General features: G+C 46.9%; 3 protein-coding genes across 3 annotated transcripts; all 3 read left to right on the forward strand.

The window, feature by feature from the left end:
* The first annotated feature begins 4,133 nt into the window (after positions 1–4,133).
* On the forward strand, positions 4,134–6,783 carry FNDC10 (fibronectin type III domain containing 10). The gene has a single exon (XM_032201631.1). The coding sequence runs from the start codon at positions 4,134–4,136 to the stop codon at positions 4,794–4,796; it is 663 nt and encodes a 220-aa protein (XP_032057522.1). The 3' UTR covers positions 4,797–6,783.
* A 4,359-nt stretch (positions 6,784–11,142) lies between these two features.
* SSU72 (SSU72 homolog, RNA polymerase II CTD phosphatase) lies at positions 11,143–36,506 on the forward strand. The gene is made up of 5 exons (XM_032201440.1): positions 11,143–11,282; positions 17,791–17,934; positions 33,302–33,441; positions 35,125–35,243; positions 36,287–36,506. The coding sequence occupies exons 1-5, from the start codon at positions 11,203–11,205 to the stop codon at positions 36,386–36,388; spliced, it is 585 nt and encodes a 194-aa protein (XP_032057331.1). The 5' UTR covers positions 11,143–11,202; the 3' UTR covers positions 36,389–36,506.
* A 6,073-nt stretch (positions 36,507–42,579) lies between these two features.
* TMEM240 (transmembrane protein 240) lies at positions 42,580–50,772 on the forward strand. The gene is made up of 4 exons (XM_032201556.1): positions 42,580–42,713; positions 42,962–43,068; positions 48,754–48,962; positions 50,137–50,772. The coding sequence occupies exons 1-4, from the start codon at positions 42,657–42,659 to the stop codon at positions 50,283–50,285; spliced, it is 522 nt and encodes a 173-aa protein (XP_032057447.1). The 5' UTR covers positions 42,580–42,656; the 3' UTR covers positions 50,286–50,772.
* Positions 50,773–55,532: the final 4,760 nt, after the last annotated feature.

A 55,532-nucleotide genomic window follows, 5' to 3' on the forward strand; every position in this document is an offset into this window, starting at 1 on the left:
TCACTCCTGCTCTTCCATGCTCCTAGCCTGTGGCTGTCAGAGTGCAGACTTTTGGACAGCGAGTGAATCAAGAGCTGGAAATAGAAGCCCGGGAGGGTGAGACCACGTGCTGAGTCAGACTGCAGGAGCTAGCTACAGAAGGAGGCAAATTTGGTGCTTTTGCGTGTCTGGGATGAGTAATCCTCAGAGCTGACTCGGAGGGGACTGTAGCAACTCAGCCCTAAATGTAAAGCTCCCTGCTGGGGGAATGCTTTAGCAACCATATGTTGCATGCTGCCCTTAGCAGAGTGCTGAGCATCCCAGCTCCGGGGCTTGTCTGCTGTGGCTGTGTGCAAGACGAAAATTGGTGCAGTGCTGCATAACCCCTTAGCTGTGGGTGGTGGGTGCTTCCTTGCCTGGCCTCCAGCAAGTTGCCCCCATTTTGGTACAAGTTCAGTGCTTCCCCTAACGGGAGACAATAAACCCAGTGGGAGGGAAGCAGGAAAGCAGAAAAAGTGTTCACATGGAGCCAGTGCTGGCAGACTAACTGAGCCAAAACGTGTGTTTTTGTTTTTGTTTTTTTTGCCTTTCTTACATAAATAATTATCTTTTGCCTAGAGACACAGTGCAAAGCCAAAGGATGCAGTGCAGGGTAAGGTGTGGCTAACCTGGAAGGCTGTTACAACTTTCTGATGGGTTGCTCTTTCCTTTCCTTTGGGCTCCCACAACTTGATGCAGAGGAGATTTCTGTAAACAAATGCATTTCCAGGGTTCACGTGGTGGCAGTGGTTTGGCCACATCTTTAGTCAGATGACGGGAATTAACAGTACATTCTGTGCCTTTATAAATGAAGGCAGAGATGAGGAAAATATGCCTATCAATTAGTTAAATTGTTAGGCTCGTTACTCATTTACATGGCATTTTATAGGGCTTAGAATGTGACAGGAATGAGATGTTTTCTTGAAGGCATCTGAAATAGTTGGAGGAGAAAATGCCCCAAATGCTTGCATGTTGTAGGCGGAACCGTCTGCACCTCCACAAACCAAGAATGTCCTCTCATTTATATATATATGTGTATATATATATAAAAAATGACGTAAGAGATTACCACTTGTTTCTCCCCATGACTGGTGATCATATCCTATATATTTTGAGTGTGGCTGTTGGAAAATTTCGCGATTAAATACAAGTCTAACATGGACTGGTGGAGCTTAGGCCTGCTGTTCTCGTTCCTTCTTCATACCTTGCAGCAGCACACAGCTCCAACTCAGCCACCATCTTCGAGCTGTTTTGTGTTTGATCACCTCTGGAGCGAGGCCTGCCGCTTCTGCTGACCTTGGTGTTGCTTTAGTGTTAGTGGAAGTCAATATACATGAAAAGGGTGAGGCAGGTGTTAGATCCCTGGCAGCGACTGGGCTGGTCTGTAACCTGGAGTTCATGTGAATGAAGACAATGTGGAGATGGAAGGAATATTTGTCTAGATCCCTTTTTATTCAACACAGATGTCTTGTTAATAAAGAATGAGAATACAGGTGTACCCTTGCACTGCACGCCCCTTGAGCCAAAAGGTCCCAGGATGACCGTGATGGCCCAAGGATGACTTTAACACCTGGTGCCAGATCTCCTTGACCACTGAAATGATGGTAGCTCTGGAATGCCGTCTGCTAGGAACAGCAGCTGGGAGAGCTGCACAGGGCTTAAGGAGGCAAAACTGGCCTGGTTTGGATCCCTGCATCTCCTGAACACCCTGCACTGCTCAGAAAGGGCCGACAGATTGTCATTCCTGCATCCTTGCTGGAACTTCCCCAGGTAAGTTGGCCTCAGCCACCACGAAGTGCCTTCAGCAGCACAGCACCTCCTCATGTTCTGTGATCACCAAGTGTTTTCGGAGGAGAGCACCTGGTACTACGCTGTTAGCATCCTTTTCTGTGCTGATCTCATTTTCCATAATATCAGTAGGTGCTGCTCAGTATCAAGAGATTTCTAACAACTTCCTGTAGGGTGCCAGAAATAAAAGAAAAATCTCTGCATATGTCTTTTAAACCAAATTTAAACTATTTCACAATACTAAATATTTTTTAAGTAAATATTTTTAAGAAATTAGACACTTTGAAAAGTCTTTCGGCCAGGAAAAGGAGTCTCAGTATGAGGCCATTTGGTCATGTTGATGCTCCATGCATCTAAAACCAAAACTATTTTAACAAGTTCCACATTGCTCCAAGTTACACTGAATGTTCTAAATAACAGCTTCATTGAAGTCCAAAATGTATTTTTTTTTGGGGGGGGGCGTGGCTGTGAAATAGAAATAGGCTTCAGAATCTTACTTTTTTATTTTAAGTTTATATCAGACAATAAACATTTTTCATTAAAACTTCCACAGTTTCTGGGTTGCTGTGCATCTCCAAGTAGCTAACACCATAGAAGAAAAAATACACCAATGCTTTTAGGTATATTGTTGGGGTTTTTAACAATATAATGTGATAACCTTTCTACTTCCCAAGGTTAAATGTAGACAAATGTGTATGTTCTGCTATAAGGAGGAATGTTCCATCTGGTCTTACTGCCCTAATGGCTTTTCCTTTCCTTTGTGTGTAGATGCCTGTTTATAATATTTACTTTTGACCCTTCTTTTTATTAATTTATTGCTTGCATTTTTGTTTTTACTAATCTGTGAACGTTCCTGCTCTGCATTTAACAAACACCAGTTTCTCTCCTAGTCTCTTTAATTGGATCAGAAATCAACACCACCTTAAAGATCTGGGCCGGGGCTGCAGAGACATTGCTTTTGCTTGGCCACGATACTAAAAACATGCGGTTGAACTTGCTCTTTGTTCTGCAAGCAGTAGTTAAAACTGTAATATGTACCTGCGTGTCCACTCCACTAAAACTGTGGGGAAGGAAGGTGGCCAGGAGACGGCGGTGGAGATCCTGTGCACTCTTCTTGCACTGCGTGTCTTGTACACTAAGACCCAAGAGATGCTTCCAGTCTTCAGAAGGGTGGTTCTCTGCTGCGGTCTGGGGAAACCTTCACAGATTTTTCACAGAAATTTGCAGAGGTCGTTTTGGGATGGCAAGACATGGTCCTTTCCCTTCCAAAGAGTTCTGCAAGAATGTTGAAAGGTGGCTGCCTGCGTGACTACATGCTCCTAAAACTACATGCTCCTAAAAGCTGGCAATTTGGGGAGAACAAAAGGGAGGAGGGGTTAAATTAGCTGTCACCTGTTTCCTTTTTTAATTAAAGTAATTTTTATCAGAGAATGTTGTCGATGCTGTTAATTGCAGAGAGTTTTAGATCCTTAAAGTCGGTCATTTTGTGAGCACTAAAGCTTAGTTAAATGCCATTCTGTATTTAGAGCAAAGGGAGAGAAGCATCCCAGCTTCCAGCAGGATTTATGGTCGTCCACAGCTTTTGTGCGTGGATGGAAAGTAAGCAGCTCAGAAGCCAGGAATTAAAAGCTTTCAGGACACAATGTGAAACCTCATCAAAAACATGAGCACACATATCCTCGCAGTTATGGGCATGCAGAATGAAATCTGCAAACTGGAAAAGACAGGACCGGGTGCAACTTTTACCAATTTAACTGAGAATTGTTAGGGGCTGTTTGGGTGATGTCCCTATTTCTGCTTCTTTCAGTAGCCGGGGCTCTGCTGCTTCCATGCGTGGAGATCCATGGGGGGCTGCGTGGGGTGGTCCGGCTGCGGCCAGGAACTACCTTAGGCCACCCCTTACACTGAACCTCTTTCTCCTTGTCCTGGGGGTGCCGAGACCCCCCAATTTTACCCCTGCTAGCAGCCGGGTTGTGGGAGACGCTGGTGGTGATGCTGCTGAGGTGCTACAGGGGGTCTTTCTCCCTGAAATTTCCCTCAGAATCTCCCCCCCCCCAGGCCTCAAATCGCTCAGCAACCAACAAAAACAAGAGGCAGAACCCCCCCCAACCCCCATTTCTCTCCCACCCCCGGCTCCCCCGGGACCCTTCTCCGGAGCCGGGCAGCCGGGGCCAGCCGCAGCCCCGCAGCCCGGCGAGAGTTAATGGCGGAGCCGCCTCTCCATTGGCGGCCGGCGCGGCGGCTGCGGAGCCCGGGGGCTTATAAAAGGGGGGCCCCGGAGCCGGCGGAGCTTTGCCGAGCCCCGGCTCCATGCCGAGGCGGCCGGCATGCCCAGCCCGCTGCCGGCCCTGCTCGCCCTGCTCTGCCTCTGCGGGCCGCCCCCCGCCGCCGCCCCTCCGGATGAGCAGCAGCAGCAGCAGCAGCAGCAGCCCTGGTGCCCCTACAAGGTGCGGGCCGAAGGGGCAGCAGCAGCCGGCCGGCTGTGCTTCCGACCCCCTGCCCGTGGCTTCCAGTGCTCGGCCCGAGCTTGCTTGGCTCACCGCTCGCCCAGCGGAGCCTTGGTGGCCAACGCGCTGCGCAACGGCAGCGTCCTGCTGCAATGGGCCCCGCCACGGCCCGCCGCCGGCCTCCGCGGCTTCGCCCTCAACTGCTCGTGGGACGGCACCTACACGCGCTTCCCCTGCGATAGCGTGGAGCTGGGGGCCTCCTGTCGCGACTATCTGCTCCCCGAGGCGCACGGCGGGGTCCGATATCGCCTGTGCCTGCAGCCCCGCTACGCCCCGCCGAGGCCCGCGCCGCCCGCGCAGTGCGTGGAGTTCCGCGTGGAGCCCGCCGCCATGAGGGACATCGTCGTGGCCATGACGGCCGTCGGCGGCTCCATCTGCGTCATGCTCGTCTTCATCTGCCTGCTGGTGGCCTACATCACCGAGAACCTCATGAGCCCGGCCGGCGGCGGTGCCGCCTCCTCCGCCGCCTCGCGTCGTGCGTGAAGTGTGGCTCCACAACCCCACCATGGCCCCGGGCTGCTGCTGAGCTTTTCTTGGTTCTTCTTCTCTGACATGGAGACAGATTTGGATCTCTGAGCTCTGCTCCTGCCGGTTCTGCTCACAGCGTCGTTGGAAGCTTTGGTTGGATTTGGGTTTGGCTTTGGCGGGCTCCTGGGATTTGGGGTTTTCTCGTGTGTTTTGGAGATCATCATTGGCGTAATGGGGTGTTTGCAGCCTGAGCTGTGCTCAGGGGCTCAACCTGCAGGATCGCAGTGGATTAAAAGTGAATGGTGGCAAACATCCACAAGTGCCAGAAAAAGTTCTGCTGCTAGGAGCAAGCGACAGATCCCACAGAGGGCCCGTCCGAGAAGACTCTCAAGAACATGCTCGTTTTAAGCCTGCGCTTAAATCTCCTCGCTCCAGACATGCACTTTCAATTAATTTATTTATTTTCCCAAGGGGGAGCATCGTTTAAATCCACAAGAGAGAGCAAGCCCCGTGCAACCCCACAGCCCCACAGCTAGCTGTGTGATTGATCCAAAGCCCACCTAAATCCCCCTCTGATTTACGTGGGCTTTGTATCGTGCCTTATGCTGCTCCCAGGTGCTGGGGGCTGGCAGGGTTGCGTGACGGGGTGGGAGCCCTTTGAGCGACCAGAATGGTGGTCCCCACAAAAACAGATGAAATTAGTAGCGGATGGAGCTCCATTTCATTACGGAATTATGAACTGATGCTTAGGTATAAAATAAGTGCAATGTAAGCGAACACCCATCACTGCCCTCTTAAATACACCCCCTTTTTTTTTTTTTTTTTTTTTTTTAGGAATGCCACGTGCAGCCGCACTGAGGTAAAATCATCTGGAACACAAAACCCACTAATGTTGTAGCCGAGTGTTTTGAGCATAGGAACACTCATCGTTAACTGCTCACTCAATGCTGTAGTCAATAAGGTTTTAGCCATATTCGAGTATTAATTCTCTTGTGCCTTAGTGTTGAGAGTTTGTCCCATTTCTCTTGGTATATCTGTTCCTGTAGTCTTCATAGACAACTGTATCTCCCCTCGTGTTTTTGTCTCTGAAACTGGTGTGTTCTTTTGTTTTTGAAAACAAACTTAGGCTGGTCAGTACTTGAACTTCAATATATCCATAAACTAGAGTCAGTTACCATCTGAGAGCTGGTGTGTTTAGTTTTTATTTAGTGCTGTTTGTATATAGGTGACTGCTGTAACAGACAATGACTTTGTATCACTTAAATGTACCTAAAGCAAAAGTAGGGGAAGGGCTCTTCTGTAATGGGGTATTGCTATTAAAATACTTCAGTTTCCTATGTGATCTGTGTAAGTGTTTATCACTGGTGAATAACCCATGTGCTTTTCTTTTGTGAAATAGTTTGTGAAGTATAAACTTGCTATTAGAGGGTAAATACAGAAAGTATATGCAATCCTTAAAAAAAATGCAGTATTTGTACTAATCATAATCCCTTCAATAACTTCAATAAGCGGTTAAGGAGCTGAAGGACTCTATTTCACCAGGCAGAAATACCTGTTTGTTATTCTTGCTTTGTTTGCTTTCTCACATGCAGCTGACTCTAAATTTAACAGCATTCTCTTTTTATTTATTTGCCTGTGTGCTTGATATAAGCAGCCTGACAATATCTAGAATCGCAGTAATGGAAGGACAGTGTCGTTCATTGTCACTGAAGGACAATGTCATATTTTTTTTATCGCTAAGGAGATTGGCTGCTCAAGGAAAAGGCAATCATGTTTTATTGTATCTAGTGGTTTAGTTCAGTGAATTTAAACACCGAGTGAATTTGGACCAAAGGTCTTTCAACGGTTTCAAGTCAGTCTTTCCTGTAGCCAGTTCTGTACGGGACTGCTGGAGTGCCACTGATTTTGTATATCTCTGTCAGCCTCTGTCAACCAGTGTTACTGTTTTGTTCCTCATTTGTTGTGGACTGCCAGATGTGAAAATTAAACGTGTTACTGATGAGTCTTGTACCACTTTGGCATTGACCTTAATAAATTAAGAAAATAATGAAAAGAAATGAAGAAAATCACAAATATTGAATGGTTCAAGATTTGTTTGACTCACGAAGTGAACGAATATGGTCATAATGATATTGTATTGCCTAATGTAAAATTATGATAACATTATCAGAAATATGAAAACAGGTATTCTCTGAATACTTGATTTTTGTTTATGAGAGGTTTAGATCACAGGATAATTAGGTTAGAAGGGACTTTTGAAGGCCACCAAGTTCAGCCTCCTATTCAAAGCCATGTATGCAAACTCACTGAGCCAAGCCCATTAATTATGGTAGCCAGGTGTCTGGATTTGAGTATAAATGATCCCTGTTTGACCTCTGCAGGAGCTTTGCCTTAGTTCCCAAATACTTCTTCCTTTGCCAATTCAAGCTACTTCATTTCTTGTGCAGCCAGCACTATTCATTGCAGTAATGCTGATGTCAGGAAACTGAGCACCACATCAAATTTAATTCATGGATTTTTATGTGACTATTTTCACTAAGACACCTCTGCACTTAGTGATAGGATATGGCTGTCTGCTAAAACAGCACCTTTTGTATCTACTACAGAAGTTATTTGTAGTCATCTCACATCTTGATGCATCTGCCTCTGTGGATTGCCTTGCAACTGCATGCTGGGCAGAGGAGAGACAAGCAAGAGCAAAAGATGTAGAACAAGAACATAAATCCTGCTGGAGGAAATTCTGTAACTCTCTAAAGGATTATTTTTATCAGTGTTTTGCTCTCCATGCATTATAGATGGGATGTGGGAAAAAACATCTCATAGCATCTCATTCGTTTTCAGTGGGTTAAGTTTTAATTGGACACAGCTTGGTGTCTGGAAAAGAAAAGAGTGTTCCCTTTTCGTGTGTGTGACATTAAGCAGAACATCTTTCAAAGAATTGATAACTGGTAGTTTTGTTGATTTTTTTTTTCCACTCTGTCATGAGTATAGAAATTCCTTATTTGTAATAGTGGGAAAAAATCCATGTCAACAGACTCAATATTCATTTGACTCCAACAAGCCTTTGTGTGCAACTGCAAGTTAAAGTAAGCTTTATCCAGTATTTGCAGCAATTCCCAAAGCATGCAGAGTGCCTTGCAGAGATATAATCAATCCTAGCCTGTCCAGGCAGCAGTAAAGTGGCAGTATGCTGATTTATAACTGCCAAGAAACTGGCCATTATGTACCTAATGCTTTAGGAAACAGTGGAGATCGCTTCTAAGGCAACTGCACAGTCTCCCTATTTCTATACAAGTACCTGGGTGTTAAAAATCCGTAGGGTGCACTCTTAGGTGGTATATAGTCTTGCATTTATCTGGTAATTTCCAGTACAAATATCAGGCCAGGTCCATTTCCGCGAGAGTTAAAGTGGAGGATGATATGCTTGTTAACAGGCTTGTGTGTTTTTGTTTTGTTTTGTTTTCTCTCTCTTGTCCTGTGTTAAATGTGAGGAAAACAACAGCTTAGATGGAAGCAGCTCAAGCTCAGCCTGACCCCTGCTTTGAATCTTCTGGAGGAAGCAGTCTGAGCCTTAGGCAAAGAATCTCTCTTCTAATTCCATTAGGGTACTTTCTGTGGTACATAAAAGGAAGGGCTGCTCGGCTTTGGAGGTGCAAGTTAAAGCTGGTACTTTGCTTCCATGGAGACCTGGAGTTGAAGTCTTCGAGACTGCTGCTCTATTTCACCAGCATGATCCAAAAGAAAGGCTAGGAAGAGTGGGCTGAAAGGAGAAGTGACAGATAACAGTTAACCGTGTCACATTCCTGTTAAAGGCTGAGTAATTATAGCAGCGATGCTTGGATGGGTTTTCTTGCAGCCTTAGCCAGAGCAAATACACCCTGTCTGGTGTTGCTTTCAGCAGTATCTGAGGGTCATGCAAAGAGGTAAGGTGTTCTGAGCATTGAGGGAAGGATGTAGAAAATAACACAGCCTGGTTTAACTTCCACAAATTTCTGCACGTCAAGCAATACACAAGGCTGGAGTCTTCACACAAACCTGCCCTCTCAAAGTGCTTGTGTTGACTCTCTTCTATTATTGGTATTGCTCTCAACTATCTGGTTGAGGCTGCTCGTCTCTCTCATGCCAGAATTGATCTGGTCCTTCCTTATCCTTTGCTCTTTCTGGTGAATTCTACCCCACTGGAGTAATGGAGTTGCCAAAATCACCCTCCAGGTGCCTTCTGCAAACCAAGAAAATGTGATTTCCTTCAGCAGGAGAAACAGCCCAGGACACTGTCTTTACGTGAGTTTAAAGGATTGGGGTGTACTGAGTAACATACCCTGAGGTGTCTCCAGTGTTAAGCAGAGGGAAGACAAAAGCTTGTGTGTAGCTCCTGCTTTCCAAGAGAAAGCTCCCATTTCCACAGAGAAAAGGGGGAAAAGGCTTTTGTGCAAAGTGCACAGTGTTTGGGATTGATCCAGGGGGTCAGACCCATTTACTTCTTGTTAGGGGTGATTCACCTCTCCATCCAAACCCATCTTGGGAGCTTTCCTCCATGGCCCAGCTCAGTGGAGCCACTGCAACATTTGGCTGCCACCTAGTGCTGAGAAAGAAAACAAGCCCAAATTCTCTGTTTTTCAGGGAAAAAGTGATTGCTTGGGTCACTTGAGTCACGTTCTGAATAATGGAGTATGTGGCTTACATTGCCAGGCAAAAGGAACTTATATGTGTGTGAAATCTGGGAATAGGACACATTTGGGAAAAAAAGATGCAAAGGCTGCCAGGAAAAAAATATTTGGTATTTATGAAACAGCTTTTTGCAGAGATGCAATTAAAGCATTGCATTACAAACACAGAGTGAAAAAAGTCCTCAAGGCCTTACATTATAAAATTGGAGTAATTACTTCCTGGGTGTTGGAAAATTGCCTGTATATCAAATGAGACAGGATTGTGTAGTAGCTAAATTGGGGGACTGGGATCTGGGGATGATTAGAATGTATCACCTGCTGTGGTCACAGCAAATTATGAAATTTCTGTCTGGGCATTTGTAGATGAAACATGAGGACGTGTATATATATGTGTTCCTGAGACTCTTCAGAGCTGTAGAAGTACTAAATATAAATCATTAAGGGCCCCTGGCTGTGTAATGAATTCATGGTGGTTGCAGGTAATATATCAGCATGTTGAAGTTGAAGAATGTCTTGTAGGTCCTACTTTTAGAAGATGAAAATGCAGCATGAAATGCAGATTTGTGCCAGTGAAATTCCTTTTAAACTAGAACAGATTTCCAGAGAGGAAGACAGATGCACAAATGGAAATGAATTTCCTGGTAAGAGCTGTGCGATGTGTCAAAAACCAGTAGGTTTTGAGTGCTAAGCCTGTTCCATTCCTGCCTTCCAAGTGGCCCTGCTAGGGTCGAAGCTACCACAGCCATCCTCCCACTGCTTCTATAAATGACAGGGCTCAAGTGCTGACATATGAATTTTCCCTTGGTGTCCTCATGACATGAAGGGTACCTTGGCTCACGTAGGTGACACTTTTCCCTTGTCTTTTTAGTTTGGAAAGGCCGTACCATGGCCTGGGAGTTTTGGGAAGACCAAAGTTTTCATTATGGTGTGGTGCAGGCCTCGGACAGTGATGGAGTCAGTCAGTATAGGTGCAGTTGTTACTATTTTCTAAATTCTCTCGCATTTTTTAAGAGAAAGATTTGAAACTAAAGCTTGGATCAAGACCTTCCAAACACAATCTAGTCAGTGGATCAACTGTGGAGCTTTCTGGGCCTCTTGAGTAGGGTCCAGACATTTCACATGTGGAATTTCACTTTTGTATGGAGAGCTGGAGGAGCAGGAAGCAAAGATGAGACACCTGATGAATTATAAATGAGGTCAGTTGATGTTACAGGGCTACAGCCTTATCATAACCTTACCTTATTCCCTGCCTTTATCTGAAGAGTTCTTGAGAGCCTTTATCTTGGAGTCTGTTTATAAGGAAGTAAAAGGCTCAGACTCAGAATTTATTGGAAAGCAAGGCACCTGATGCGAGCTACCTGCAGGAAGCACAGATTTGTGTACCACACAGAACTGGAATTAAAGAGAAGAAAACAGGAGGGGCAGCAACCGAAGCGCTCCGTGTGGAACAACGCCGGGACTCACGCCGCTAACCCACACGGAGCGCTGAGGGATCCCTCCCCGCGGCTCCTTAACCCCAGTCTCCGGGGTTTGAAGGGTTTGAGTGGAAACTGTGCGTGCTAAACACAACTCCGGGTCCTATAAACCGCACAGGCCCCCCCCAACACTCCGCCATGCCCTCCTCCCTGTGGCAGCCGCCGGCCCCACCCGGTGACACGCTCGGGCCCCGCCCCCCGCCGCGCTGCGGCCGCCATTTTGTGCGAGGAGCCAGCGACGGGGCCGGGGCCGGGCCGGGCCGAGCCGTTCTCACCACCATGCCGTCCTCGCCGCTCCGTGTGGCCGTCGTGTGCTCCAGCAACCAGAACCGCAGCATGGAGGCGCACAACATCCTCAGGTAACCGGGGCCAGCCCGCCCGCCTCCTTCTCTGCGGGCCTGAGGCCGTGTGGGGCCCGCACCGGTCGGCGCCACAGCGGAGCTCCGCGTCCCAGCGCTGCGAAACGCGGCCGGCAGCCCCCCGGGGCTCGGTGTTTTAACGCCCGACTGCCTCTTTTTAACGTTGTTTTATTATTTTTTTTAAATAACGAGCACTGACAGGGAGCGCTTTCCCCTTTGCGGGAGCACCGGGGGAAGTATTGGGTTAAATGGTGCTGGGTTCGGGGCGTGAAGGGGTGCTGAGGCTGTGAGGGAGCCTTTATGCAGCCCTGCAAATGGTTTCAGCTTGGCTGGAGGCTGAGGGAAGACGAGGGAGGGAGGCGGTGACACGGCAGGGACCAGATCTGCCGGGAGCCGTGGGCCTGAAGCCTCCCAGGGCACCGTGCTAAAGTCTTGTTTTTCGGTTAAAATCAGGCAAAGTCAGCATCCACGTGAGGTGAGGCACGTCACTAGCACAGCGAGTCAAACAACCAAGTGAAAATGGCGCTTTACGTTTTAATTAAAACAGAGGAAAAGACGTAAAAGGGCTAAATAATAGCAACATCTGGTCTGGCAGCCATCTTACTGGAAGCGTCTGGTGCAGAGAACGCCTCAACTTGGCGTCAGCCCAAACCTGAGATGTTCCCCCAAAAACCATGGGACCAGGACGTGTTTTGAGCTGGGGTGGGGAAGGGCTGCTGCTTTTCTGCGGGTTTTCTGCTGGTAATAACGCTGGAGCTGAGCGTTAGCCAAAACCGGAGCGCTTGGGGGGTGGGGATTAAATTTACTTCTAATATCCAGCTTTTTTTTCCTTCCCCTCTGTTTTTGCAGAAGAAATAAATCACTTCCGTTGTGGCTGATGTTCTTTTTGAAAGTCTCTTCTCCCTTTACGATTTTATTTAGGGAAAAAAAAATAGTTATTTTGTAAAGGCTTGTAAGCAGCAGCATCCTGTGTCATTAGGAACAACAACTGTAGCGTAACTGGCAAAATAGAGCTGAACTGCTGATGCTGTTCGAAAGATATAACTAGTCCCTGCAAGGAGAAAGATTGCTTGCCTGTAAACTTCAGAAAACAGTTTGCGTTGGATCAAAGCTGGTCCATTTTGCCAGGCTGTCCTGCTGTATGTTGCACTGTGCTTTGGAAAAAAACAACACGTGACCAAAAGAGGAAAAACAGTCCGGAAGAAATGTTTAAAGCGTAGAAAGTGAGGCATTATAACTTCAAAGTATTTTTTTAAAAGAACTATGAAACTCGAAAGGGCACAAATGCTACGGAGCCACAGGTGACTGTTTGAAAACAAAAGTCTGGAGTCCAGCCATCGGTGTTGGAACATGTACGTCAGCATCCATAAACAAAGTTTTGCAATGTGTGCCTCTAGATAGTGGTAGGCTTTTTTTCTTGAAAATATTTATGCTAGGAAACGTATCGAAATAAAAATATTTTTGATATCACAGATTTTTTTTTAGTGTTTATAATGTTGTAGGTCAGGTGTCAGAATTAACTTCTCTAGTCCACTCGCTGTTCTCATGAACTACAGGTTTCGTTTAAGTCAAGTCTTTCTTGTTAAATATCCTCAGTAATTGTGCTTATTTCAGCCTTCAATGTATAGACAAAAATACCTGTAAGGCAAGCTTATTTCACTTCCCAAATGTTAGGCCTACTGAATGCCTACTAAAACTTAACTAATTCTACTTCCTTCTACAACAAAAAGATTCTTATAGAAATACCTGAATTTAAACTCCTGATGCATTTGTGTATTTACATATATATTTAGCTGTCTATATAGCACATCTAGATGAAATGATGATTAACATGGTAGGCTCTCGGACACACTCGCAGTCTATCACTTCTTGCTTTTATGTTCCCTTTCAGTTGTTTATCCTGTCTAACGCATGAAATTATGAAGTGGTTTAAACAGTCTCATATTTTAATATACTTTCATTTTACGTTATCCTGCTGTTCTATTCTTGAACGTGAGGAAAAAAATTCAGTACATATTTTGTATACTTCAGCATTCTTTTTGACTTAACCAGATAATAAGAATTATTTTTTTTTTCCTTTTAAATTGCAGTGGCTCATTCCAAAGGGCTTGCACCACTTTGACTTGGCAACCTAAATTTCTTACTCATCCTTCCTGTGCCTGGTATCTCCGTGCTGCCACTTGTGCCTCTGGAAGGCCAATGTTTGATTGTTCACAATACAACAAAGATATAATGACATCTAACCAGCATTATCTTGCTTCAGCACTAGTTTATTTGCTTTATATTGTGGTTTTTTTTTTTTTTTTTTTTTTTTTTTTTTTTTTTTTTTTAAATGACCAGTTTCTAAATATTTTTGTTACTGTTCTAATCTCTCAACAGAAGTCCTTGAAGCTTGTTGGTAGAATATAGCTACTATCACCAATGAGGTATTAAAGCAAAGGGAAAAGAGGCAAGGCAGAGGACTATGCAGAGAGATGCAATCCTTCCTTAAAAGCTATCAAACTGGGTTTCTCTAGGTCAGATCTTACCCATCCTACCCTTCTTGCTTTTACAAACAGGACTTGCACTTAGGTCCTTTTTTAGGATACATAGATTTAGGCCCTGTCTCTCCTTGAAACACTGAAAGGGATGGTGGAAGGGTTACACTTGCTGACAAGCCCTGCTACACAGCCACTTCAACATACCCATTCCTGTAGGTTTATTTGGCCTTTAAGAGGAAATTATCCTTTCAAATTCTTCCAGTGTTTAGCAGGTTCTCTAGCAACTTTGTATTTTCAGGCTTTTATGGTACAGACATCCTATCTCAGCCTCCTCAGTTCCTTCTCTGGTCCTGTTCTGGTAATGCAGACTTGTTGGGTATTTGTGTTCCCCTTTGTTTTAGGAAACTGAGTGTGCTAAGAACTTGGGGATGTGAACATGAGATATCTTGGTGACAATTAAAGCTTAAAAATTGAAACCCCAGTAGCCAAAGCTGAAATTTCACGTGAAGGTTATGATTTGTATTTCAACACTGACGAAGTAAAAGAACTTAAGTTACACCCTTGCAGTTTACTTAAGTAGCTCAGTCGTAACTTCTCTGCTGACATCTGTCAGCAGCTAACTGCTGCCAAAGGGGTATTGAAACCTGCGCTGCTTAATTTAAGAAATCTGGAATTGTCTTATTAAGTCCTTAAGAAAGGAAGAAGTGTTTTTAACGTAGCACTTTCATCTGACAGCTTACCACTGATAACTAAATTACACGTTCCAGTGCAATAAATAATATTTTGAAGATTTTTGTAATCAAAATCAGTTAACAATGCTTTCATTCCCGCTGTTTAAGTGTGTGATTTTTTTTTTTAATTGGTAGAATGGCATAAGATATTTTTGAAGTGATGTAGGAGGAGGGCACTGCTAATTATTCTCTTGCTACATGTTGTGGAAGGTTTGTATTAAAACTAATTTGTCCCCTGAGAAACTTTACTGCTACTGCCTGCAGTGGTGCTGCAGTTTTTTGCAATCACTTTCAGTATTTAGTATTCAAGATCACCGAGTTAGTATATTATAATTTTCTTACCCTTTACTCCTTATGGTAAAGATGAAGTCACTTTTTCCATTTTCTGGGTAGTTTTTCTAGGCTAAGGCTCTTAGATATACATTGTCTCATAGAAAATACTCCTTGTGAAAAGGCTGTGCCACAGAAGAGCAGATATTTGACTCACTAAACTGGATCTGCCCAGCTCCTTAACAAAAGCAGGCTCTGTTGACCAGTCCCATCCCCCACTGCTGCAAGGAGTCTGGTGAAACATCTTCCAAGTATTTCCTCACAGTACACCTGATGCATAACTCACGTAAAAAACTGCCTTGGCAGCTGCTGATGTCAAAGCATGAAATTGCCCCAGGTGAGGCGTGCGTGCCAGCTGCTCAAGGAAGTTCCTTTCAGTGGGTCATGGGCGTCAAACTACAAATTTTTGGTGTGTGAAACTGCAGCAAACACTTCTGTGTTTATCTATGTGAAATTACACAAACTTTGGGGATGTTTCTCACAGCTGGAGGTGGGCTTTCTAATGTGCGTGACCTAACCAGACCTATTTCAGAGAATAAAACTAAAAATAAAAATTTAGGAGAAAAGCATAGAAGAAAATACTTTTTCCGTTGTAGCATTACTGCTTTGTGGGAGAGGAAGAAAGAAGATGGGAAGTGTGAGGTGCTGAAGTTTGCTATTCTTTATTAGGTGTTCCCAAACTACTTTGCCAAAATAGCTTCAAGTAGTAGACATTAGGCAGGGAAGAAGAAGGATGAGATATCTGGAAGATCAAATTGAAAAAATGAACAATTTAGGCACTACAGTTTTGTCCGTAAGTGTTATGATTCTTTGTGCCCAGCAGAGGCAGTAGAGTAAAAACACAGGGCTGGAAGGATGGCAGGGAAAATAAACACGAGTGCAGTTATGAGTCACTTTTGTGGAAGGAATTGTACTTTAAGACAAACAAGCAATTTGAATGGGTGTCTCCTACTGGATTCTCCTGCTGTTTTGTGTGCGAAGACCAAGGAGTTAAGGTGTGAGTCGGCATTTGCTCAAAATGGGTACCTGGGACCCTTGCAGTGGCTCGCAGCCTTCTGGTCACCCTTCTCCCAAGGCTGCAGATGTCTTGGTTTTCTTTAATTCAGACTCAGATAAATCATTGGAGATGCAGGTGTGGGCCCTTTTTTAAAACAAAACAACAAAAAAACATAATCCATGATCATGACATGTTTCAGAAGCTGTACTATAATTCTCAAGTCAAATATTTCAGCCTTCTGGCTAAAAGTGACTGTTCTACTATTTGTAGCTTTGACCATTAGACCACCAGAAAGCAATCTACTCTGGGTTAGCTGACAAAATGTATTGCAATTCTTATTATTAAGGATTTACTGAAATTTAATCCAGTGTATTTAGGTTAACTAGAAAAAAACAAAGGTGTTGCCCCTGAAGACAGACAGGTTTTTGCCTCCTTTTTAAAAATTTTAATAATTAAACAAGTAGTTCTTCCTAAGAATGGGATGAAGCTATTCCGGGCTTACCCAAAAGTTTTAGATGCAAGCTAGCAGAGTGTGTGTTCCGCTTCTGTAAAAGCAATTGCACAGCAAGATTTTTTCAGCCCACTTGAGGGAAATGCCGAGCACCCAAATACTTGTACTGTGCTAGTTAAATCACAGCAGAGGTTTGGCAACGTAATGAGGGGAATCAAATAGTTAACCCAGCAACTTGAGCAGAACAAGTGATGACCAGTTGGTATTGTTACTTCCTTATAACAAGACAAAAATGTCTCTGCGTGTATTGTATTGCCCAAGAGTGAACATAACACGTTACAGATCCAAAATATCTGAAAGCACAACAGAAACCCAATGTCTGAAGCACTGCATACAGTAATTCTAAGAAAAAATAATATAAAATGTAGGCAGCCTTTCAGAAACTGTTCACGAGTCTTAATTGTAACCGCAAGGAAATGTGTGCTCTGGGTTTCTGCCCCAAGGTTTTCCACTAACAAGTGAGGATTTTCTCAAGCAAGACTTGCCTGGTGAATCTCATGACACAGATAACATCGTTGTCTGCATCACATTTCCTCTAGTAGAAAAACACTTTTGGAAGAAAATTTTCCTTCATATGAGACAGAACTGAAAATAAGTTGTTTTGGAAATCCAATCTGACCTTTTTTTTTTTTTTTCTTTCATTGGTTATTTATTTCTCCTTGCACTTTGCACTGATTCTGTGCTATGCTAGAAGAACACTCTTAGGTCCCTTTTCTTTCCTGTGCTATGAAACAACTAGCAGGTTATAGAGGAGTTGGCAGTGAGTTGGAGTCTGCTTTGTCATGCGCTAAAGCAGTACCCCTCAAGTCCATGCCAGTCGCCTTTCTCCATGTTCAGATGATCAAGTTCTGAAAAAGAAAAGGGATGGTTGTCAGTATAGATATACCTGGAATGTCTTTTCTCTCGGTATTAGGTAAATCGCAGGTCTTTCAAAGCGTGTTTGGTGACCCTCTCAGAGCGAAGTCTTAGCTATATTTATTTGACTTTGTTAAAAACCTTCAAGATATGTGAGGGCTCTATTCCTTTTGGCTATAATCTCATCAGAGTATTTCTTTTTTGTGATGGTCTGAGGCCCAGTGGCTTTGCCTCTCTGTTTTAATGTGCATCTGGGGAGGAGGAAAGGAGAAAAAGCTTGAAAATCATTGCATCGTTCCTGTTAGCTTTTCTAGCAATGCCAGGTACCAGAAAACAGTGTGTGATACTAGTTACCTGGTGTCAGAGGGAGGGTTTTTTTGTGTGTGTGAAAGTTACGTGGGTTAAAAGCTGTGTGCTGCTGCTCTACAAATTTCTGTCTGCGACTCTTCTGCACTGTAAATCTAAGAACATTGTAACCTTAGTTTAACTGTTAATTGAAAGATTTATTTGGACTGTTCGGTTGTGATTTGTCTGATTGCATTTTGTTGTTTAAAATCCATCCAGTCTAATTGCATCTTCTCTCCCCTTCCCCACTGTCTTTCAGCAAACGAGGATTCAGTGTCCGATCCTTTGGAACAGGGACTCACGTGAAACTGCCAGGACCAGCACCGGACAAGCCAAATGTTTATGATTTCAAAACAACATATGATCAGATGTACAATGATCTGCTTAGGAAAGACAAAGAACTGTATCCCTGTGGCATGGCCTTTTTAAAAAAATCCAATGTGGTTCTCCTTGAAAGGTGTAATTCATTATTTGGCATTATGCATTAGGAACACATAGTTGCTTGACTGGCAAACTTAAAACGTTTTAAGTTCACAGCAGGTTTTTTATTTACAAAGGGCCTCTAATGCTCCCTTGTAAATTGCTATAGAGTTACAATGCACGCATTCAGAATGCTCTTTTGAAGTCTGTTAACACGTTTACCTCTTGATTGAAAGCACATTAATCCTATCACAGATTGTCCGTTAACCTCCACTGCACTGTGGGTCATACTTTCCCAGTGCAAAGACTGTTCCTGATAACGGATATGACAACAGCTGCCACCTCAAGATTAAAATTGTATTTAGCTCAGACAAACTGACAGGTAAGGTTTACAGTATACTTTCTCTGGGAGAGAGGATACCTTTCATTAAAGAACTCACTCTTCTCACTGAGAGCTTCTTGATACCTGATTTGAGCAGTGCACCAAAAAAATGCGCATAGTATATTTTAAAGGAAGGACATAGGAAAGCACAATAACAGAATTAATCCTGGAGAGCAGAGGTGATCACAGTTATGCACACTACTTAGCTCGACATCATTCATGATTCTGCATGATTTTAGAACATCTGTATTTAAGGTTGATTTTTCATTCTTTAAGAAAACCCACTTTTTTTTTTGAAAAATGAGGGAACTCGTTCTAGATACTTCTTTCTCAGGAAGGGATCTGATTTTTTTTTTTCTTTTTAAATGTTAAATGCGAAAGAGAGAATTTACCCTAAAAAAGATGCTCAGTATTTAATTCAGTAAGAATTTCTTCTTAAAAATAGAGAACCCTTTAAAATGAAGTATCCCAGAAATGAGTCATAATTTGTAACAGAGCAGTTTTTGCACTCTTCAGTGGCAGATTTTTCATAATAGAGGTGATGGGCATGCAAACATCGCCTGCTCTATGGGGTGGGGACCTGCTCTTCTGAAGGGCTTTGGGTGTAATTGATGGGGGAAACAAGGCAATGTGTTGTTCATATGATTTAGCTTGTCCCGTTTCCTAGCCGTGCATTCATCAGCTCAGTGGAGATGACTGTCACCTAGAGCTGTTCCACATGATTGGAAAGTATCTTGGTGAGAACTGTCAGCTTGTTCCCATATTCCAGTGATGGGACACATCCAGTGCGGCCTCAGCTGGGAGAGATTTCCTTCCTCCAGTTCTGTAGGCCAGCAGGGATCCAATGCATTTTGGAAACCAGATACTCAGTGAAGTTGTGGCTGCAAGTGACTTGGCACATTTTCTGTTGACCAGCCAAGGAAATGACCTCTTGTTTCAGAAGGCTTTAGTCTCAACCAGAAACAAGCTTCTGCAGTGATGGACGTCAATGAGAGCAAGGTAAAAAATGAGAGTGAAAAGTAGTCACTTGAAAAAAGGAGGGAGAGCAGAACTATCAAAAACACTCCGCAGAACCTAAAAGCACCTTCATTGCTGTTAATTAGAGAAATACAGAGCACAGGCTCACATACCTTGAAGGCGTATGGTGAATTTCAGAAGCACAGGGATAAGGGACTGATGGAGCCAGGCAGACGTCCACACTCAGTTGAGTACCCACAGTGGTGGTTACAGTATGTACAAAATGAAAGTCCAGAGCAGTTTAAGTTTAGGAGCTAAAACAAGTATCCCCTTCTACCCTTGCATTTTTAGAACATTGCATTTAAATTCCCTGAGCCCTGATAGAGGGCTGCAACAAAACTACTTAAAGCTGTTCTGAGTGTAGGTTTTGGGTGCTTCTTAAAAATACTACTTTTCTTCCTAGGAGAACAGTAGAGGGTTCTGCTACTAATGTGAGACAGGGCCAGTGTCTGGGGTAGTTCCGTAGGATTATGTGTGGATAGTATTGTTACAGTACCTTGAATTTGCATGTGCAAATGGACATCTCAAAAATAGGCCAGTATAATTACTTGCCACATACAGCCGTGTGAAGGGATTTAAGGACTTGGCTCTAATTATATAATTGTGACTTGAGAGACCAAAAAAAAAAAAAAAAAAAAGGAAAATTGGTGAGTTTGCAATCAAGTGAAATCAGTAAGATGAAATTTTTCAAAAAGCCATATTACAAAAGCAATTGCTGTTGCATGTTTGCCCAGGGATAGGAACTGTTCAAATAGAAACTTGACCAAAGTTTGACAGCAGCCACTCCCAAATTCTTTATCAATATTAACTAACTCCGTGATTGACTGTTTCTTTCCTTTTCTCAACACTGACTTATCTGTGACCCTTAAATGGAAGAAACCTAGTTATTTCCGAAGATATATATTTATTTTTAATTAGGATTTCTGGGCAGTACACCTCTGCTTCACAACTGTGGCCTGCTACTCGGTTTCCTACTTTTTTTCTTCTTGTCTTTTAATTTAACCTGCTTGCTAAATATGTAGATAGGATTCCAGTTTTAGCTCCTTAGTTATGTGATATCAAATTAGGAGAAAAAAATAGGATCAAGACAGTACTAAAGGTTTGCTTCAGGCAGAAAGGAAGATGCTTCAGAAATGAACAAAAGCTGGGTTGGTGCATCTTAGTTAAAGGTACAAGCATTCTCTTCTGAGAAAAATAATAGTGATATTGTGATTGACTGAGATAAAATTTTTCTTTTTTTAACTCTATAGGCTGGATAGCCATGCTTTTTTGTGTGCTATTGCTGATGTGTTTTTTGTTCCGTTTATAGTACCCATCCCATTCAGAACAATTGGAAATAATTTGTATTGTCATACAAACCACTCTGCCAGCAAATATTTATGGCATTGTGGTCTCCCTGTGGCTGACCCTTATCCCTGGTTTATTCCACAGTTCTTCATCTGTCTTGCTCTCTGCTGTCTTAATGGGTAAGATGCGTTGTGCTAGAATGTCAGTAGAGGAAAACGTGGAGGCTTTGGAGTAAGCATGGGCAGTCCTGAATGGGGGAAAAAATCAGAAAAAGTCTGAAGCGGATTCTAGCACGCATGAGATCTTCACAGGGTTCAGATGGACAAAGCTGAAATACTGATTTCCTGACAGAAGAGGAGGAAGACCAACAGAAGGGTATTACTGAACTCAGTCGATGTCTCTGTAGGACTGTACAGGAGCAGGGTTCTGTGCCTTGCCCAAAATGTTTCAGTCCCACTTGAGATGCTATCTCCTGTGCCTTCAAAGAGGAATAAACAAAGAAAGAGGACCGTGACTAGCTGACAAGAGGGGCATCCGGGAGCGGTGAGGATATACTGAGCAATATTTTTTTTCTCTGGGGTGTGGCAATGAAGTAAGATCCTGACTAAAGTCTTAGTCAGACATTACCAGGCTTTTCCTGCAGGAAGAACTGGATCTTCTCTCTTGAAGTGAAATACAGCTTCACAGGACAGTGTTGTAGTACTGAAAGTCATCTTGTCTGGGAGGTTTCTTCTCTCCCTTAATGCCAGTACTGAAAGAAGGGAAGCAGTTCTCTAAGTATGCAGCCAGTCCAGGCTGCCTTTTCCCAGTTAGGTGTGGCATATCGTGCTCAGGAAGATAAGAGTCCATTCGTTACAGCCTTGAACTTAGCTCTTTAGAATTTCTGCATTTGCCTAGTCAGGTTCTGGAGAATTCTTGTTCTTGAGATTTTTTTTTTTTAATACTTGGAAAAGTCTTATTTTGTCTGGTAATAGTCTGTTTTTTAGTGATTCAATGGCTGCATGCTGTACATCCGTTATTACTAGGGTATTAATTTCAGCCACTCACAAATGGGAAGTTTGTAGCTTGAAAAATATCTGGAGGACCTGTGTGTCAGCATTGGCAGGGTTAGCAAGCTCTATGTGGGAAGGTAGAGCTCAGGGAGGGTTTAATCTGGGATTGGAGTTGGTCTTCAGCTGCCTCCAGTGTACTTGACAAGGGGCTTGTTGGAAACACTGTGGATCCTTCCTGTGAGTTGTAGCAGGAGCTTCAGAGTAAATCATAAAAAGCCCCTTAGCTTTCAGTAGTCTGTAAAGTTTTTATTTTTAATGCTCTTTGTGCATTAATTGTACGTTAGTTGGGATGCACGGTTCACACCTTCAGATGTACGTGCCTTAAGGAGAACAGCAGCAATCAGCAAAATGTAGAAACTGCCTAAAGGAATTAAAGGCATCAGCTGTAACTATGCTGCAAGAGAGCCAGTGCAGAGGTTTGGCATTGTAAAGCTTAAACATCTTGGGCACTTGCTGCGCGGAAGCAGCTACTTAAATTCAAAGCAAACTGATTTTTGTACAACAGGAATATATTGCTGAGTTGTAAAGGTGGAATAGCACTAAAACAAACCTGTAGAAGCAAAGAGCAAATTATCATGAATATAAGGGGTAAGTTTAAGAGTTTGGGTGCTCTTGCAAAACACTAGCTGCGTGTTCTTGGACGGTGATGGATGGCTGATGCACTTAAAAGTTGCTGCTCTTCCTTACCTAAGGTAGCTTGATTTCCTTCTTGCACCCTGAAAAGCAAAACTAGTTCTTGTTTTTCAACATGTAAATAATTTTGCAATTTAAATGGTACATGGCTATCAAATAGTTGATATCCCATGAAGTTCTGAATTTATTCTTATCTTTAATTTCTTTCATTTTTAGAGCTTGAATTAATGTCTGCTTTTTCAGGGAAAGAAGCATAAGCTGGGAATAGATGATTGTAGTGCAGCGGTACCAGGAGTAAGATCCTTTTTGTATGAAATGAGGTCATAGCACTTTGCCTGTTGGTTTTCTCATTAACAAAGCAAGTAGAACCAGATTATAGCTGCCATAAGAAATTTGCAATGAAAATGAAAGGTGCAGCACAGAATGGCAAAGGAGGCAGTAATTTTCCTTTTCCAATATGTCATCAAAATCAGTTTCAGGTCTTGCTGCTTGGGTTGTCATTTGCTGAAAAGATTTGGGACTTCGTAAATTCTGTTCCTCCTGATTTCTGGTTTATAGCCAAGCTGTATTCTCCAGCCTTGCTGTTAATGCTCTGGTGTTGTGCGGTGAAGAGCCATGATTTTGATGCCCAGAGCATTCATGGCCTGAAGAAGTGGAGAAAAGTTGCTGGAAGAAAAGCTGATGGTGACAGGAATAGCTTGCTCCAAAACTTGTCCATTCTCTCTTGAATATTGTTTGTTTGTTGCAGAGACTTCTGCCACTTAGAGCAAAGCTCTAGAATCCATAATAACTGAGCAATAATTCCTGATATTTCTGGATCAATGAACTGTCCTAATTTATGGAGAATTTATAATGGCACCGCTTTTCGGAGGCTGTACAAAGCAACCTTGAGTTGCTTAACGGGGGAAGTTACCATGGGCACGCAGGAGGACTCCTGACCTCTGCATCATGCTTGTGGAGGCCACACAGAGCTCACCGGTGCTGATTCCTTTTTTCAAGAATAACTTAAATTCCATTTCAGGTAAGCTCTTCACACCTATATTTCTTTTCTGTTTTCATTTGGTTTTCTTCCTGGATTTGGAGCTGATAAACAGCTGTCAGCTGCCGTTCTGAACTGGATTCCTGTGGTCAGTGGGCTAGTTGCTGTATGGCTGAAATCATGGCCTGTTGCATGGCAAGCTTCTCAACGAGCGTAAGTCTCATTTTCTTTCTTAACATCCTTCAAAGTACTTTAAGTACAAAATACTTAGTGAAACGGAAAGGATGAGGATGGGAAGCAGTGCTTAAGCTGGATTTGAAGAATCTAAGAGGCGTTTCTGCAACTGTGTACCCTTTTGACCACAAGCTGAGCTCCCATCCCTTGTTCTCCACGAAGGATCTTAAGACAAAAACACAAAATCACAAACCTTTGAAGGGCAGCAGTTTTCAGTATTGCTTAGTTTGGCTTCTGAAGAAACTGCTGTTAATTTTGGTTTCATCCACATCAAAAAGGAAATACTATTTGAAACTATTATACATGCAAACAATCTAAATACTTGTTTAGATATACTTCCCTCTGTATTTGAAGTTCTAGGACATAGGAGAAACGATGGATACCAGTCTAATAGGAAACATTTCTCAGCACGTAAAACTTCCTCTGCCTGTCTTCTAGCTAGAATCTTCAGGTTTATTTCCTTATCCAGCATTAGTTCTGAACAGATCATCCAGAGCATCCTGGCTGAGGCTGACGAGTGTTTCAAAATCCATATAGCATTGGAGTCATTTTCCTTGACAGTTTCAGTCATAATGTGTGAGCTCTGCTAATGAATGTAAGCATTTTAAGTCTGTTGAGTGTTCTTGGAAGTAAAGGTGAGATTTGAATCTGAGATACCACATCTTTGGATGGACATGAAAACCAGGGCTACTTGAAGGTGTAGGTCCCTACCACCTGCTGGCCTCCTGAGCGCACAGTGCATGACTGGCATCACTTAGATATGATTTGCCCCATAAGCAGATGGAATTTTTCTCCCAGTGTGCTGGCCCTGCTACTTCTGATATCACACAGGAATGCAGCAAGGCGTTCGTATTGTTTGCTCTTCCTATAGCCAGTGTCTTAGCACAGGCTTTCTTTGTTCTTAACTCCCTACGAAGATGGTAGTCTTGCTGTTATTTAAACTTAGCCACGTATAAAAAGTTGCTGCTTCTGCTCTTGGGCACTGGCTTAAATCCCACTCAGTCCTTTTGCTCTGTGTAGTTGATGAACCTTACCAGCTGCCTGCCCAGTAAAACTAGCATAGCTTTGCTTGGTCCTAACTCGGCTGCTTCATCCAGGACAGAAGTGGTGGCAGGCTGCTGTTTCCTGACTAGAAGAAGTTATTTCAGATGAATGCAACGCTTACTGTCGATGTAAGGAATGCTTATACAGTCTTTGTTCTTCATATTGCTTCCAGAACAATCTCCATCTTCAGGGGAGTGCCTGTAACTTCTTCAACCAGTGGTAGTAGTTGCAAGACAGTAAAATTCCTGTGCCTGACTTCTGGGATGTTCATGACATTTTTCTTGGATATGCGGACAGATAGTTAAAATATTCAACAGAAGAACTGAAGGCGTATTTCCATTGCTCTGTCTTCAGTGCAGAACAACATTTGCAAACAAGTTAATCCCCGTTCTTGCTCTTTACTCTTACCTTGTGTAACTAAAGGTGTGGACGACTTTGCCAGAGCATTTTATCTTGCAGGGTTTTCTGCTTAATCTTGGTGTCTGCCACCTCTTCAGATGGTAGAGACTCTAAGTGTACATCACATCTATTTCCATTTAGGCCAAGTTAGCATTCTCTTTCCAGCATGGGTTATTACTCTAGCCCCAAGTTTAGCAGCTCTGTCTAGTTGAATCACAGCTCTTACCTTTGCTGAACCCCCGAGAACCTTGGAGCCAACCCAACAGCTGAAGTTACAGAAGAGGGGGGAAGAAAAGCTCAGTCCTGGCGTTGTTGCTGCCCAGTGACAGACTTGGCAGTGTGAATCCCTTGGGAATCTGGTGTGAGAACAGACTTGAGGACTTAACTGCAAGAAGTGTCTCTCCAAGGAACACAAGCTGTGCGTGTGTGAGCTTTGCAAAACCAGTTGTTAATCAGGCTGTGGATCAGCCACGTTCCCCTGTACTTCAATGTCCTCTTGGCAGTGTTGTGCCAGGGAACCCCCGCTGTGGATCTCATCCGGCATGTTCCATGTTGTGCGTGCTGCTGTTTAAAAGCGGCCCTGCTGTCTTTATGAATACATTCTCAGCTTTCCCAAATAAGTGAAGCAAAATAGTTTAATTTACATAAGATTTTCAATATTTGTTTTGCTTTATCTGAGTTCCAACTATAACTCTAGTTGAAAATTAACTTTGGATTCTACAGTACGGAGTAGTATAACAATGGAAACTAATTTGAGGACAGTTGTTGCAGACCCTCTTTCTCTGAGACATGCACTGGAATAACTGATATTTTTCTCACAAACCTTTTTCCTGTACAGCTACTTCAGTATACTTCCTGCTTCGCCACGTCTCCTGATGTTCATCTTTTGAAATCTGGCACTTGTTTCTAAGCCTGAGAGGAGCATCCAAAGGAACGTGCAGTACTTAAGTACCCTCTGGTATTTTTCTTTAGCTTGCCTGCTGGTCCTGCTGTTGATTTCTGTAATCCTTTGTTACCTGTCCCTGCCACCTGGTGGACCTGCTAGCAGTTTGAGGTATCTTGCTGAGGTGACAGACACTCTTTTAGATTCTTGCAATTGAAATTAACCTCCGCGTGGAATACACATGGAATGCAGGACATAGCCAAGTGTTTGGCATGGTCAAAAATGCCACATCTTTGAAGTCATCTTGTGTTCTGTCTTTGATATTCTTGTCTTTCTGATAGTCCCCCCAGTATGTCTATCATATCCCTCCTCCAGCTCTTTGGACTTTACCTTTGCTTCCTTCCTTTTCCCTTTCGACAGCTTATTTCTGTCCAGTTTCATCCTCAAATGAAGTTTCAGCTTTTCAGCACTGACAAGTCACTGTCTGGCACTTGAGCTGTAGGCTAAACTAAAGATCTTGGCTTCTCTCATAGAAGTGTGGGCATGCAGCCCTCAGCTTTGGGGTTCGACCAGACTTAGGGAATGAGCGTGCCGAGCCTGTTGGTTACGGACCAACCGCTGTGAGCTTGCTCAGCTGGATTTTATTTGTAGCTTACAGCTTAGAAATGCTATGTTGTTGGCTTTAGCAGTAAAAAGCAAGTGACATTTCATATTCGGTCCTTTGCAAGTCATTAACGCAGGCACAAACATCACCAGAAATGTTACTTGACCCAACTTGGTAGTTTTGTGATATTTTAGGATGTCATATTTTCAGCGTTAGGACTGTAAGTTGCACAGTACCACAAAGGACTTGTGAACAATCTCCAATTTGTACTAAAAACGCACAGTTTTCATTCCAAATGAAAGGCAAATCATGCTCCAGATACAGAACATAGACGGTTCTTGCAGCGATAACCACAGCTGCCTGGAAAGCAGAAATCATAGCGCTGGTGCCCTTTTTAGTGTTGTATTCCCTGCAAAAGGAAGTGACACTGCAGGTGGAAGAAGGGTGGGCAGTTGTTCCCCATCAGCATTTCTCCCAGCGGGATGAAGCACAAGGTATGTTCTGTTTACAATCCAGTTACTGGTAATTAAATTAAGATTATATAGAAAAAGAGACTTGCAAATTTCATTCGAGCTAGCATTTGAGACTTACTCTGCTCCACTGCTATTTTTCACAAAGAAGAATTGCAGTGTTTGAGGATGGTGACAGCTGCATGAAAATGAATAATTGGCATGTCAGATTTGTTGAAGATGTAGAAGCTTTGGGCGTCAGCCATTACTTTAAAGATGATTTTTTCCTGAAGAGCGTGTATGCATTTTAGCAAATTGAATTTACCTAATTATGTTTAATAGATTGGTCTCTATTTTAGATGACTATTTAATTAATTTATGTACTCCAAAGTTTTCAGCTTCGTTTTCAGTTTCATGTAGAAGTTAAGATGAAACTTCCTGAATACTTCAGTCAGTAAGAGATCAGGGTTCTTTTCATCCATACAAGGTTTTAATTTAAGTCCATGTATTGAGCATCTCATCTCAAATAGTCATCTGCAGACAAGGTGTCTTGATGCGACCTGGTTGGTTGCCCTTATAGGGCAGATAGGGATATTCCAAAGGATTTTTTTTTCATGAGGTTGGAAGAATTAAAACAGAACAACCGGGCAGCAGACACAGTGGATTCCTTTTCATTGATTATTAGGGAAGACTTTTTGCCTTGATGACCTGAGATTTAGATGTTTACTTACAACCTTCTAGACCTGCATGGTTAAATTCATCCAAGCTTCCTCTTACGGTATGAGAAATATTTCTTGAAAGTCAGTTGTCCGCTTGCAGTGATTGCCACCACAAGAACTCAGCCCTATTCAGCAACGGTAAGAAATGAAATGAGCCTTTGTCTTAAAACACCACATAATGTGCTGAAACATCTTAGTGTGAAGACCTGGGCATGACATTTAATTTTGTTGTTCGTGCTTCTTAAGAGGTGCTTGGTACCCAGGTGATAATTCACAGTTCTGAAATGCACATTCCTTATAAACATGCAACTTAGGTGGCCTGAGATGATCATTCCTGTCTGTCCTTGTCTGAATAGCAAGCTCTGAGGCTGAACTGCTGCTGAAGTTTCCCCGCTGAATTAATAGGTCCTTCTGACTCCTGCTGGACACTGAGCTCTGCAAAACAGTTTAATGGAAGACAGAACTCATCTGGCTGTGTCCATCTCCCATTCAGCCCATTCTGTTCTCCTCAATTTCTCATTCAGAATATTGCGGTCTTGTTTTACCTCAAAACAGAGATGTTAAGTGGAGGCCCCATCATCATAGGTACTGGGAGGGGGGGAAGCAAAAAAAAAAAAACAATTTGCCAATAATTGGATTTATTCCCATTGAAGCTGATAGCTGTTCTTGATTCTTAATGCTCTGAGAAAAGAAGCATCGATCTTGTGCTCTGGCAGACACCGAATGTGTCCTCTGTTGTGCAGTGTCCCTTTTTCAACCTTTTACTGTCTGATCTTTGGATTTATCAAAACTTCCTGTTTTTCCTTTGCTAATCTGTTGCTTTTTTTTTTTTTTGTCAGCCTCGAGTGCAGACTCTCTAAACATAGTCCACAGTAATTTCCGTGCAGTCTAGTTGCTTTCTGTACCCTGTATCTCGCTTTGTGCTCTAACAAGAGTATCTGTTTTTATTTAATGCAAATAAAACTTTTTTACATTATTTTCTATAAGCTTGTTTGGTGGTTTTAAAAAAGTTGAAGCTGTAGCCAGTACTTTATAATAATCTTATTTCTGAGGTTTCTTTCCTCTTGCTGTCCTCTTGTGGTTCTACCTGGGAAGTGTATTTAGTCACCATAAAAAATTGCTGTCTGGAAGCGATAGCAGGTCCAAGCTGGGTTAGGTGTGATGTGTTGATGGCTTTTCATATTTAATGGGGGGAGAAAATTATTGTTAACGAAAAGTCAAATCTGATGCATTAAGTTATTTCAATGCAGATGATTCATTACTCTTTCAGGTGCTGGCAGTCCATTTAAACCTTGACGTATCAGGGGAATTAATCCCAATATCTAGTTCTTCAGGGAATATGCCATATTTTATTCAGGAACTAATTTAAAGAAAATACTGTCCTGTCTACTCTGCAGAGAAGGTCCATGACGTTTCATTGTAAAGAAGAGAATGCCTAGACTCCCTTTAATTCTTCACGGACAGACATACAAGATTTTCTAAAGACCATCTTGAGTTTCCTATCAAGTTAGCTTCCTAAATAGATCTTGGAATAACTGCATTTCTCAAAGATGCCTGTGCAGAGGAATAACTACATTATTCACATACATAGATCTGGTGAGATAGCACTAACATCTGAATCACTTAACTACACCCCAAGTGATGCTTCTAGGACTTCGTGAGCATATTCAGTGCAGCTTTAACACTTAACAAACACACAGACCAACCCTGGGAAGCCTACTTAGGGGAGAGTGCAGTTATGCAAGAGCCTAAAGCTTCCTTTCCCCCTCACTTTTCTCTTAAGCTTCATTGTACCTGAATGCAATAACATCTAGCATCCATGGGAGATTTTTTTGCCACTGTTGTTCAACTTTAAGATGTTTTGCCCTGCTGACCTCCAGCATAGGCAGTCATTGTACAATTTTAAGGAGAAGATCTTGAAGCTCCATGTGTGTATTTTTCCCCTATTTTTTAAAATGGATTTCTAACAATAGTACTTCTGAAATTACAGAGAAAAATACCTTTCAGGCTTGTAAAGATCCAATTTCCTAACATAAACCATCAGTCTACGTTATATTGAATCTTGCAGTCAGGTAACCATCAAAAACGTTGCCAAACTATTCAATTGCACAAGAAACCCCATCAGTAAAACTGGAAGCTGGACATGTGTGAAGGTAGTGGGTATCTTGCAGCGTGGGAGTGGTGTATGTAACAGTGGAAAATAATATTGTCACAGGGGAATCTTCTCTTAATGTTAACCTCAGTATAGGTTTTATCACATAGTGGAAAAATTGTAGTTTGGGAGGGTGAGAACTAGGAACTGAACTAATCATAATCAAAGTGTGAAGATAATTGTGAGACTATTAAACAAGAAAACACTTCTGCTCTCCAGGATTATCTGCTTTATTCTGTGGATGTTCTTCCGTACCTCACTTTCACTTAACGAAAGCTCCTATTCACAGCTTTTAGCAAGACTTACTCAGACTTGCCAAGTGGACCTATCGAGGAATTATTTGGGAAGGACAGTGCGACAGTGGAAGGTGGGAAAATAGAACCATATAGAATGGCCTGGGTTGGAAGGGACCTCACAGATCATCTAGTTTCAGCCCCCCCCGCAAATACAGAACTAAAAGTCTACTTGCTGGAGATGTTCTTTTGAATATTACTAGTAATTAAGAAAAATACCTAGTTTCTTTTCTATATTGATATATATGGTAGTGTTCCACAGCTAGAAGTACAGTTTGGGTCCTGAGTGAGCAGCTGGCTGATGAACTGGGTGGGAAAGGATGGGCAGAGACGTACCCAGGAGGGTGGGAGGAGGCACTTCTGCTGTCCGTGACAGGGGGATTTTAATTTTGGGTGGCAGCAACTGTGAAAGATTTAGGGAATTGTTCTAAACACATTTATATGTTTTGTATATATACTCATCAATACATTATTATGGGATATCCTAGAGGAAATGGAGGGAACACCATAGAGGTAGTGGGGTCTAGCCATCTGCAAGAGTGAGCAGCAATGCTCTGCATGGCAAAAGGCGATCTGCGTTGCAACATCTTTATATCAAATTTTTCTAGTTTTCTAGGAGTGATTTGTCACATACAAATTTCATTACTTTGTGGATCCATTAGCATAGTTATTCCAATAAAGTTAGTGTCTCTATTAGACTCATTGCAAAAATGTGATATTTGCTGATGGTTTGCAGTAGGTGATGACCCCTTAGTTACCTAAATGTCTTAACATTTCTTAGTGTATGTATATATATATATATATATATATATATATATATATAGTTGTCTTAACTTTCTGAGCACGGTAGGGGTAAGGTTGCTGTGGCCAGGCAACAGCACTGAAAGCCAGGAGAGTTTTCTGAAGAAGGGACTGCTGAGAAGGGACAGCAGAGGTGCAGAGAATAGGAAGCATGGGATTGAAATCTGCTGGAATGAGATCGAAGTCTGACTTGAGCGGTTGAACATCTGGCAGTAGAGACCTTTAATAAGCTGTAATATCTCTTGAGTTCACCTGAGCTCATGATGAGAACAAATCTGGGCTAAGATTCTGCATTGAAAACCGTCCTGCAGCTCGGGGCAGCTTGCTGACAGGATGGCACGCTGGCTTTATCCAGGTGAAAAAGAGATTTTATACAACCAAGTATGAAAGCAGCCTGAATCTTAACCATTTATTTCAGTCTCCTTTTATAGGCACATAGACCCTCGAAAAGATGTAGCTGTAAGTTGGCAGCGGAAAGCTTGTGTGAAGCAGAAAGCTCGACTGTGTGGGTTTTTGGAATATGCGCAATTCTGTCTCCATGCTCAGGAAGGCTAGGGGACAGATGCCAGCAACGTTCCCTCCTAGAAATGGAGGGAAAAAAAAAAAGAACCAGGAGAAGTGTGTAGGGTGTTGTGAATTTTTCCTCCAACCGCATGATGTGGAAATGGAGATGAGAGAGCCCAGAAGGGGCTCGCTGTCAAACTCCAAACCGAGCAGTGCAGCGAGATGTTTACAAGGGTTCTGAAAATGGCTGTTACACTCGTTTTCATGCTTTGCACATCACCAGAGGTCTGGCATAGCGGATTTTCTCCGAGCATGACAGACCCAAGGAGATTTTACAGGGATGCTCTGAAGATGTGGGCTCTGGTGTACACGAGCTGCTTCAGATAGCTTTGGGCTATAAAGCTCAGTTCTTTAGTTACATGGGGAGAAGTCTTTTGGGAAGGAAGGATGGTAAAAGATTTGGGAGAGCCCTGAAAAAAAGACACAGTACAAGTCAGTTGACTGACTGATAGTGTTGCTTATATATATATTTGTGATGAAGTATCATTCAATTTGTAATTCAAAATGGAAATTTTCTGCAGTCGAGCAGCTAGTGGGATGCTGCAGCTACATGAGAACTGAATATTTTTCCCATATAAGGTCTCTTACTTGGGTAGAAAGAATTTAGATTTTAATATAGCTTAAAAACTTAGAGTTAAAAGTTCTGGAGGCTGTTGGCTTGAACGCTCTTCAAGAACACCTTGGAGCACATAGATGAGCGGGCATAGACCCGAGCAAGAGAACCGGGGATACTGGGGGCAACTGGGATACTGGGGGCAACTGGAAAAAGGTAGACAGAACGTTGCCAGCCTCTTGTTACGAGATCAGGACTGTACTGTGAAAAGAATGAAGACAACCTGCCAAGTGTGTGACCTTTTCAAAATGGAAATAAGCCAAGATGGTACCTTACATACTATTAATGATGGATTTTTTTTTTTTTCTGCTCAGAATCCTTCTGTTATCTCAAGAAATTATAGACTGTTACCCTTACTGCTATTTTAATTTAAAAACATGTACTCAGATGGCTAAAAATAGCCGGTGCTTCAAAGCAAGGAAGAGATGCATCAATTTCCATGCTCTTTTAATTCAAACCTTCCCCGGTATTCCTAATCTGCCCATAAAACTGTCTTCAGGAGGAGTTTGCTATTAATGAACTGAGCAGATGTATGCGAGCGTGCTCCTGATGAAACCGTGGATCCCAGACAGCTGAGAGGACAGGGTTAGTGTGGGCAGGGGATTAGTGAATCCTGTCTGAAAGGGGGATGTGGGCTGTAAATTTGGGTCTCAAAGCTACTGTACTGGCGTAAATTGAGCTACCAAGCAGCATAACGGATCTGTTTCACCCGGTGACTGAAGTGCTGGCAGCAGTAACGTCAGTGGTTTTCTTCACTCCTGTTTCTGGCTGGGGATATTCTGAAGGGATGGTGCCCCACTGGTTTATTTAATTTCCTTTGGAGGCTCAGTTGTATAAACCTGAGGTCAGGTTGCAGCTTCCAGGCACCGGGAGCCCCGTCTAACTTCCAGGACAGAGGGTAGGGACTCAGGTGGATGCAGGGCACTTAGCAAACAGGACGTCTGTGTGCTTTAAGCATTATGGATAGAAAAGCAGTTACCCAAGGGAAGTTGTCCTTCGGAGGAACCCAGACCTGATGAGGGCCTTTTAAAGCTTTCTCTGCCATTGTACTAATGACAGTGAGATGTTTGAAAGCCAGTGATTGCCTAAATTGTCCTTCTTGGGGTCAAACAGGAATCTGTTCAGTGGTCATTGATCTTTGTATTTGCAAACAGCTTTTAAAGATACGGTAATAGTTTAACTTGTGTTGGTGATTTGCTTGGAAACGTGACTTTTCTTAAAGATACTTAACTCAAGCAACTTCAGATACACACAGAATGGGATTTTACATATGTTGGACAGAAATAAGAGAATCAAGCCACGACCAGAGAGATTCCAGAACTGCAAAGATGTTTTTGATTTGATTCTAACGTGTGAAGAAAGAGTCTATGATCAAGTAGTAGAAGGTAAGGACCTTGAGCTGATAAATTTGAGTTCTCTACCCCACACACCCATATCCCTAAAGACCTTCACAGATCTGGCAACAGCTCTGGCTGCTGTTGCTGGAGCACCAGCAGGGAGAGGAGCTCCCAGTGCATTGACATGGGCTGTACGTAGCAGAGAAGTGCCAGCTGAGTACATATTTCTCAAAGATGCTAGTTCTGGCAGCTACGCAGGATGTGTAGGTATAGCAATTTGAAATTGCTATAACAAGCATTTGGAGAAACTCAAGTACATGTTTGCTTTTTTTTTTTTTTTATTTTATTTTTTTTTTTTACCACTATGGGTTGATGGAGAACCAGCCTAAGCTGTCTTCTCTGTGCAGCTTCCTTTCACTGAGGAATACTTCCTGTGCCCTACCAAGCAGTTTGCCCATAATAAATACTTCCTATGAAGCCGGAGAAGCTATTCTTGAACATGATTAGCTCTCTGCTAACGTGCTACAGCTTGGCCCTTAAATGAGTCAGTGAGATACGCCAGAATCTCCTGTTGTGCATTGGCTGTTCTGCATGGTCACAAATAACGCCTGGCAAGCTGATGGGAGCTCACAGAGTCATGGGGTTTCAGTTCCTGGGCTGGCACCCTGCTGCTGGAAATGCTGGATGCAGGCTTATGTGAGATTTGGGGTGTTTCCAGCAAACAGCATTATATACATAATGTAAAAGGCCATTGCTTACTTTTTCAGTTCTCAGTGGTCACGTCACACGCACAAACATTTGAGCTTCTGCAAGCTGAGCAATTAAGGAGCAATTAAGGGCTCTGAATGTCTAACTGAAGTGTTTGAAACATATCAGTAAGTTTTGAGAGCAGCTGCCCTGCAAGTTGAATGGATGGTTCCTCAGTCAGTTCAGTGTGTTTCTCATGGAAAACAACCTTCACCCTGTTTTATGAGTGTTCTGAGTTGCAAGGATATGAGGCGAAGGGCAGCCACTTGCTAGCTTTCGGCTTGTGCCTCCCTCACGTTATGATAATTGGGCAATTACAAGAAGCATTAAAGAAAGCTCGAGTGCTATCAAATGGCTCTTGGTTAGAAAGGTGAAACTTTAAATTGGAGTCTTCAGCAGGCTATGCCAAGCTAAACTTGCAGAGCAGAATTAATAAAGAGCAACTCGTAGCTTAAAAAAGTGAGCATGATAGGAAGGTTTTGTTAGAGAGGCATAACAATAATACATGTGTGTATTAATAGGAAAAGGATGCTTTATTTTTTCCTTTTCCACCCATAAATGCAGCAAGTTAAAGCTAGAATTTTCTAAAATAACTGGCAGTGCTTAACTTCGAGGAGTTCACCTTGCAGTGTAATTTTCAATGTTTTGATGCACAATGCTTCCTAAAAAACAGGCAATTAAAAACATCCAGGTGAGGAAGCCTAAAATCGTTCTCGACTTTTGAAAATCTTGGGTTTTTAAAGACTGCCAGCTGAAGGTGACCAGTAACTGTTCTTGACCAAGGCTAGTAAACCATCACAGCCCTTCCACAAAATTGAATTCTTTTGTTTCCCAAATCCACCTTCCCCTTCTGAAAAGAGGGACTATACTATTCAGTGGTTCTGTGAATACAGAAAATAATAAACAGTTTTCTGAGGAATACTGTGTAAAACCTGATATCATTCCACCCAAAATTTTGCTGTTGTGTGTTTTGTTTCCAACTAGATTTAAATTCCAGAGAACAGGAGACATGTCAGCCAGTACATGTGATCAATGTGGACATTCAGGATAACCATGAGGAGGCAACCCTGGGTGCTTTCCTTATCTGTGAGCTCTGCCAGTGTGTAAGTAGAGAGGGCTCATTTGGGACCCAGCTGACTGCAGGGGGCTTGGGGGTTGTTTAGCTCTCCTTAAAGGCGCTGCATATTGCAGAAATCGTTTCAGGTAAAACCCATCTCAACAGAATTAAGTTTCCAAATTCTCGTGGTTGTTTCTGGAGCTGTTGTGAAACTGGAATGGAGTTCATGATCTCCAAAGTAGACTGTGTGTGTCCAAAACTAATGAGTTGTTAGCTGCCATGAAAAGCAGCATCACAAAGCACTTCACGTAAGCATTACACTTGTTGAGCCCATCCTCAAAATATTTGTTTATAGCACAAACGTCTCTTTCAAAGGCAGTTGTAATATGTGGGATTTCAACATCAGAGTTGCATTCTGAATCACGGTATACTTGAGAAGCATCCTGTGTAGGTGTATTTCATAGTACCACCCTGTTGTGTGTATGATGTGGAAAAAAATCTGGTGCCTTCTGTCTTCCACCTTCAATGTTCTTGGCCCTAACCCTTGAAATAATGCTGAAATAAGCTGAGCTTAAAACAGTTGACGTAACCGTCAAGAGAACAGAAAGGCTCTGTGTCCTTTCCCAACGTGCAAGCTGATTAGCTCACCTATTCCAGTGTGGCAACAGACTTTTATGTTACTCCAGACTGTGCGATCTATTCTGGTCCCGAATACTTGCATCCTTTCCAGATCCAAAAATCCAAAGAGGGTTCAAGGGACTTGAATATAGCCATCTGTTCAGTGTGCTTGCAGCTATTCTAAAGCTTCCATTTGTTATCTAGTGAGGATGGATGTTGCCTACTCAACAAAGTACTAGTTCAGTGCCAGTTCAGTGGGTTGGAGAAGGAAGGATGTGCAGATGAACACGATGCAGAATATATGAACGTTTGGGAATGCTGGGAATCTCAATAAAACACCCAGTGCTGCACGGCTTGGTACAGCCTGCTGATTTAGGCTTCACAGTAAGCCAAAAACACTGAATCGTTACTGTTCTCTAAACTGCATCGTATCCTTGGAGTCCAGTTACTTAGTGTTTTTTTCTCTTTTAGATACAGCACACAGAAGACATGGAAAATGAAATAGATGAGCTGTTACAGGAATTTGAAGAGAAAAGTGGAAGGACTTTTCTTCATACTGTCTGCTTTTATTAAAGCACATCTGTCTCTTAGGCCTTAATACAAATGAGAGAAGCATGTGTTTAAAGTTCTGATTATACTGTATTTTCCTGGAAAAAGAATATTGATTTTTTTTTTCTTTTTTTGTTAAAGACTCCTTTTCAATTTTTTTCTTTTTGTTTTGTTTGTTTCATTTCAGGTATTCTGTCACAGGTAGGCAGAGATACTGGTTGAATTGTACATATGAAATGATTAAAAGTATACACAAAGGCCACCTATTTAAAAATGCAAATCAAGATTTTCTTTAAATCCTACTTAAATTGTTAGAAGTGGGTTTTTAATTATAAAGAGAATGTTTCTTGAATATAAGTTTATAATGTATTTTTCCAGCTTACAAATTTATTTTATTTCAGTTGTGCTTTTTTTTTTATTTTAATGTGACAGAATGGCTGAACTATGTGAAGATATGAATGGAACAATGAAAAATGACTATCTGTATATTATTAGATATAAAATTGGAAGCATCCAATAAAAATAAAACCCTGCAAGTTTGTCTGTTTTCAAAATAGAAGCTAATTGTGACTGCTCTGGTGAGGTAAGACGCAAAGTATCTGAAGTAGCACAGGAATGCTCATTCATCCAACTTGTCTTGGAGAGGGTGTTGACAGCAGGAAGATGCCGGTGGGAATCGAAGACTTGGACTCTGTCCCTTGTTCAGAGAGGCTGCGTCTGTGGGCAACTCATAGTGATTTTTGAGCCTGTGTTGAACCAAAGTGAACTGCTTTCTCTACATGAATTAGGGCAATGCCAGTAAATCTTCTCGCATCTCAATTGCTTTGGAATTATCATATGTGAGATTGAAATAAGACTGTGAGGCTGTAACTATAGCAGTCAGGGCCCAATTGTGTGTATGTCTTCTCTAAGGAGAGGAGGGGGAGAAATGGCAAAGTTAATAGAAATGGTTGCAAGCTTTCTGTTAACTGAAATATCTTTTGAATGGAAATATTCTCTGCACATACAGCAATAATAAACGTGTTTGTCACAGCTCACAATCCAGAAAATGAGTATGTATATACAAACAGAGCGCAAGCTCAGCCTTCTTTGTTCAGAGTGATAGAAATTAAGAGCATCGAGTTAAAAGTGAAAACAAAGTGAATTATTAGACATTCTAAAGGTGAATGGTAATGTGCTGCCGTTTAAAGGCAGGAGTAGATCTTAAAACCTGTTAAAGGAGCTGGTGAAGGCGTTGCAGCGAATGAGGGCTGTGTGTCCTTTAGTACTTTGATAAGTGGAGACAACTTTTTAAATGTGCTAGAAGCGAAGTGGCACGAAACGGAGTTTGAACTGGCTTCTCTCTCATTCTCCTGCTGACCTCTGGCATCTCAGAAGAATTTTTCTTAAATGTGCTGATTTCCCTATGCCCAAAGCTAATGCTCGGTGCTTTTTCTGAATTTAGGGTGATGTTACCAGCTAGCAGGCAGCTTTAGGGGCGTGTGTGGTTAGGCCTACAGCAATCCCACCTAACCTCTTTCAGTGAACACACTCACATGTATTAAAAGGCACCTGTGCCACACCTGAAGGCTGCAAGTCCCTATCTGAAAGCCTTTGCAGTTGCAAATCAGTTGCCTGTTGATCCAGGCCCCCAGAGGCACCCTACACCTCGCTGCTCAGGTGGAGTGGGGTTGGAGGAGGTTTCAGCTCCCTTGTGGGGAAACCGAGACCTCTGCCAGCTCAATCTGGGTCCTGGCCAGTGTCCAAATGGGTCATCGCGTCACCTGCGGGGTCCAGGAATGCTTCATGTCCCCAAAATACCCGCGCTCTTCTTCTTGGGTTAAAAATACCTAGAGCAGAACTCCTGCGGAGAGTGAATGAAGAGATCAGGGGCTGGGGAGCTGGAGCAGCAGCTGCGGTGAGGTGTGCAGTGCAGGGTTTGTGATTGGCCTGGCCTGGCCCATTTTGGTGCTGGAGACTCTATCTGAAGGATTTCATTCAGCGTCCTCTGCTTCTGTTCATTTGTCTGCTACCAGAGCTCGTTACCATGGGGATTCTCACAGCCCCAGGAAGAGGAGGATTCGGTAAGGATTGAGCAGCTTCACTTGATCCCTTTAAAAAGGTATTTCAAGCAAGGACAGTACCGAGTGTTTTGAGGAGAGTCCTTCCCTGCGCAGCATCAGGACTGAAGCCTTTACCCCGTGGCAAGGTGAAACCGAGAGCACGTCTGGAAACGGTTTTGATCTGCGACTGCATCCATCCTAAACAGAGCTCTGTTATTTCACAACAAGGCAATAAAACACCGAACGGGGTGATTTTTACACTGTGTTGTGTGCATATGCAGATTTACAGAGGTGTCCTTTTTGTTAGGCAACGATTATGCTTTGCACATGCTGTCTGGCAGAGAATTCGGGTTGCTGTGGTGCTGAGGGCGGTTCGGTGGAACCTCATCGGCTGCAGCTTCAAACTGAAAGGAGAAGCCTTCATCTGAAAACATGATGCAGCGTGCGAGATGTGACAGAATTGTGCTTTCCATCCCAAATACCCTGTTCAGAGGCAAAATCTCCCTTGGAAGCTGGCCGTTTGTCTCAGCCCATGGGCTGCTTTCCCGCACCTTGACTTCGTTTATTTACGAAGGATGCGTGACCAAGAGCCAGAGCCGTGGGCAAGTGTCCTGAGTGATCTGCAGGCCATGTCAAAGCATTCCTGATTTTGGCATGAAAAACTTGTTCCTTGGATGAAGCTGTTCTCATTCTAACCTGTAACTAGTCATTTAACGTGTAGGTTAAGGGAAAATCATGCATTTAGATAATTATTTTGTCTCCACGTGCTTTGTTTGCATTGAACTCCACAATGGAGCTCAGTCTATCTAAGAATTTTATGGGGTCCTAATCTTGAGAGCTGTGTATTTATATCTACATATATATGTGTGGGTGTAAATAAAACTTGGATAAACAGGAGGTCAAAGTTATTTTCTGCGCTAAAAAGAAATTTTAAGACCATTTTTTGTTTAAGAGAAATGGGGAAAACAACGTCTTTTCCTGTCAAGAGCAGGGCGCCGTTCCACAAGCCTGACAAACGGCTGCAGGTGACGGGGTGAGCCCAGAACAACGAGTTTTAAAGCCGTGGGATTTCATTAGCCACGACGCCTCCTCGCAGCGCTGCTGCTCCTGGATTCCTTGCTGCGGCACCGCAGGGGAGGCTCAGCTGGTGGCTGCTGGTGCTGCTGGTGCTGCTGGTGGTGTTCTCCATGCCTTGCAGGTGCAGTGTTGCTCCTCGCGACGAGCATCCGTGCCGAACGATAGTCCGTTTGCAGAGGTGGCTCTAAAATGCAAATAATTCCTCCCAGTTCCTCCCCCCCTTCCTAAAAGCAGCGATTGTGCTTTGTCAGCACCTCTCGCGCTTTCTTGACTTGCTGCGACAGGCCATATTGATTGAAGGGCTGTTCCTACTGAAGCGTGGTCGCAAGGCTTTGCTCTCCTGCTGCCGTGAAGCTGCTGCTCCTTTCTCCATGGCCAGGTCCTCACCAAGAGCTCCCTGAGCTTCCACCTCTCCCCTCTCAGCCCTTTGCAGGTCCCACCTGCAGGGCAAGGAGCGGTGGGACCTCGGTCACCTCATTTCCAGTCTGTTTTTCCTTCTCACCAGTTACTTTTGGGTTTGTGTCTGTCTTTTTCCAAGAACTTCATAATATTTGCGGACTTTCTTTCCATCAGAGCCCTCACCATGTCTTTCAAGCAGGTTCATGTAAGTAAAAAATGATGGAAGAGCCTTCAGACTGCGTTGGGTGGAGGAGCGCACTCTTCCCTCACTTTCGGCACTGCTGGATCTGCCTGCGCAGACATCGATGAGCCTGGCAAGGTTGCCCCAGTTGCTGGGCAGGTTATCCAGTTTCAACTTTTAGTTCATGTGCATGTAGGAGCTTAGGAGAGGGTATCAAGGAAACAAGCACGGGTGCTTGTAGCAGCACAGGGGCACTGGTGAGAGCAGAGGAACAGAACAGCCTGGAGTGCAGGGAGAGGAGGGCAGTGAGCGTGTTCTTACACAGGAGAAGAAATTAAATAGGAAAAAAGAGAAATGCTGGCTCTGGTCGTGCGTGTTCTGACCCGTGTGAGCTCCGTGCTCTGTGCTGCTCCCAGAAGGAAAGTTGGGGATCCCCCAGCACGGCTGGTGGAAGCTCGCCTGGGCTGGGGGAGGAGATTCCCGGTCAGGTCTCTGCTCTTATCCATCCCCAGCCAGCACTGCTGGGGCTCTAAGGACGTTTAATGAGTAGAAAGGTTTAATAAGTGTCTGCTGTACGTCCCCAAGCACTGAGGGGTAAGGAGGCCGGGTTTTCGAAAACGAGCAGCTTACTTCTGGCTACATTAAAGCCGTCAGGAAGAAGTTGAACTTCTTGTAAACCGTTCTGGTGGCTGTCCAAGCATCTCGGCCCTTGTGTGTAAAAAAAAAAAAAAAAAGAGCATCTTCACACACTTCCCTCCAGTGCGTGCTGGTGGCCAAAGCCAGCACCTGGTGAAAGCAGCTTGGGGCAGGGGACTGCAGGGGACCCCGAGGGGCTGTGTGTGCCGGTGGCCGAGGTGCCCCCATCCTCGCTGCTCCTTCACATGAGGAGCCCGGCTCCTCAAACGCCTCCTGCGGGTGGGTTCGTTAAAAAAAAAAAAAAAAAAAAAAAGGCAAAAAAAAAAACCTGCAATGCAATCTGTGCTCTAATTTGAGGACACCATTTAGTGATTTTAATTGTGTGACAGTATTTTGGTATTTTCAATACCCGGTAGTAGGTTAATGACTGTTCCTTGAAGAATGGAGTTTATATAACACAAGTCATTACATAAGGAGGCTGATTGTGGCCTGAGGAGCAGAAAGGGAAACAAATGGGCAAGAATGCGCAGCCCGGCAGAAGCAAACTCTAGGTTTTGGGCCCTGGGAAGCCCACAGGAGCGGTACTGGGGCCCCAGCAAGGTGAAGCCAACCTTGGGGAAGGCCGAGGAGGTGAGGGCAGCGCGCGCCACGACGTGACAGCCGCCGAGCGGTGTTAGCGGTGGCCGTCAGCTCTTCCGTTCGTCCAGCCCGCACAGTCCCCGTACAAAACCAACCAAGCAACCCCAAAGTTATTGCTTTGGCCACCCCGATTTTTGCCTGGAAGAACCTACCCGCGGCCTGCCTCGCGCTGCCCAAAGCGAGATAACGCCATGGGAGACCGCGGAGCGCGACCTCCTGCCCGCACCTCGGATGCCAGGTTTGATGGAGGGGACGAGTCCCTCACGCTCCTTCTCCTCCTGCCAGGGCAGCGAGCGGGGCTCTCGCCCCCGCAGCCCCTTGGGGACGAGCACGGGGGGTTCCCCGCGGAGCCCCCAGCCCCGGGAGCCCCCGAGGAAGACCCAGGGGGGCTCGGAGCGGGGCTGCTCCTCCGGGGGGAACCGGAGGGGGGACACCCGGCGAGGGTAGGGCCGCAGCAGCCGCCGCTCGCCGCCGATGAGCGGTTCGGGGAGCAGAAGCCTCCCCGCCGAGGTAAAGGCCGGGGCTGGGCGCGTCCCCCCCCTGCAGCATCCCCTCCCTGGGGGCTTCCAGCGGGGGCTTGGGGAGGGAAGGAAAAAGGGGAAGACGCGTTGCTTAGCGCTGCTGTGTTGCCTTTTTTTTTTTTTTTTTTTTTCCCCTTTATTTTTTATTTTTTTTCCTTCCCTTCATTTATTATTATCGTTATTTATTTATTTATTTGTTTTATTTTTTTATTTATTTATTTTTGCGCCGATCGGGAGGGGTTGCTTTTGGGGAGGGTCGGGGAAGAGGGATGCAATGAGGCTCCCCCGGACTGGGTGATTTTTGCAGCTTGCCTCCTCCTCCTCCTCCCCCCACCCCCCCCCACCCCCCCCCCCAGCCTCCCCCCGGCTCCGGCTGGCTGGCTCTCCAGTTGCTGCATGAAGGGCTGTGCTTGTGCCCGCTCCCGGAGCCGTGGCGCACCTCCCTCGGCTGCGCGGGGGAAGCGGATTTGGGCTTCTTCTTACCCTCAGCCTCCTTATTATCCTTTATTTTTGCCCGTCCCGTTCGTCCTAGGAGAGAGAAAAAAAATAAGATAATAATAATAAATATATATATATATATAAAATAAAAAAAAAAAAAAAGGAAAAGCGATCGGGCAGGGCGAGGGAGCCCCGGGGGAGTGGGGGGTGTGCGGGGGGCTCCCCGCAGCCCCGCCGCCCCCCGCCGCACCGCAGCGAGCGCGATGCGCCCGGGGCTGCGCGCTGCGGAATAGCGCGGCCGCCGCTCGCCCTCCTCGGGCTGGGGGCGGACGGACCCGACCGCCGGCAATTCCCCCTTGATGTCCATGAATGCAAACACCATGATTTTCATGATCCTGGGCGCCTCTATCGTTATGGTAAGAGATTTCGCTTCTTTCCCTCCCCTCCATTCCGCGCCCTCCCCCCCCACCTCTCCAACCCCCCCCCCCCCCAAGCCTGTCCCTCAGCCTGTGCACCTCCGCGCGTGTGTGCCCGTGTGCGTGCCCCGTTACACACCCCGGCTCTTTTCTTTATGCCCGCTTCAGTCTCTGGCAATCAAACTGGAGTCAATGTTTTATTCCATCATCCAGAGTTGACCAGATGCCTTGGTTATGGGCTCTTACAGGCAATAGCTTGCTTGATGGACATGAATGCGTTGCTGGACAGATTTCACAATTACATCCTACCGCATCTCAGAGGGGAAGACCGAGTTTGTCACTGCAACTGTGGCAGGTAAGTGGCCCGCGGCCGCTCTCCCACCTGGCCAAATCCCCTTCCCACCCCGACAACCCCAGGCAGGAGCGGGGAGGTGGTGGCCAGCGGCAGGGCTGGGTTCCCATGTTTGCATTCCGGCCGTGTCTCACCTTCCCCGGCAGCTCCTGCATGCTCACGGGGAGGGGGGGGAGCTTGTTTGTTTTATTTTTTCTGGATAGAAGAGTTTCCTGCGGGCCTGGAAGCCCGTTTTCCTTTGTGTGCCTGCATGTGTACAGGCGTCTGCCAGCCCTTGGAAAGTGAGTAACTTTGATTTAACGCCTGGCGGATTGCCTTGGGTGCCGCTGGGCCGCGTCGCTTCTCGGGGGGGTTTGTGGAGCCTGGGAGGATCGGGGTGCGGAGAGCCCCCAGGCTCCGTGTCCGGGAGGGAGTGCTGCTGCTGCCTAGGTGTCACTTTGAGGCTCCGTGATCTGCCTTCGGCTTTGACTCCTCCATGGCTTCTCCCCCGAGAGCTGTGGTGGTGCTGGACGCAGCGCGGTTTGATGGCCGGGTTGATCCTGGGAGCATCAGGGGCAGCTTCTTGGCTGTGCCCAATTTTGGGGCTGGATGGATGCCTGCTGTGGCTGTTGGGCAATGCTGGAGTCCCCTAAAGTGGCACTGCTCTGTGCCGTGGGCGATGCTGAGGTGCTCAGCAGGCTTTGGCTGCTCCGTGTCGGAGCCTGAGTGCTGGGTTTTGGGGCAGCAAATTGGGGTCTTCTCCATAATCCCCGTCCTACACACCTGGAGGCCTCATCCCTGGGCCTGACGGCCTGCTGCCGGCTGCAAAACCACCCGTCTGCGGGGCCTGCCTCTGGGCCAGCCCATGGGATGTGTAAAGCTTAACAGAGGGCCGCAGGTCACTTGCCAAAGGTGGCCATCGCCCGTGGTTCCTCTGCAGATTCCTGTGGCAGAAGAGCAAGGAAGGGGTGAGCAGCACCTCCAGGGCCACGTGTGGCCGGACCAGAGCCCCCAAATCCTGGCTCCTTGGGCACTTCAGTGCTAAAGCCAGCGGGGAAGGCTGTAGACAAAGTCCTCTTCTTTTTGGTAGGGTAGGGCCTTTTCCTTGGGTAGTTTTTTGGAGCCTTCTGGATGTTTTTCACTTGTTTAAGAGTTTTTCCTCTGCCGCTTCAGCCCATTTTTCTTTTGGCTTGCCACAGCTGTGTTCAGTGGTGGTGCAAATTGGCTGTGGGTAACATGCTTCAGCATCGCCGGGAGCAGCTGGGCCTTGTCAGGTCTCACGGGTGTTGTGGCCGAGTGTCCCCTGCGCCCACGGCCAAGGAGGTGGCAGGGCCACCACTCTCCTCCAGCTGCGTGGCTGCAGAGCTGCTGCTGAGGCCGATAAATTAGCCGCGGCACCGTCCCTGGGCATACTCAGGTCATTTCTTAGAAAGCTGGGCAGGCGATGGTGCAGCCGTCACCATGCTCTTGAGCTCGGTGTCTCCTCTGGTTTGCAGGCGGCTGATGCCCAACGCGCCTCGGCCTCTTTGCCCCCGTGCTCCCAGCACGGCCCCCAGCCATCGGCAGCTCTGGGCCAGGCGGGGACACATCCCAGAGCACAGCAGCACCAGGGCCTGGCAAAGGGCTTTTACCGTGCTGATAACCAAAGGGAGGCCTTGGAGGAGGGAGCTGGTGCTGCTCACCGTGCTGCGGGCTCTCTGTCCCACCTCACCCCTGTGAGACCCCAGGGGAAAAGCCCAGGTTTCAGCCCTGGGACTCCTGCCGGTTCCCTGGGCTGCCCAAAGCTCAGCACAGCGGGCAGGGAGGAGCGTTTTGGTGGCTGTGGGCTCAGCGGTATCACCTGGCACACTGGGGCCTGCTCAGAGGGCCCTCCGGGCTGTGTGAGGGCCGGAGTCCCTGCTGGTGGGCAGGGATCTGCCTTCCCCTGAGCTCTGCCTGGCTGTGATGGTTCTCAGTGAAAGGAGTACCCCAAAATCCCCCAAATCCCTCTGCCAGCCCTGCCCCATGGGGCGCTCCTCTCCTGCAGCTGTAGGCCGAGCCTTTGCTGACTGTGTTCCCAAGCACTGGGTGTGCTGGCACTGGGGAGAGTTGCTGGGGTAGAGGTTTTTGGGGGAGAAAACACAGCCCGTCTGAGGGGCTGATCGCGGCAGGGCTGGCCTGTGCCACACGTTGCCGTGGGGTCAGCTCAGGGGGGCCAACTTCAGGCTGAAAGCTGTTTCTCAGCACCTTCTGGCAGCAGCAAGGTGGAACCGTGTTGAGGCGAGGGTGACCCAGCCATGCTGGGTCCTGGTGGGTTCTTTGTAGGGTTAGAGGGGGACTGTGGCCTCTCGCTGGCTGCAGGAGGTCAGAGGGAGCTCGGGAAGGCCGTGAGGCCCCAAGCATTCAGTGTCTGGCCATGGCTATGGGGTTTGGACACTGCCAGGAGGAACACGAGCACGGGACCTGCTCTCCTGCCTGCTGCCAGGGACGAGTGGCCGAGGTTGGTGCAGCTGCCAGGCTGTGGGCTATGGGGTGGTGATGTCCAAAGGGCACCAAAGCAAAGGGCAGGGCCCTGCCGGCTGCTTGCCAAGGGGAGCTGGCGTGGTGACGGTACACAGAGTGAGAACAGCAGTGTCAGGGCACCTGGTGCTGATGCTGAGCCAGTGCTCAGCACCCGCTGGAGGAAGAAAGGGTGAGAGCCGCATCTGAGAGCTGCAGGGAAGTCCCCTCTGTCCCCGCAGATCCTCAGGGTGGCCACATCCCCATGCTGGGGGTCCCTCCTCCTCGGGCTGCACCGGCTCCAGGGCAGCAGAAGCGTGGCGCTGCCCCGCTCCCAACATCTCTGTCCCAGCCAGGAAAGAAAGGGTCCTCTCTGGAAGCAGGAGGCTGGCAGCGGATCAGGAGCTGGGTGATGTCATGCAAAGGAAAATCACCAAAGGGCGTCCGTGGCGGCCGGGTGAGTTGGGGAGAGCAGATGATGACACCTGCGTGGAGCTCGGACTCGTCGCAGCAGCCTGGGGGCTTGGGAGTTCCCTGCCTGGGACAGGGCAGGGAGCTCGGGAGCTCGGCCTTGCAGCCTTCTCCTTGCCACCGACCTTCTGGGTGACCTTGGGCGAGTCTGTCCTTCCCGGGCAGAGCCTCCCAAGCAAAACCTGAGCACCAAAACGCGACGTTTTTGCTCGGTTTCTTCCTTTCCCAGCCACTCGGAACAAGTCCTTAAACCTCTGTGTCCCCAGATCCTCTGTGGCCATGCTGGGAGGCTGGGGATGCTCCTTGCCTTGCGCTGGAGACCTCCAGGCCTCCCCTGGGCTCCCGGGAGCTGCAGCAGCGTGAAGGGTCCCAGGAAGATGCTTTCACCATTGCGGTGGTGCCATCCACGCTGCTGCAGCCTGGCTTTGCTGGCCGTGCTCTGCGAGGAGCTGGGCTGCTTGGCACATTTGGGGAGAGGCTGCAAGGTCAGGCAGGGAAGCAGAACGGAGGCTCTGTGCCTCCTGTAGCCCCTGTCACAGCGTGCCTTGGTGGCTGTGCCTCGGGGATGGCCAGAGAGGCAGGCTGAGCCTTGTTCCCCCCCAAATCCCGAGCAGCAGTGCTTTTTGAAGGGCTCCGGTGCTGTGGCTGGGCTGCAGCAGGCAGCACGCTCGCAAGGTCACTGGAAGGGACATTAGCGCTTTGGGCAGCTCCGTAGGGAGACGTCCCAGGCAGGCTGGCCACGGCTCTGCTCCAGCACGGCCGCACTCAGGGCTTCGTGCACGGCTTGCCCGGGGCTGGAGGAGCTCTCCCCCATCCCGAGGGCTGGGAAGGGGCAGGGAGGCTGCAGCCGGAGCAGAAGTGCACAGCCACAGCCACTGCTCCCTGGGTCCAGCAGCTCCAGCTTCTCCCCGGGTGCTGCCTACCTGGGGACGGAGCAGCAAACCCAGTCCCTTTGCTTCAGGAGAGCTGATGCTGGTGACCACCAGCCCCTCCTGCTTCAGAGGGCGATCCCACACAGCTCCTTTCCATCCAGGCCATGTTCCAGTTTCCATTTCCCTCGGTGTGCGGAGGGGACCCTGGACCTCCGTGCTCTATTAATAACTGGCTGTGCCGATGCACTGGTGCCTCCGGATCACTCCTGCAACGTCCCCAGGGACTGAGCTGCAACAGAGAACTTCTGTGGGGCTGTCCCTATTCTCCACCCTTCTGAAATCACTGGGCTTTGGGGACGGAGTGACTGCATGGATAAGGGGACACAAAGGAGGGCCAGGCCCCTGCTGCTGCCTGGTGTCTGGGGCAGGGATCCCTGGAAGCCACCTGAGAGGGGTCAGCAGCAGGAGTGGGCTCATGCTTGGTGTGTGAGGGAAGTTTTCTCCTCTCCACCCCAGAGCTGGCTCTGGTAGCGCTGCTCTGCATGGACGGGCTTGTGGCAGCCCTGGGTTGTGACATGGCAACACAGAGGGGATGCACGGCAGCTCCTGTTGAGACATTCAAGGCCCTGGGCATCTCAAGGAGGCCACACTTGTGAAGGTGCTCGTGGACCTGGTTCCCAGGCTGTTTCTGTGCAAAAGGGAGCAAGCTGAGGACCTGCCAGGTGTCTCTGGTGGTGCGTGAGGCTCGTCTGCCCCTCCTGCACAGCTGCTGGGCCGTCTCCCTGAAGTCAATGGAAACCCTCCCATCCACGAACGAGCTCCCTTTTGGGAGCTGTCCCTCACACAGCCTCTGCTCCCTGCCTGGTGAGGGACCATCTAGCCGGGTCTCATGGACTCGTGGCTTTCCCCCTGCCTCCTGGCACCAGGAATGGCCCCAGCCCCACAGGCCCTGCTCCGCAGGGAGCTCGTGCCTCTGGCGCAGCTGCTGCGGAGCCGAGGGCTGTTTTCGGTAGGTTCCTCCGAGCAGAGGTTTGTTTGTGTAAATATTTGGACGTTTCTCAGGCGTGATTATCCAGCAACCTGCACCTCATGCATATTCAGAGGCCTCCGGGGATCGCCTCCTCTCCCGCACGCGGTGCCTGCGGGTGCTGTGCTGGGGGTGGCAGGGGGCAGCGCCGGGGTGGGGGGGCTGAGCTGCTGAGCACCCGTCCCTGCAGCAGTGCTGGTGGCACACCCTGTACAGCACCAGGATGGCTGCGGGGACACGAGATGTGCTGAAGGATCTGAATAACTTAGGGAGACCTGCGTCCCCCAGTCACGCAGTGGGGGCCTGTGAGGCCATCTTGGACCTCACAGGTCTCTCTGTTGGGATGAATTTAAGGCTGGCTTTCTGGTGCCTCATCCATGGGTGTAAGTGTTCTCTGCTCTGGTAGGTGGGAGATGTGCTTCTCCTTGTTCTCTGGGCCTGCTGGGAACAGTGGTGGCCACACGCTCGGACCCCACGTGCTGGCAGGAGCGAGGCCTTGCTGACCTCTGCCTCTACGCGACCGCCACACTGCCCTCCGTGCCCCTGGGGAGCAGCCTCTGCAGCCTCGGGCTGTCCTCAGCACAGGCTGTGGGGTTACAGATGATGAGATTGGGCACATGTCAGGAATGCAACATGAGCTCCAGGCTCAGGGTTCTGGGCTTTGCTGCTTCGTTTCCTGCCAGTTCTTCTGCTAACGTGAGCACAGAGTGGCAGACAGCACCGCTGGTGCCAGGGATGTCAGTGGGACAGCAAAGGAGCGTTGTTCAGCCAGCCCCTGGCCACAAAAAGCAGGTTCTGGATGGAAAACGTACTCTGCTCTTCTCCTCTGATGCTTTTCCCTGTTTCTGTTCCCTGCAACAGGCATCACGTCCATTACGTTATTCCTTATGATGGGGATCAGTCAGTGGTGGACTCCTCGGAGAATTACTTTGTGACTGACAATGTAACCAAGCAAGAGATTGATCTGATGCTGGGACTTTTGCTGGGCTTTTGTATAAGCTGGTTTCTGGTCTGGATGGATGGGGTTCTCCACTACGCGGTGCGAGCCTGGAGAACCAGCCGGCGGTATGGTAAGTGCAGCCCCGCGAGCCCTGTCAGGCTGAGATGTTGGGCACCAGCCTCTCGGTTTCTGGTTCTGCTTGATCCTCGTGGGTTTGGCATGGCCACAACCCAGCCCAGCCCTCTCCTGTGGGCTTTAATGTTTAGGTGGGAGCGGGCATCTGAGGAGCTTGGAGGGCTCTGCACTGGAAAGTCTGAAGCAAAGGGGGGTGTGATGGGGAGCTGCACACTGGCAGCCTGTGGTTGTATGTCCGCATGTGTGGGCAGAGTATGTCCAATTTGCACAAAATCGGGATTTTCCTGTGCACACAGTTTGCAGCCAGGTGTATGCATACACAACAGCCTTGTGTTGTTTGTAGGAACCTGACACAAAGTGATGGCAAAGGCAGATGTTTGTGTTGCATCAGGACTACATCAGCAGAGGTTTCCCCATCCCCATCACTGTTCCAGATGTGCCAGACTTTTTCAGCCTCAGATGAGTTAGCTCAGCATCCTGACCCAGCACCCTGAGGATGACCAGAACGAGTGAGCCTCACTCCCTCAGCCTCACGTCCTGTGGGCTTTTGCTGCTGGAGGGGGAAAAAGGCAGAAATGCTATTAAAAATACTGAATATTAATAGCAAATAGTGAATATTATAGCCAATAGTGGCTTGGCATCCTGTTCCGTAATCGATGTCCCTGTAAATCACACTAGCTCTGAGTGCAGGTGTCTGTTAAACTACTACGCCGAGGAGGAGAATGAGCAGCGAGATTTATCTGTAAAGCTATAAGAAATTCTAATTAGGGAAGCGGACTGACTCTTTCTAAAAACTCTGATCAAAACGATATTAATTTCTCATTAGTCTTCCCTAGTCCCTGGCAGCCTGCTCGAGCAGTTCCTGAAGCGGGGCTGTTCGTGCCGCCAGCATTTCCCCAGCTGAAGGCACAGCCCCGGTGTGCCCCGCTGCCAGCCCAGCGCCAGGGCTGGGAGCTGTCTCCATCCTTGGAGAGCCTCAAAAGCCACCTGGATGTGGTGCTGAGCAGCCTGCTCCAGCTGGACCTGCTTGAGCAGAGGGTTGGGCAGGACGGACCCAGAGGTCCCTGCCAACCTCAGCCGTGCTGTGGTTCTGTGTGAGGTGAGGCAGGAGAATGTGGGGCTCGGCGTTCCTGTAATATCTCATCTTCCTTCTCCTTTCTGCCTTCCAGACAATTCCTGGTCTTGGATTCCAAAATTTTGTAACTTAAAGGAGTTCAGAAAACGTCACCACAGGCAGTACGAGGAGGCGACTGGGAACATGGTGCACATCAAACAGAAGCTGTACCATAACGGGCACCCCAGCCCGCGGCACCTCTGAGGAATGCCTTCTCCTCCAGAGACTGCAGTGAGGTTTTAAAGAGGACTTTGCTCTTCTTCCAGGGGAACAGCTCCCAGTTTGCTCCTCTATGGAAGCCAGACGAGGACATAATTTTACTTATCCATCCTGTGTGTCCCTGCGGCACGCCACGATGCACAACTAAGCCAGTCCTGGATGCTACGCAGCCAAGACATTGCACTGTGTTCCACATTTTATTGTCAGACTTGTGTATATATGTAAAAAGCAGACAAACAAAAAACAAACAAACAAACAAAAACGAGAAAAGAGATTTGCATTATACTTTCAACCCCCTTTTCCTGGCATTCACGGCTGTCCTGCACATCCAGCTACCCTACGGGGAATGTTGACCGAGGGTATGGAGGTGGGACAACACAAAGAAGATGCAGTTTCTCATCCGAAAGCTAGAAGTCCCCCATTTCTTTGGTCCTTTGGTTTGGTTTTGCTCTGCTCTGTTCCTTCGTTTGCTAGAATGGCACCAGGTGTGGACGGGGCCTCCTGCCAGCTAGCTGGGAAGGCAGGGTCCCTTTGCATTGGTTCGTGCCTCTGGGCATTGCTGTGGGGGAATGAAGCCCTGGGAATGTATAATGGAGCTGTTCTTCGCATTGCTGTGCGCTGAAACCTGCCTTAAGCAAGCCAAGAAATCTTCCTACCAGGGGAGCAGCGCCATGAGGGGTCAGCCCATTCAACTGGGCTGCTTCACACCACTTCTGTATTGGTGGCACCCTGCTGGTGTTCCTCTCCAGGGTTAGAGAGGAGGCACTGATCAGGAGCTGCTCCTGAGGCAGAAATATCTGGAGCTGAGTGGCGTTAGACCTGGCCTACACCCCGAGCCCCTCTCAGCTGCATAAAGCCCGTAGCGGCGAGCTGGGCTTGGCTGGAGGGAACACAGCGTTGCGGGCCCGGAGCCAAACTCACCCACCATGTCAAAATGCCCTGGTAACAGCTTAAGTCAAAGTATGAGGATGTTCCAACACGTTTTATGCCTTTGCTTCCCCTGGTTGCAGCTTAGATGCGGGTTTCAGTGTAGTTATCAAGCGTTTGAAACCACTCTCTGCATCCAGAGACCTCCCGAAGAGCTGCCCGAAGGAGGGCTGCTGGAGAAAGAAAGGCCTCGGACACCAGTGCGGTGGTGTCTGCGTCCCACAGCAGCTGGAATCTGCTGGGGGAGATGCAAAAATGCACCCAGGAAGTGTTGGTGTGGGTCCTGCTGCTTGTGGGGGCAGAGGGAGAGAGGAGGGGAGAAGGGAGGGAGGGTCTGGACCCAAGAAGTTAAGGTGGTGGCCATGCATCGCAGTCATTTCTCCTTTGTTCCTCATTTTGCATTGAGCAGGCTTGTGTTGAAATGGGGAAAACATCCAGAATGAAAGGATGATGAGCGTTGTCAGAAGCTGCTGGTTTGTCCTCTGAATCCCTTGGCTCTGCCAGTGGCCTCCTGTTGTTGGTTGCAATGTCTGTGGGGGGAAAAGGGCACAGTGACCCCCGGCTCTCTCTTCCCTTCTCCTCCCTTCCCCAGCTTCTGCCTTTTTTTTTTTTTTTTTTTTTTTTTTTTTTTCCTATGCCCAGGATCGGTTTTATTATTTACAAGCCCCAAAGCTAGCCTAGAGCCACCCACAGCTGCTCTCTGCCATTCCCACCTTTGCTGTTTCCAGGTGCCTCTTGTCTCGGTGTCCCAGTTTCTGTCTGGGCCTAACTACTTGCCCAGTCTGTACTCGTGTCTGTCTGCTTGCCCGTCTGTCATTCAGGACTTCCACAACGTCTGCAGCCACCTGTTAGCCTCCAAGGAATGACTTTTTTCCTTATGCAGCTCCTTTCCAAAAGGCACAAGGCTTCACGGTACGAGCTTAGTGCGTTTAACCCTAGGGGCGCATCCTGCAGCGGCAGAAGATGCTCACCTCCGTGGGGTGCTGGTGCCAGAGAGCTGGCCAAGCAGCTGCTGCCTTTGCCCTTGTGTGCTGGCACACGTTCAGCTGACAGCAAAATCTGGGCACTGCGTTATCCAACAGGTTCATGTCACGGACACGTCTTCAGCTCTGAGCTGAAGACGGAGCAAGGTTTTGCAGGAGGGAGAGTTCCATCGTGATAAGGAAAAATACTGAGTCTTTGGAACAAGTTATGGGGGAAGAAATAAAACCAAACCACAACGAAAAATACCTTTAAATAATCTTCCTATTTGGTGCATCCCACAAGAGAGGCTTAAGGCAGTGATCTAAACTCAGACTGCATTGAATGTCTGGCTTTGCGCTGCTGTAGCAACAGACCGTGGTTGAAATATCATTAAGTAGGAAACTTACAGCTGGAGAGAGTGAAGTGACAGCTCACATGGGTCAAGTCTGATCCACGCCAGAATTTCAGAGAAAAAAAGATGAGGCTCTGGAAGAGAGAGAGAGAAAAAAAAAAAAAAAAAAAAGAAAAAAAAAGGAAGAAGTTGTGCATGGTGCAGTTTCCCGTGGGTTAAGAACAGATTTTCCTAACCTGCTGTGGCTGCAGCTATCACTGTGTGAGCCTCTCTTTGTTTACATGTAGTCAAAAAAAAAAAACAAAAACAAAAACAAAAAATACTCTCCATACAATTAAATTTACTGGGAGCAATTCACTGCTCTTAAATCCATCGAAACCAGCCCCCTCATAGATCAGGGTTCAGGACACACAAAACCAATAGGGTCACCCCCGGGGGAGGCCATTTTTTTTTCCCAAAAAAGGGGCAAAACCACCTTCCTGTGAGGTAAGGCCAGGCCCTGCTCCTGACCCAAGAGATCTGGTGCATCTTCGGGGCAAGGGAAACATCGAGCAGCTGGCACGAGGAGCTTTGAACCCAGGAAGCTCCTGCAGACGTGACCCTACGGGGCAGGCACCAGCCCATGCCTGGCGCTGGGACAATCCCCGAGCAGCCCCTGCTCTCTCCGTGCTCGAGGCGAGCGCTCCTGTCTGTGTCCCCCCCGTGTCCTCGCGAGGTGTGAGCCTCGCCGGCGTTGTCGACGTCGTGGTCTCTCGTTCCTCTGCCCCCGTGAGGTCGCTACCGTGAAGTCTGCTGTGGCTCCGTCTCCTTTCCCCGTGCATGTGTTCGTTTTGCTTTCGTCTGGGTGTGGGGGTGTTTCCCCCTCGTTTAATTGTCTGAGGTGTGCTAGTGTTGACTTGTTTGTCGTTCGCTTCCCTCTGATCCAGTCTTCAAAAAAAAACAACAACTAAAACCAGACCGAAACAACACCACCAACAACCCAAAACCCAGCAACAACCCTGAACGAAAAGGGTTCAGCTAGGGAGAAAAGCGACTTTGGCATCGGGGAGCTGGCACAACAAGGTCAGGACGCGCGCGCCACGTCCCAGCACTCAGCTGCCTGATGCTCTGAGGGAGGCTGCTGCAGCCCTGGGCGGCGGGGGGAATTCTGCGCTGCCTCAGGAGGGGATATTTTTAGAGCAGAGGCAGCTCTTGAGGCTGTACGTGATGATCCTCCAGAGCTGGGGTTGGCGCTGGAAATGTTCTCCTGCGGTTTTGGTGCCGTGAGGCTGGGCCTGGCGGCCGGCAGGCAGACGGGGTGCGATGAGGCCGGGCTCTGCTGCGAAGGGAGGTGTGGAGAGCAGCCAGCAGAGGTTCAGGTTGCCACAAGAGAGGGAAGGGGAGAGCCCAGAGCCACCACTGGTGGGATTTCAGGGATTTCAGCTGTGGGCCCAGATCCTGCAGCTGTGGCACAAGGCAAGGGGCCCTTCCCTCTGAGGAACGCTTTGGGAAGGAGGCTCCTGTGGTACCAGCCGGCTAAATGCTGTGCCCTCTTCCCTCACTGCTAGCCCTCAAACCAGCCATGGATGGGGCAGGACACATCTCCTGGCCCATCCTGGCTCAGGTGTCTGGCAGCTCTGAGCTGTAGAAGGGCAGAAGAGAGCCCAGGATCACGTCCCAGGCCTCACAGGGCAATGGGGTGGTTTTAGTCACGCTCACTGCTGGGCTCTGCCTCATTTTCCAGCTGCACTCAGCTGGGAGGAGAGAATGCCCAATAAAAAAGGCTACTAAAAAGAGCCACTAAGATGATGAGAGTCTTCATCCTGGAGAAGAGATGGCTGAGGGGTGATTTTCACACACAGAAATACCTGGAAGGGGGCAAGGAGGGGATAAAGCCGGGCTCTCTCCAGCACCATTTCCCAGGGAGAAGGGAGGACAGTGCTTGGCCTTCACTGCCTCAAACAGAGGCTGGAGGCTTCCAGGTGCTGAGCGACCCCGGGGAGACCCCAATCTCACCTCAAACTTCGCTTCCAGCCAGCTTCCCCGCAGCAGTTACACACCCAGCGGGGCACTGATGATGTGGGGGGGCTGAGCACAAGGGAACTGCGGGGTTCTTCTGTGTCAGGAGGGCTTTGAAGGTAGAAGCAGGCAATAGAAGCTCCCAGAGCATCTCTAGAGGTAAAAGGCAGTACTTCTAGTATTAGTGCATGTGGTAGAAGCAGGAAGACATTTGGGCAAAAAGTGTTTACCCTGAGTGTGCGGGTGATGCGTCTGTGAGTGACAGGGGATGGGACATGGAGTAGGGGACGGGCACGGTGGAAACGCTGACTGTGGTGCCAGGGGGGCATAAAGAAGCAAACGAACGTGAAAAAAAAAAATAGAATAAAATGCCAGGCCTGTGACTTCTATGCACGTGGGCTGCTGGAGCCAGGGGGAAGGGAGCAGAGGAGTGGGAAAAGGTGGGCAGGGGAAGGAGCTGCTGCTTTCATCCCTGGGGCTTCCATGGGGAGGTGATGCTGGGACCACGAGGTTGCGCCCTGGGCACCCTCAGCTCACACAGACCAGGGCAGGGCAGCTTAGGAAGACTTTTTTGGGAGTGCTGTGCAGCGAGAAGACACGACCAGAACCCCGAGTGCTGTTTTCCCTGATTGTTGATCCTTCTTTCCTTTTTTTCAAACCCGTTTTGCATGTGTCAGACAGGGAGAGGTACAACGCGAGTTGATGACAACAGAGAGGTTGCACTCTGCTCTGAGTCCAATCCTGGAATAATCTCTACTGTGGTTGAAAAGCAATAATGGCTAATTTTTTATTAAACACACCTGCACGGGCAGACGTCACCCATGGTTTGTGCTCTCCAGTGGTGGCAGCGCTGTGCCCGAGCTAAGGGAGGTCCCGGAGCAGCTGGAGGCGCCGAGAGCTTGGGGTGGGGGAGGCAGCAGAAAAAGCACACTGTGATTTTATTTGGGTCAACGAGTGAGCGTAAATCAGCCATTCCTTCCCTTCCAGTAATA

This window comes from Aythya fuligula, chromosome 21 (assembly GCF_009819795.1).
Source record: "Aythya fuligula isolate bAytFul2 chromosome 21, bAytFul2.pri, whole genome shotgun sequence".
In the NCBI taxonomy this organism is placed as follows: Eukaryota; Metazoa; Chordata; class Aves; order Anseriformes; family Anatidae; genus Aythya; species Aythya fuligula.

Coding starts and splice junctions, on each gene's coding strand:
- FNDC10 (XM_032201631.1), top strand. CDS start 4,134: ATGCCCAGCCCGCTGCCGGCCCTGCTCGCCCTGCTCTGCCTCTGCGGG.
- SSU72 (XM_032201440.1), top strand. CDS start 11,203: ATGCCGTCCTCGCCGCTCCGTGTGGCCGTCGTGTGCTCCAGCAACCAG. Junction 11,283..17,790: donor GAGGCGCACAACATCCTCAG/GTAACCGGGGCC, acceptor ACTGTCTTTCAG/CAAACGAGGATTCAGTGTCC. Junction 33,442..35,124: donor CTATGATCAAGTAGTAGAAG/GTAAGGACCTTG, acceptor GTTTCCAACTAG/ATTTAAATTCCAGAGAACAG.
- TMEM240 (XM_032201556.1), top strand. CDS start 42,657: ATGTCCATGAATGCAAACACCATGATTTTCATGATCCTGGGCGCCTCT. Junction 42,714..42,961: donor TGGGCGCCTCTATCGTTATG/GTAAGAGATTTC, acceptor GGGCTCTTACAG/GCAATAGCTTGCTTGATGGA. Junction 43,069..48,753: donor TGTCACTGCAACTGTGGCAG/GTAAGTGGCCCG, acceptor TCCCTGCAACAG/GCATCACGTCCATTACGTTA.